The following is a 69885-nucleotide window of genomic DNA, read 5'->3' on the forward strand; positions in this document are numbered from 1 at the left end:
GTGATCTTGTGCAGGGCAGACCAGTGCGCGTGTCACTACTTCTTCACAACACAGATGCAGTCCGTTTAGTCCACCAGAAGTCAACGAAGCCTCCATCCTCGATAACGACGACGGACCCCGAAATGTTGCCGACAAAAATAGCGTTGTGTCTCGCGATCGACATAACCGCATAATAGCACAAACGTCATCATGCGTGAGCAAGCTGCACATAACCAAATAGGCCTAACGCGATAAATCGCGGCGTGTCGCGTGCGACGAGACGACGCGGCGTGCGCCGCCTCGCGCTCGTCTACACCGGCGGGACAAAGGCCGCGCCGCCGTCGCTCGGCCGTGTAGACAAGGGCGTCGGCAAAAAACGGTGAGAAATGGACCAGTCGGGGCCATTTGCCCGATGCGGGCCGTTTTTCGCGGGTCCAACTCTAAATGGCCATCGAACGTCGTCGACAGGGATCGCGGTGATTTCCGACAGGAGCGAGCGTCGACGCCGATGACGGAGGGCGGCCGTCGACGGTCGACGACAACCCATCCGATGACGTCACGGTCGGTAACGGCGCGCCCGGCAAAAAGCGGACTAATGGCGGGCCGGTTAAATGACCGGAACTGCGGCTCTAATGTTTCAAGCGGGGTTCATTTGGGGGAGGGCGCGCCGCCGGCATAGACCGGCCGCCCGCGACGCCAGAGGGGCCGATTCAACGGAGCCGGCGCCGTCAAAGGCCGTGCTACGGTACGACAGGGCCCATGGAGCGGCCGGGTCACGGGGTCACTGCACCCTACAGGGGTCAGCTGCGGGTGATGGCAGGGGGGAGTCCGGAGCACGTGTCAACGCGGGGGTCCTATTGGGAAGGAATGCGCTTCGATGTGAGACACGCCGGCAAGGAGACACACCTGGATAAAGGCACGGTGAACGAGGCACTGATTTAGACAGTCAGAACCAAACGCTTGCGAAAGACGCCGCGACGCCAGGCAGGCTGGGGGCGGAGGCCTGTTCAAGCGCCGGCAGCTCAAGAAATGGACACATGCGGTGCTAGGCCGTACGTAACCACAACTACGGCGCAGCCGATCTATGCACAGTTGTGATGTGCCCTGAGTGTGACCGGGTCTTAAACAGCCGAGAGGAAAGGGCGCACTGCGACGTCCGATGCTCTAGAGAGGCAACGGACTAAAACATGAGCGGCTCCAAGTAAGTGATGCACTCGCCTCAGTGCAACCCGATGAGAGCAGAAGAAACGAACCACGAAAAGCGGCAGCCACACTGCTTGACGGTTTGAACCGCGCCGCCTGAACTTCTGACGGGGGCACACGCGCGGTGATGAATCTGAAGCCCCAGTCATGCTGCGTGAGGCGGCCTCGGCGCCAGTCACGCTGCGCGTGAGGAATGTGGCGCGCAAGTCATGCTGCCGGGCGGGTCGGAACTGGCGGTTGCACTTCCACGAAGGCGTCGACCGTGAACGGACCCATTTTGCAGCGGACCGTCACGGGAATGCCGAGGCTGAGACAGCTAGCGATGCGTCGCTCTGGGGCTCAACAACTGGCATGTAAAGTTAGGCAGCTGCATCTCGGTCTGCATTTTTACAATCTACGATTGGGATATTATCGTTGCAAGTGTGGTTTACCTGCTAATGAAAAGATGGAAGTGCCCTTCCTGACTTGCATGACCGAGAAGCAAACAAAGGAAAAGCAGTGCATCAATCGCGCTTCATCGACGCTTCCCAGGTTTCTTTTCGATCCTCTTAATAGTGGTCGTATTACACGATTGACTTATTAATGTCTGGAAGTGACGCATTTATTGTTGCCTACGCTCCGGGTCCGTGGTCTTGAGTATGAGTCTGGCGTAAGCCACTACAGCTTTCTTGGTGTGGGGTTTTGTCTGTCACTACACTCGCTGCCAGAATTACTTCGCACGGGCATCGTTATTTTCGCAGCCTTACACAGCTTTGCATTTGACGGCATCCAGCTAAGCGTGTGAAGGGGAATCAACTGTCAGAAGGGTGAGGTTGACCCCCGGTTGGTTACCGGCGCACCAGTGGGTCGGACAGTTTGAAATCTGTTGGTGTGCTGTAGAGTGTTCGTTTGCATATACCGTGCAGTTGGTGTTACGTTTCATCTCTTCTGGCTGTTGAGATCGCACATCAATGCTTAAAAGGGCGCGTCACAATATGCCGCTTCATTGTTTGTGAAAACCTTGTGCACGAGAGCACGTGGCCTGTCACACACCGACCAACACAGACAAGAAGCGCACGTCCGTTTTCTTCCGGGTGAGAACCTGTGAGTCTGGTGTCACTGTGACGCCATGCCGTTCAGATCGGTATCCCTTTTCGACCCTTGCTCTTCAGGCTTTGAAATCTTATATTTTTACGTTGGTCATGTTAAAGGGAGTGTTCCGCACTCGTATGGGGTTTTGAAATGAAACAGCCATCTTGAAGACCATTTGGCGCAGTTCACAGCCCTACCCTTCTTAATACGTAAAGCCCCTAGCTTCTGAGCTGCACGCCCGCAAAGATGTGCAGACTATTTCGGAGGGACTATTTGAAGGCCACCCAGGCGTTCATGCCGCCATGGTGACGTCATTCAAATCACTCCATTCCATCAGCCATGCGGCGATCAAGGCCAAGAAAATACAATTGTCCAGTCGTTTATATCTGGCGTTCGCGAGCACGACTTCAGATATAACGGCCGTCAGCTGGCTCTCAATTAATGTTGTACAAGGTACGATGACGTAATCAATCAATGACATGTTGAGAAACATATTCACTGAATAGAGAAATTGCGTTGTCTACAGCGGTCTTTTTCTACCCTAAAGTGTTGCAAGTGCGCGCATTACATCTCATCTGATGTTTGCTACAATATCTTCAATGTGGAACACTCCCTTTATTTTTGAACGGAAGATGAAGTTGTAGTGACACTGCGACGTGACAGGGATCAGGGAAGTACCCTCGTGATCAAGCAACTTGCGGACAAAGCTCTATAATTTACACGACACATATTTCAAGTAACTGTATTTCTTGCCGCTGAAAACTGCATGAATCTGCGATGAGGGGTTAGTAAGATATCAGTCGGGTTCGTTGATTCTTCTTGACCTAGTTATCACCAAATATCATATATGCAGCATATGCGACACACATGGGTATCTTTTGCGTCAATTTCGTTCAATTGGACAAGCTTTGTTTACGCTAAGCATGGAGACAACATTTGCTGCAACCCAAAACTGGTAGCGTTTCTGAAACTGAATCAGCGAGTGGTCCTTTGCCACAACAAAAAGCGATACTACTGCCACCTGGTCGTCTAATCGCCATCCTTCCATGGGCAGCATCAGGACCAGTGCTGCCATCTGGTTGGACCCAGTAGCGTGTTGCCCTAGCACCCTGTGGGCTTGGCGCTGCTGCCATGGACGGGTGACTTTGAACAGCCCCTCCGTTTTGGCAAGAGCGACCCCCGCCCCCCCCCCCCCCCATTTCCACTTATGAAAGGACTGATGTGCCGGAAGTAAGAGGGGTCCAGACAGGGTTAGCACGAAACACCCCTTTGAATCAGTGCTTTCGTTGGGCTGCAATGAAACATATTTTTGGGTGAAATGCATGAAAAATTAGCCGCACTGCCCTTTTCGTGTGGTTTTTCCAGTGATGTCCTCCACACCGTAGCTAATCGTATGAATTTTGTTCTCATGAAAGGCCACGTGTGAGAGGCAAGTACCACTGAGGTACTTTTTGCCGCATTTTGATCCGTGACATTATGACCACCGACGAAGCTTTAAAAGTGATGATGCTTATGCTTATCGTAACTTAACGGTTGAAACACAAGTTAAGAAACAGTATTTCCGGCCCGTTCCAGGAAAAATTAAATTAGGAAGCTGTTTGGCACACCTAATTGCTCTAATGTGCTTTCGCGAAAAGTGGGTGAACCAAGGCTAACCTGGACTCCCTGTTCCTATACCTACGCAATTGCAGTGCTATCTGTGGTCATGGCCAGAGTCTCATTGAAATAAATGGGAGGGGAAGCGAGACAAAAGCCAGACTTTCTGGTTGTCGTCCAAACGAATGAAAGTTGTGTCGTCACTTAGGTTTTTTGTAGTAGTTACAATCTACAGCAGTAGTTTTTGCTGGGAAGTATTTTTGGCTAAATATATGGGGACCGGCGGAAGAATAGGCGGTATAAAAAGCAAGGTCACTCTAAGCGGACTCAGAACGGCACCCACGCCAGCGATCTTAGCATTCACGCATGACTGATTCCATCGGAGACGCACAACAGCGATTGTTTTGCAACAGATCCCTCCCTTCGTGTCGAAGTAGCAAGCTCGCAGCGCCTGCTGAGGTTCGCGAAGGTCAGGGAAACAACATAAAGGTGTACTTGAAGGCCTTACAACTTGATTCTGACGTCTGTATGAATAGGCAAGTCACTTTTGGTGCAGGGGTGTCAAACGTTGTAAATGATTGGGGGGGGAGGGGGGGCCAAGGTCTGGACGACCTACCACCCTCTCCTCCAATTTTACTCAACGGTTTTGGCCCACTTTATTTCGAAGAAAGATATTACTCTTTTATAGTTGCCCGACCTTTTATGCCTCGAATTTTCTTATTATGAAAAAACTTTGCTTGTGCGAACTCTCAATCATTCAACAAATTTAAATTTAAGCTGCACAGTAGCCATACAGAGGCGGATCCAGAGAAAGTGGGCGGGGTATTGGAGGCATGTATCCCTTTTGAGGGGGCGGGGCATTGGAGGCATGTACCCCTTCTGATCTGAAAATAAAGGCACCCCTCTAGAGGCCACCTTGGGGCGCCGAAAACACTCGTTTATGGCGGTCATAGGCTGTGGCACGTACTTTTGGTTGTTGGGGACGAGAACATGGTTAGTCATGAAGGGCTTCGGACATAGCCTCACTCCGGAGCTTTTCAGTTGCACCTCTCAAACCTTTGCGTGTCTTATGACCCCAGGTGTGTTCAGTTTATTTGATCTTTCATCTGCTCAGCCGTTACAATGTTATCTGGGGGCGAGAGCAACACGACGGAAGTGTTGGTAGGTGCGCTGCTCCACACAATTAACGTACCTGCTTGGTCTGCGTCGGGGCGGTGAACATCCGGCCAATTTAGACATAAATTTACGTGCACCTAAGGTGTGTAACACCGACCCCATAACAAGCATGCAAGTGACAGCCCTTTTCATAGCACATGCGTTTTCGACAACCACAGCTACATCGCTGGCTTTTAGCCTCAATCCCATACAAGTATTGGTCATTGTGAATTGTTCATTGTGAGTTGTTTAACGTAACTGAGTATTATTGAGCGTTGTTGAATATTGTTTACTACGAACATGTTGTTGATAATACTTGTTGATGCCAAGACATAATTGAATCAAAAGGTGTAGTACGACGCCAACTCCGACAAAAAATTTTCGCACACCTCTCGTGTGTTACGCAAACATCTGGACTCAAACAAAGCAGCACTTTCTTACACGGGGCTGCCAAAAAAAATTGAGTAGATTGCGTGATTTGGCCAAATGCCGTGATTTGGTAGTTTTGGCCCAAGCCCTCCACTAGATCCGTGAATGGATGCATGTCATATGATGTAAGCGATTTTAAGTTCATGCGGGCTAGCTCTTCATCAGCATAACAAAGTGATTAAACATCAGTCAACCAAATAAGCTTGTCTAATGCGTAATATTGTGCTTTATGAAATGGCACCATTGTTTACTGCACACAGTGATGCACTTCTCTTTTGCAGTCAAGTGAAAATGAGTCAAGAAAATGCAAGTCAAATAAATGAAATTCAAATCAATGAAATCAAACATGTAAAAGTCAAATAGACGAACTCAAATAAATACAAGTCAAAAAGATAAAAGTTGAATAGATAAAATTTAACGGCAATATGCCAAAGGACAAAAAGTCAAAAGGACAACAACTTAAAAGAACAAAAAGTTTCATGGAAAAGTCAAAACGACCAGAGCCAAATGCAACAAGTCAAACGGTCGGCAAATCAAAAGGAATAAAAGTCCAACGGTACGAATGACAAAAAGCCGAGTGATGGAAAGTCAAGAGATTAAAGTTGAATGTGAACGGACAAGGGGCGAGCGTCAAAAGGAATACAAGCGAGATGGATGAAAAAGAAAAGGCTAAAAGTACAAAAAGGGAAGTACGAAGAAGAAAGTCAAATTGAAAGAGACTCCCGGCAGCGCTGAGGTAAATAAACCAAAATTACCTCTTCGTCCATGGTGCGGATGCACTTCCAAGTCAAGATCGGGGCACTCCGCGGCCTCTACTCAACACGAAGCTTGCGTTCGACCTACTTCAGGATAAAGCTGCTTTGTATATCAGCATGGCACCCTGGCAGGTCAGCAGGGGCCTTTTTTGGTAACTGAAGCGAGAGACGGCGCGGCAGGGAGGGAGCAAGAGGGCAGTTACCCACCCCCATGCCTTCACCCCCCTCCCCTGCCTGCGGGCAGGAGGGCAAGGGTATGCTTCCGGTTTCATTTTTGGGAGACCCTTTTTATATAAACTGGAAGCTTTATAGCCATGCATGTGTCATGAACAATTAAATCAAGAAAGCTTTCCCCATAAATGAGCTAACAAATCCTACTCCGAGTTCATAAGCCCCTTTCTGCATCAAGATGCCCCTTTCTTGATAACTGAGTGCGTGAATCGAAAAGTCTCTACTTTGGATCGGAAATATCAGTTATGTGTTAAGGAGGTCATTTGTCGGCTTGGCACGCTCCATTTGTAGATAATGTGGCCATGCTGTATAATAAGTCTATTGAAATATCAGCCCGTCCTTGTTCTGAAACAGGAACCCCATGTCTGCATCATGAGGTCACTGGCACAAATTAAAAGGCCCTTTTTGGGTAAATAGGCGCTTTGCGTCCTCATGCAAAAAGAAGTTCGAAAGCTTTTCATGTTTAGCATGGTCTGTAGCCGTAATTGGTCGCCTTTGACCAGCACTGCTGTGTACAAGCTTATCTCCATTGTCCAAATTTCCCTATGAGTTGGACGCAATGACCACACTAAACATGCTTCCTGTAACCGGAAACACTTTATTTTGGGTTCTAGAATAAAGCCTGTCCTGCTGCCATTCCGTGGATTTTCTGGACAGCTTGTTCGAGCAGTCTTGATTCCGGATGCCTGCATGCCAAGAGCAGTCCAGCAGTTTTTTGGGGGGGTTTTTGTGTACTTGACTTCATGTATTTGAGTTTTACTCTTTTGACTTTTGTTCTGTTAACTTTTTTATTTTGACCTTTGTCCTTCTGACTTTTTACCTCCCTGACTTTTGTCCTTTTAGTGTCACTCAATTGATTTTTCTCGTTTTTGACTTGTGGCCTATTCGACTTTTAACATAGGACTTTCATTTTTTCGATTTTTTTTCAGCTGACTTTTTTGCTTTCTGTTTTTTTTTGCATTTGACTATTGTCCATTTGGACGTGTTGTCTTTTGAATTTTTTCACCTGACTTTTGTTCTTTGGCTTTTTGTCTTTTCAATTTTTTGTTATAAAACCAATTTAAAGATATCACCGTTCAACGAACCTGTTGTCTGCAATGCGTAAAATGCTCACATCAAGAACAAATATTGCCGCGCAAACACATCAAGCGTGGTGACAGAAGCCCATCTTCGGTAGAGCGCTCTAGTTTGGGGAAATTACTACTAATTGTGGAATAAAACTTGTAATCGAATAACTCACGAACAACACCATAGTCGAGCATGTAAACATAAGTAAGCATCTTAAACTTACAGATAGATGAGTAAGAACACCACGAGAAAGGGTCAAAACACAAGCACATGAAGATATTTGGCTCAGGGAACACCTCCAACACCGCCATTGTCATCTCTCGGCAAGTGAAGTGCTACAGGCGAGTGCTAGGGTGGCATTTTTCCACGGCTAGTTTGGCAGCACCTCAGCGTGATACAAACGTTCCATGACGTAATCATATAATGGCGTATTGATGGGCATATTTACCGAAAATAAAAATTTTGTCGTCCAGAACAGTCTTTCCTTTCTAAAAATGTACTAATGGTTGTAAGTGAGCTTATTTCACCCTATATCATGCGTGCTTCAATATCTTCAAGCGTGACACTTATCATCCTATCTCATGTGTACTTCAATGTCTTCAAGCGTGAGACATTCCCTTAAAGACGGAACATTACCCTAAAGGTTAGTACATGGGGACACAAGGAATGGTAAGGCCAGTGGTCAGATCGGATTACAAATGACCGTGGTGCAAAGTCTCGCGCCGAGATGCCCTGCCCGTGCCCCTCAGATATATCTACCAGCTTTGTGCATCCCCATCCCCCTCTTCTCGACAGCCTTTCACAGAAAGTTTCATCATATCTAATAATTCAAGTTTGGCATATACGATAGCCATAAATGTTCCCAAATTGCCATCAAAACGACAGAATGACACTCCTGCACCCATTAAACAGGCACCCATCATAGGGGCAGCCACCACATGCATCAACAGCGGCATTCATCGAACTGGCTCCTAGCAAAGCAGCACCCGTCGAGGCGGCACACCCAGAGCAGCGCGTGCCAAGCAGGCGTAGACAGCGGCACATATTAAATCAAATTCATAAATTATACTCCACTGCAGGAGCTGCACATGCCTCCAGCCTTTGGGTCAGAAGAGAGTGGATGCATTCTTTCGTGCACTGCTATTATGTGACACGGCTTCGCCATGTGGGGATGACCCCCCGTGACCGGACGTCAGCTGACCACCGCGTAGAAGTCCGCCAGACAGCCCGGTCTCTCGAGAAATCGGACACTGTTCTGCGGGGCGAACCGTTCTCAATCTGATACCCTCGATCACGCGCGGGCGTTCTGTTGTTAGTGACTTCTGTCGCACATAGTTATGTCGCATATACCCTAATATACGGGCAAATATTGGTGAGTTTTTTTACGTCTGTAATGTTTGCTTATATACGGCACACAAAAAATCAAGCTTGAAAAAATTAACAAGTTTGCTGAATCGAATACAACGCGACGAGAATTTTGTAGTTTTCGGTGACATTGGCGATAAAACTAGTGACTTTTTTGCGTAAACTTGGAAATATGGCCCGCCTGGCTGCTGGGCTTGGCAACCCTGCAGTTGATACTCTCAGACTTCGTTAGTTGAATGCTACGACTCCGGTCGACCCAGATCGGCACCTATCCTTTCATTTCCAGCCCTTTTACTCGGATTAGGACCAATGGTCATCGCGCGCTCCGTTGCAAGCCAGAAAGGTTGGCTTCGAAGGATTCGATTAACTTTCCGAACTTGACACTAGTTCATTTCAAACCAAAAGGCGCTTGATGGCATGTATTTCAAAAACACCATCTGATAGGTCCACTGTACAAATGAAGCCTAGTGAGCGACCTACCACGCGAGACGTAACTCTTCGGTTCGAATCTAATGGCGGCCATTAGAAGCCAATCGGTGACCTAGTGAGCGACCTACCACGCGGGGCGCAGCTCTTCAGTTCGAATCTAATGGCGGCCATGAATAGACAACCGGCATGCAATGTCTTCCTTTAATACAACTCGTTGTATGGATAGACGTAAACAGAGCAAAAATCAAAACGAGGGCCAAGCGGCCAAAAGTCGTGGGAACCGCCAGGGGCGCAGCTGGCTTCTTGGTGAGAGCGAGAGGAAGTACAGGGCCGACGGGAGTGCGATTCCAGAGGAAGTCAGTGGAAGGCTCAGGCTGGTGAAAAGGCCCGCGACAACAAAAATTTCACCGGGTTTGGCCTTCTTCATTTCGAGATGGCTATTTTCTCGTTTTTTATGCCTTTTTTAATTGAACTGAAAAGTAGAAACCGCCAGAAGATACAATTCTTCTTGCATTAAGAAGCCGATAAAATGACGGAACCGGGTGTTAAATGACAGCATCGAATAACCTGCATGCGCTACTTGTACCACAATGGGCGATTACGCCCTTTCTAAACCGATGACTGCCATGGGTGTTACTGGACTTTTTTCGGACATTTACAGGGATTGTGACCTCCTAGCCCGTGGACTGTACACGAGCGTGGATTTAAACGGGTCTAAAATATGTTTATACTTTCGGAAGCAGTTCGTAAAAGTAGTTGTTTTGAGCGTACGCGCTTGCAGTCTTCTAAAGTACAAAAAATAAGGTTTTTCATTGCAGTCGCCGTAGGCCGCACCCCGTCGGTCCCGCAGCTAGCACCAGGTGGCTGCCAGCAGGCAGGCAATACGACCACGTATCGGAAATCAGTACTTTGGAACGCTTTATACATTCGATTTGTGGATATGGCAGGTTTTGCGGGATATAAATTTGACTTGCACAACGTTCATAATGATATTCGGAACATTATAACAATAAGCACGCGCTCGGGCGAAGGGGAGGGGGCTCAATATGGTTACTCCAGGTGTTTTCCTGAAGGATATCCGGACGTCGCTGCGTAGCACCGTCAAGCTTTGAATGGCTGTTGGCAATGGAATAACGGATATTTTGATATAAAGGATGTACCTTGTAAGGTTACTGACCTATGGCTGGTCAAGACAAGCATTGGCGGTCAGCGAAGAGTATTTCTAGAAAGCCGTTCAATGTGATGCAACAACGGAGTGTTAGACGAAGCCATACATATATGAGGTGGTTTCTTAGGCAATAAATGAATTGATTTTATAATTAAAATGAATTTACTTTACCTACGTTCAGGTACAAAGATATGACCGAGGTCAAAACTAACCTGCTTTTTTATTCGAGAGGTTTGTGAATGGGGCAGTTTCTGGTGTTCTTGTCGAATTCATTAACGACAGGGACCGTAACAGACGTGGTTCATTGACTTTCAGGTCAGAGTAAATCATTGATCCAAAATAACCTATTTCAAAATTTTGCTTTAGGACCATACCACCTAGTATAAGCCCTAATGCTTATTTGAATTGCAAAATAGGAGCAATCTCGTAGCTATTTGGTCACCTTGATCTAACAAAGGTCAAACAAGGCCTCTGGCCTTTATTGGACACCATTGATCTTATGCTTAGAACCGGCGTCTAGCTTCACGGTGGTTGCATGAGAAGATCTGGGGGCACTTGGGGCACCACTTTGGAGTTTGATCTTATTTGACCTTTTTTGACTGCAAGATCATGACCTAAGAACCTCAAATTTTCATAAAAGTCAGGTCACATACAGGCCAGCCCACTCTGTGAACTTGGTGTCTCCAGTTATCTAAGTTTTTTAGATCTCGGTGGGTCGAATTGGCCTCCCGTACCCCACTCGACCGAAGGGCATTCAACCGATCGCCCAGGCGCGACCTGGGCCCTTGATTTCTTCCAGACAGGGGGCTCTGTGGCTAAAACAAAAACAGTCACATTACGTGTTCAGATCAGGAGCCGAAGGCCATGCTGTACCAGCCTGCAGAATAACTACTGGCTGTCATTCTGATGGCACGTGCTGGAGCTCCCGCGTCGACCCGGGGCCCCCGGAGGGATTCAGCATGTAGCGGTCCCCTCCATGACGGGGAAAGCCCTGTGACCGGAGCAGTTGGTCACAGAGCAGCGAAGTGTCCCTCACTGACGCCAAAGGAGTTTTTCTGGTGTAGACTGTCAGCAAGCGGCGCAGGACCCGCAGTTCTACTTATCAGACTCCTGGCCAAAACAGAGCAGACTTGCACCCCGTTCGGTACTGGGGCCCCTGACTGACCTTCACTATCTCCATACAAAAGTGACGTTTCTCAAGTTTCCATGCATTGTCAGAGGGCCCTGACCAACTAAAAAACCCTCTGGCATTCGGGGCCTCATCCTTGTTCCCGTTGAAGAAATGTCTCCTGGCCATTTTGGGCCCTTGTCAACACAGGACCCTGTTAGATACTGTGGGACCTTATCGTTCCAAGGGCGCCGATCAATGAAAAAGCCTTTGGCCACCATCTGGCCCCGGCCTTTACCCCGCTTGGAAAATGAGGCACCAGGACGCGGACCGACTCGGTGCCTGTTGTTCCGTATTGCTGGCGCTTGTCCGAAAAAAGAGGCCCTCATCGACTCATGGTGCCCTCGATCGACGCAAGAAGCCCTCCGACAGGCATTTGAGTGCTCGACCCCACGGGCTGAAGTCCCTCCATAAAAGTGCTAGCCGGCCCTCAAAGTCCTTCGGACGCTCCAATCAGGCAATCAGGCCCCTGATCGTCGGTCTCAACGAGTCCCGCGCGACCTAAGGAGATGGGGGGGGGGGGCGTTCCCCCTGTGCCCAGCCCCACCCCTCACCCCAAGCCCAGGCCTCCTCACTGGGAAATGCGCCGACTGAAGCCGAAATCCTTTGGTCGGGCCACCGCCCGCGCCAACAGCTCCTCTTTTTCTCAGCGCTAGGAGCAGGTGGCACCTTTGCTTGGGCACTACCTGGCAGCGGAGGATCCGCCCGGCAGGAGCCGGCACGTTCGCCCCTTATGGCAACAAGTCTAAACTGGTCTGGTGAACAAGTCCTCAAGTGTGAGAATCGTGATCCCTCCTCTTTCTTTTGTGATCCAAGTAGCGACTCATTCTTCTCCAGCACTATGCGCCGGTAGACAATTCTGGTGTCAAGTGACGTAGGCTGCGCAGTGAAAAGTGTTGTCCGTGACTGGGCGGTGTCTGGAGGTTTGTGACCTCACCTGGTACCCTGGGATCATTTGCAAATTGTGGGGAAACTGTGGTGCTGCGGCGCAGCGTAGTTGGTCGCAGCTGGGCAATAGTTAACCAATGCAGCTGCAATGCATTCTGCTTAGAGTTCTTTAAGCATTGATCGCGTGCCATGGAGACTATGGCAGAAGATGTACCTTCCCTGAAGGCTGAAATAGAGCGACTGACCCGAGAACTAGATGAGGCCAGCAGTGACAAGATTCAATCGGCCCAGTATGGTCTTGCACTGCTGGAAGAGAAAGAAGCACTATCAAGACGGTGTGAGGAACTGGAGGCAGCTTATGAGAATTCCAAACATGATCTCAACATCACTAGTGAGGTATGCCATGGCCAGGCTGTCAGACAGTGACCACCTGTGACTAAAGTTGCTTTCTTAAAGATTATGGTGCATCAAATTTGATTGAAATGATGATTTTTATTTGTGTTTTGAATAACAGTTTTGGCAGGTCTTATTGTATCTTTAGGCATGCACCTTACTTGAATTATATGCCTATCTTGTTATGCACAAAGCTATCATTCTCAACTTATGCATACAAGTTCTTATCTAAATTTATCTGTTCTGTAATATGGCTATGGTATTCACTGTCATCATTTAAGACTTGAGCCTTGCAGTATCTGTTGCATGCTGAAGTTATGGTAAGTGTTCACCTGTTAACTAGTCATCATCCTTTCATTGTATTATTAACATTTGTGTTCCATTCATTCTGTTTGTGTTGTATGCTCTGATTGTTCTAGCATTTTCATCAATTTTATGATGTTAGCCATGCTCCACCCTTACAACCATTCTAATGAAATATAGTGGCATGGTAATCTTATGCTGTTTCCAACATTCTTCATCAGTTTTTATGTTGCAGTCTCCACAGAATTCCACACTTGCATTGAGATGTACAATTGTAACATTGCTGGTATGCACCTTTTTGTGAAGTGCTGGTTGCCTATAATCACACATACTGAGCATAGCAGTTAACACATGTAGATGGTATATTTTTGTGCATCTCAATAATGGAGTTGTGTATCTTATTACCATAAGATAAACTTGTCTGTGTCCTAGCTGCTGGAGGAAAGATTGTCCCATTGTGCCATTATTCTAGATCTATGGTGTTTCCATACCTCAGAACAAAACATCAATATTTGTCTTCCTTTCAGGCACTGGCCAAGTTCCAGACCAGCCATGAACAGTCCACCCGATCAGGCATCGAACAGGAGGAGAGCATGCTCTCTGAGTCTCATGCTCGAGAGACGTCACTCAACTCACAGATACTGGAGCTGGAAATGGATGCACGACATGTTAGTTCTGTAGGCCCAAAGTGAACTCTTGGTGGTGAAACTAGTGTGTTGTCATTTGCATGTAAATACTACAGTAAGTGTGTTTGTGCATTGCATCCTAATGCTAAGGACACCACCAAGAAGATAGAAGTTCCTTTGCTTAAGCAGTTTCCTTCATTTTTGACACTTCAGACTACCTCTTGCATCATTGGACCACAATACAAGCATTGCAATATCAGGCCAGTTTTTCAGTTGGTCTCAACATGGCTTGAAGTGTTGGAGATTTGTGTAAATCATGTTGGAAACAATAGCCATAACCATTGTCTCATCCAAGCAAGAACATCAGGACCTACTCTCACACAATGCACCCATTTTCACCACCGGCCAGGCGCGTCAGGAGGTCTCCCGCCTGCTCTCTGAGAAGGACGCGGCGCAGCGCGAGCTGGCTGAGCTGGGCAAGGACCGCGACATCACCAGCCTCGAGCGGCGCAACTTGCGCTCCGAGCTCAAGGACCTCAAGTACCGCGAGACGCGCCTGCTGCAGGACTACTCAGAGCTCGAGGAGGAGAATATAACACTGCAGAAGCAGGTCTCTGCTCTGCGCTCCTCACAGGTATGGAGCAGCGCTGGCAGAGTGTTGTGAAGGAGGCGCATGCTTTGGGAAAGGGATCTCTAAGTAGGGTACAAGTGAATGGTTGAGTTGTAGCCATTTTTGATGGAAATGTGTTATGACACAAAATTCTTATAATTAATTATGGTCTATTAACTAGGTGAAATGTTACATTCCAAATTTGATCTTTTTGTAGGCATGATTTCATGACATTATGACTATCTTCTCTTATTTTGCTCACTTCAAGACTAATAAGGTGGGCATGACAATGGGGGTTTCTCAGATTATCAGTTATCTGCATCGCCGACCGTCACATTGTCCTGCAGGTGGAGTTTGAGTCGGCGAAGCACGAGGCGCGCCGCCTTCAGGAGGAGGTGGAGGTGCTGAACGGCCAGGTGGAAGAGCAAACAGCGCTCAAGCAGATCGCCGAGAAGCAGATGGAGGAAGCGCTGGAGGCATTGCAGGTATGGCTGGGAACTTCAGGCTGAAGAGAAAGGAAGGTCTCAGTTACCTAAGGTGGAAGTTGCGATGGTGCTGATGTTGCAACAAAGTTTTGGAATTTTACGTTGTAAGCTAATGTCGTGCCCAATCAAAGCTTTTTTCTGTTTTTACTGATTCAATAATTGTGATGGAGTAATTCAGGGGTTGTGTATTTATTTAATTTTTCCACTTTCTTCTCTTCCTTTACTGATGCTCTGTGTTGTGACACACAGCTTTAAGGAATGAGACACACACAAGTAAAAGAAATCATGTGAGATTTAGCATGAAATATAAAATTTTCAGGGATGGAGCTGATGTTTGGATGTGGAGAATCTGCAGGTTCTTGGTACAATATTATTGTGTGGATCGATTAAAATATTTGTGACCACTGAGAAGATTTGGGGTTTAAGGTCAGAACTCGTCGGGAGTTTGAATAGCTGGCGCTACTCTGTAAGGTTGGATGGTTTAGGCCTATTTTCGTGATGTAAATTATGCTCCTATTCTATGTGAGAAGTGTGGGCGATTTCACCTCCTGAGATCTCAGAGCATGCTCGCACATTTTCAATTCTGGAGGTCATGGAGATATCTGGAGCTTCAGCTCTCTTTTTGCCAAACCGTTTGGTATAGTTTACTGGCACAGTCATGAGAGGAAAAGATTGGTCAGACTGATTTTATTATATCACGCATTTAAGGCATCTTAAATGTGTTGCACAAATGGATGGGCTCAAAAACCATATGGAGTATTAAATGATGCACATCAACCTTTCCCTATTATTTGGGCAGGGTGGGGGGGGGGGGGGAGGGGGCAGGACCACACTGAGAGGCAGGAGGCGAGTTTCAAATCTAGAAGACACTTTTCAAGCTGTTCGTTTATCTTGGCCGTGTGTGGCTGCGGCGCAAATAGCCACTGCAGCTGGTGGGCCCTTAACCCAATAACTCGCATGGTTATGGTTATATTATGTATGCTCTAGTAAGAACTGATCAGTTGTCTAGGATAATTATTTTTTATAAATTTATTCCCAATGGTTGTAAGGGTGATTTCGGATTCAGAGTACTGCTAAGCATAGCTTGTTGCGTGTACCCCAAACCCACCACCCCAGGCGTGCCGTCAGCTCAACAGCTAATTTTGCCTCCGCCCTTTCGCCAGACAGGCATGCGGAGGGTTTTACGTGCCGCACAATGCTGCGACACGGCCGCCTCGGGTCTGGGTTGAACCTTGTTGGCCAGTTGCCAGCTGGCCTTTCCTTTTCAGTCGGGTCAAACAGTGCGCCCACTCTGGGACTCGTACCCAGCCCAGTATCTTTCCCCAAGACCACGGAGGCGGCAAATTAAAAAGTAAATGAAAATAAGTAATTCGAAAAATTGTCAGAATGTCATTGGTGGACTCGGTTCCGCCTGGGAGAGTTGTGTGGATCGACAGCAGCTACATAGAAGCGTGCGATATTGTCTTATGTCAGTGTGGTGAGGGGGGCCGGGTTCGAACTTCCATTGCGTCATGGCTCCTGGGTATTAATATGACCGCTATACCTCGGGAACTATCGTGCCGTTCTGTACCAACAGCCAACCGTGAAAGCGCGCGCCACGATGATCATCACGTTCCTCAACATGGACTTGTCTTTGACGCAACTCGCACGCTTTTTGCCAGTACTTTGTGTCTTATCACAGTAGCAAGTGTGCTAGCACAGATGTGAGGAATTATGCTATTTATTGGCAGTGCCTGCGAAACGCGCACCTGTTGCCCGATCGCCGCGATGTGCTTCGGTGTGGCTGTTCGGGGTGATGTTCTCTCCCCAGTGTGAGCGGTTCCCGGTGTCTGCGGTGTGCTCCTGTGCGGCTGTTCGGGGTGATGTTCTCTCCCCAGTGTGAGTGGTTCCCGGTGTCTGCGGTGTGCTTCTGTGCGGCTGTTCGGGGTGATGTTCTCTCCCCAGTGTGAGTGGTTCCCGTTGTCTGCGGTGTGCTCCTGTGCGGCTGCTCAGGGTGATGTTCCCCCCCTCAGGGCGAGCGCGAGGCCAAATACGCTCTAAAGCGGGAGTTGGACAAGCGGATCAACTCGGAGTCCATGTTGAATCTCAGCAACCTGGCGCTCTCCACCCTCCGAATGGGTATGTGTGCAAACATTAATGGATCAACAGCAGCTACATAAATTGATACATAGGATAGCAGAAAAACGGCGTTGTGTGTTCTACGTTTGTTTATAGTGTTTGCCATGCATTCTCATCTACAGAATATGACGAGTAGTGATTCAGAGTGCGCCCACAAAGTCACAGTTTAACATAGCGACCCGGAATGCGATACAACGGTTACCGTTTGCATTAGAGTCGCACTCGGTTCCCCGCTCGGGCGCAGGCAGAGGGGCCGCCACTGAGGAGGCCGCCGCGCCGCCTCCCTGCCGCAGGTGACGCTCAGACGGAGAGCGAGGGCGAGGACGACCAGCCGACGCTGAAGCGTCTCGAGGCCGACATCATGGACTCGTCCGACAAGCAGAAGAGCGGCCACGTCGGCGATCTCTTCTCCGAGATCCACCTCAATGAGCTGCGCAAGCTGGAGAAGCAGATCGAGCAGGTGAGCAGGCCGCCGGCGAGCGTGCTGGTGATCTGAGTGGAGGGTGGCAGTGATGCCGATGAAGCTGGCCGAGGCGACGGGTGGACTGCTGCAGGACCTGCTGCAGTCCCTCTGATGTTTGGGATCAGTAGGTCTTCTCAGGCATCAAGTTAACAGAAGCGATTCTTTCATTGTTGTTGTTACCAGCTGCCCACTGCCACAGTGGCTTGAGGATGCTGAGGTGCTCTATTTTCATATTATTTTATAAAACGGACGGCTGTTGGGTTCCAGAGTATTCCAAATAGTCCATTTTGTGTGCCTTCGGTTTGTGTGCGTTGTGCGCTGCGTGATACTCATTTACAAACCCTGATGTTAATGACATTGTGGCATAGTTTTGTTTTCACACCAATCGCGCGCATGGACTACACCCACGGCCACGACGGTGTGGTCAGTTCTGGCGGCTGGCGGCTGCCACGTCCTCCGCGTGTGCCTCCTATCCTCCCCTGGCCGCGGACGGAGCCGGAGGGAGCCAGCTGACCCGTGCCCCTCTGCTCGCAGGCGGACGCCGAGAAGGGCCAGCTTACGCGCAGTCTGCGCGACAGCCAGGAAAGCCTGGAGCGGGCGCGCGCCGAGCTGGAGTCGCAGCGGGCGCAGGCCGCCCAGCTGGTGGCGCACGTGGAGGCGCTGATGGCCCTGCACGAGGAGGAGGAGGGCGACAGCCTGCCGCCGACGGTCGGCGCCGCCGCTCAGTCGCCGGAGCTGGCCAAGGTCGAGCAGGTACGGCGGCCGGCGCGGCTGGACCGACTCTGCGACTCTGACACGGGCATGGTGTGGGGACGGGACAGAGACGCTGGTCAAGCAGCACGCTCTGGCGACATTGGTGGCGCACAACACGGGAGAAGTTCGTCGTGTATCCTCTTCGTGGTCGGAAATGCCCATGGTTTGCGCTGTTAGATCGGTGGCCAGGCGATGAATGCTGCCACCTATTTCATTATGTGCAACTGATGAGAACATCGTGTCACTGTAACTCACGGATGTGAGGTCAAACAGCAGACCTTCAACTGGCCTGCCGGGGATGACCAGTCGTCGACCGGTGCCGCCTGTGGTGCGCCGCGGTGCTGCCATGTCGTGCCGGAGTGCCAGCCGCCCGCTCCCCTGTGCCGTCCAGGTGCTGGACAAGCACCGGCAGCGGCACCAGCTGGCCATGCTGGAGATCAGCCGGCTGCAGACAGACATCCAGCACATGCAGGCCTCCGAGACCAACTCGTCAGAGGCCGTCGTCAACCTGCGCAACGAGGTGGGCACGGCCGGCGCTCACCGCGGCCCGTGGCGGTCGGCTTCGGCTGTGCCGGCTCCGGATGCGTTCGTTACCTATTCCTACCACGAGTGTGCCGAGCCCGACTACTGTTTTGTGGCCGTCGGTGTGCACGGCTGCCCCGGCGCTGGCCGACTGGTGCTGGAGCCTGCCGCGGACTGGATCGCTGAAGGGTTGCGACGGCCGCTTCCCGGGTCGGAGCGGCTGCCGGTGGTTATCTGGGGAGGGCTGCCGGTGGTTATCTGGGGAGGGCTGCCGGTGGTTGTCTGGGGAGGGCTGCCGGTGGTAATCTGGGGAGGGCTGCCGGTGGTTGTCTGGGAGGCCTGCCGGTGGTTATCTGGGGAGGGCCTGCCGGTGGTTGTCTGGGGAGGCCTGCTGGTGGTTATCTGGGGAGGGCTGCCGGTGGTTAATCTGGGGAGGGCTGCCGGTGGTTATCCTGGGGAGGCTGGCCGTGTTATCTGGGTAGGGCTGCCGTGGTTGTCTGGGGAGGCCTGCTGGTGGTGGGTATCTGGGGAGGGCTGCCGGTGGTTATCTGGGGAGGGCTGCCGGTGGGTGTCTGGGGAGGCCTCCTGCTGGTGGTGTCTGGGAGGGCTGACGGTGATTGTCTGGGGAGGGCTGCTGGTGGTGTCTCTGGGGAGGGCTGCTGGAGGTGGAGCGAGGTATGCAAGGCGTGGCTGTTTTGTGGATTCGCCGTGCTCGGGCAGCGCTATGTTTTCATGGCATTGCACCGAACCACCTGGAATGGTAGGAAAATTTCCTGATGCCTTGAATTGGGGTTGTGTCTGAGGCCCCCAACGCGAAGGTGGAATGCGCGCCGTTTTTAGTATGCCCCAACGTCACACAGGCACTCCTTGAGAATGTGATTCACACGCGGCCTAGTCCGAGTCGATGAGGGGTTATGTGCACTGTAGGTGGCGGGACTGGCTGAGTCGGTTAACAACAGTGGCCTCCGCACGGGAGGCGCGGACCGAGCTCCCGGCCGACACTCTGGCCTATGTCTCCCTGTCTGCCCCCTGCATCGGCTAGCTCTCCTTTAAACAAGCGCAGTGACGTGCACCGCGTCTTCTTTAAAAACTCTGTGACTGCGTGACTGAGCGACGCCACTGGTCTGTCCTTGGCAACGGTGTCAGTGGTGTCCACTGCCGGCGTGGACACCGCTGCGTTGTCGCTCGTCCGGGGCCAAGTCTGACGTGTGACGTCACTGACCTGGCCGTGACCGCCGCAGGTGACGTCGCTGCGCAGCCGCCTCTCCGAGTCGGAGGTGCACGTGGGCGACCTGCAGTCGGACTTGTCGGTGCTCAGCCAGCTGACGGCGCTGACGCAGGGCACGCTGTCCAGCACGCAGGAGGACATGCTGGGCGTCAGCGAGGAGCTGGCCCAGCTGTACCACCAGGTCTGCCTGGCGCACGGCCAGACGCCCCATCGCGTCATGCTCGAGCACATGCAGAACGTCAAAACTCTGGGTACGTGGCGATGCGGGGGTTGTGTGGGGAAGACCGGGGCAGTGTCGTCCCGTCTCTGCTTCGGCGACGTCGGTCCCCGGGGCGGGCAGCCTACGCGCGGCCCCGTTCTGAGGCGTGAAAGGGAAGATAATGACATCAAGTTTTTGTGTCACTGGTGACTGCCGTATCCAGCAGCGCACATTACCGCTGTCTCGTTCGCGGCGCCCCTGTCGTCGACTGGTCGCCACCATCACGTTCGCGGCCCGGCTCGGTGACTGGCGCCGAGTCGCGGCTGACTGCGAGGTGTACCAATCAGTGTCTGTGCGCTGTTTTCACGTTAACGGAGAAGCTTCCTAGCTCCAGTCTTGTGCTGCTCATGTTGGGTGTGGATGCGCCCCCGACGGCCTGGTGTACCTGACGTGCGCCGCGTTTCGCGCAGGCGAGGGCAGTCCCAGCCGCGAAGGGTCACCCAACAGCTCGTTCGCGCCCACCAAGTTCGAGCAGCTGATGAGCTCGCTGAAGCTGGCCAAACCGCTGAAGGAGGGCGAGGCGGCCGACCCGACCCTGGTCGCCAAGCAGGTCAGCAGAGGGGGCGAGAGGGGTCGGAAGTTTGATATAGACTGGTACTGGCAGAAGCCGCTGACACCTGTATTGACTCCAGTGAAGTGGTTCATGGCTTTGTGTGGGTTGGTTTTGTCCAGGCCGTCTGGCGCCGACCGGTCGCATTGCAGGGAGCAGATCTGCTGCCTGGACTCTGCGACAGGCGGAATTGCCGTGGTCCTTCGCGCCCGCCTCAGTGTCAGAGCGCACGTCTTCCCACCCAGCTGAGACGCGACACGACGTTACACGTGTCCAGCCCCTCCCGCGTGACACCGTCCGCGTGCCGTGCCCAGATGGAGACGATCACGGACCAGGTCAAGTACCTGCGCCGCGCCGTGGAGCACGTGATGGACCTGAACAAGCAGTCGGCGGCCGGGCCGCGCGCCGAGACCGACGGCGAGGCCGACACCGAGCAGCTGCAGATGGAGGAGCTGCAGGAGCAGGTGCGCTGCGGGCGGCCGGGGAGGGGAGGGGGCGGGAGCAGGGACGGCCGCGCCTGCTGTCTCCGTACCGTCCGAGTGGGCGCAGGTGGAGTCATTTCGGGGCGGCGCGACGCCAGGAGCCTCGTTCAGGAGCGCCGCTGCTATCCTGCGGTGGGTTCGGACAGGGGCCCCATGTGTAGGTACGGCCACTGCGTCGTTACTGGGGTGACATACTCAGACGGTAGGTGTCGCTTACGGGGGATGGTTATCTGCTCGTACACTGTGAGCTGCCGTCCGCCTATTACGCCACCAGGGTGGAAGGTAAGGTGTGTGGTTGGAGCTGTGGAGATATTATCTGGGACACGTGGGCTAGTCGTGAATAAGTTATGGGGTTCAGAGCCTGCCATAGCTATTCTATTTGCAGTGGCGTAATTGTTTTGGACGAGCTGCGTCCTAACACTGTCGCATGACAATGCTGGTAAGGTCCCCCTCCAATCCTGGACATTGAAACCGGTTTCTCCGCGTAGCTTGACCGTGTTCCCCGCCTCTGACCTCCCCCGGCGCGCCAGGTGATCAAGCTGAAGAGCCTGCTGTCCACGAAGCGGGAGCAGATCGCCACGCTGCGCACCGTGCTCAAGGCTAACAAGCAGACGGCCGAGGTGGCGCTGGCCAACCTCAAGTCCAAGTACGTCAACGAGAAGACTATTGTCAGCAAGACCATGATGAAGCTGCGCAACGAGCTGCGCCTGCTCAAGGAGGACGCGGCCACCTTCTCCAGTGAGTCGGACAGATGGGCTGACGCATCTGGGTGACCTGCTCTGGATCAGGCGCCGCTGGGCCGGGCCTATCAATGGCTTGGTTTCCGAACGCCTACGTCTTTGTCTTTACGATGTGATGGCTACCCCACGTGCGGTGCTGAGGTGTGCATCACATGTGCGTTGGTTATTCTTCGTCCTTTACTTTTTGAAAAATGCCTTGGCACTGTAAGGCCGTTCGCGCTGTGGATGATGGTGCAGCTCTTAAGCGGGGTGATATTTGCCACATCTATCTGTGATGCAGTGCACTCCAACCTCACGGTAAGTTTGTCTCGTCGATCATACTCTGGGTGGGGTCAGCGCGAGGGCGGAGGCGGGCCCTTGCGAAGTCGCGGCGTACGAGGCTAGGTGTGAGCTCCTCGGCCTGTGGTACAGACGTGCCGCCGCCGCCACCGAGGCTGCGTGTCCCGTCCACGGGCCGCCGTGTGGCGGGTGTTGGCCGTGCCGCCGCCATCACCAAGGCCGCGTGTCCCGTTCACGGGCCGCCGTGTGGCTGGTGTTGGCCGTGCCGCCGCCGTCACCGAGGCTGCGTGTCCCTTTCGCGGGCCGCCGTGTGGCGGGTGTGCGCCGCGCAGCCGCCTCACCGCTGGCGCCGCCGCCGCCGCCAGGTCTGCGCGCCATGTTCGCCGCTCGCTGCGAGGAGTACGTCACGCAGGTGGACGAGCTGCAGCGACAGATGGCCAGCAGCGAGGAGGAGAAGAAGACGCTCAACTCGCTGCTGCGCATGGCCATCCAGCAGAAGCTGACGCTCACCCAGAAGCTGGAGGACCTGGAGCTGGACCGCGAGCGGCGGCCGGCGCGCTCCTCCGCCGCGCAGGTCAGTGTCGGGGCGGTCACCGGGTGAGGTCAGGTGTGGGTGACGTCACGCGCCGGGCTGCTGGTCTGCTGTCGTGTGCCGCGCTGGTGCGCGTCGTGTGCTTCGCGCTAGATGTTCGGCGGGAGTTGACATTGGGTCGTTGTGTTCTGAAGAGTCGATCTCCCGCCCTCCCACCTCTCATCCCCAACGCACTATGCTTTAGCAGTTGGTTGACGTGCTACATTCACCGTGGTGCGGCTGTTGTTGCTGTTGTTGTTTTTGTTTGTTGTCAAATTCTGTGAACTTGGGTCAAGTCCACGTTCGCCGTCCGCCTCGCCTTGTTACACTGTTTCGCGGCCGCCGCATCACCGTATCCATTTCGATCGCTGTTGTCAGTCCCTCGCCGGCCGATCCGTATGGTGCCACGTCCGCGGCGGCCAGTGTCACACCCGTGCCGGTCACGCGTGCCGGCGTCACCGGGCCGCTCGCTCGAGTGCGCGTCGCCCCGGCAGCCTCCGTCGGCACATCGCCGGCTCGGCGTCAGCCGCGCGCTGACCCGGCACTGTGTCCCGGCGTGTGGCGGCCGGCCCTTCGATCCCCTTCAGTCACACTTTGCTATGACACTGTGACACCGTCGCTGGTGTGTCACTCTGCCACAGTTTCTGTCCGTCGCCGTCGGTCGTGAGTCGCCGTGCCAGCTCCTGCGCGTCGCTGTCAGTCACCGCTTCACCGCGGCTGGCTGTGTTAATGTTGGACGTGGCTCGCAGTGGCACTGTATCTCTGTCAGTGACGGTGCCAGTGGCAGTGGCAGTGTCACGGTTGTGTCAGCGCCGTGTCATCGTGTCATCGTGTCATGACATCTCTCCGTCGCTGCCGGTGGTGCCGTCGCTGTTCCGACTGCGTCTCCGCCGGTGCCGCGCCGCCGCGTGACTGTCTCCCTCGTGCCGGCAGGACGGCAGCTGGCGCCGGTTCGGCGGCGGCGAGCGCGGCCGCTCGCGGGGTGGCGCGGCCCGCGGTGGCCGCTTCTCAGCCGGCGGCGGCGGCTACGGACGTCGGGAGACCTGACCCGCGTGCACCCAGATGTAGCCCCGTTCACCTGCAGGCCGTGCCCGCCGTCCGGTCGACGGCGGGCCGCCCGGTCTTAAGCTGCGGCCGGCCGGCGGCGCTGTAGTTCTTCACTCGCTTCGACATTTCAGCGCGGCGCCGCGCCGTTTGTGACGCGGTGCCGCGTGTTCCGGCCGGCAGCGTACTTAACGTGAATGCAGCTGCGCGTACGGGTCCTGTGAGCGCGAGATCAAGCGGATACCAAAGGAGGCTGCTCCCATCTCTCGTCTGAAGTGGATGCAATATCGTGAAGTATTACGGCAGCGTCGTTCTGATTCCACGCGGTGCTTCCGGCGGCTGCCGTGTGTTCGGCGCGTTCGTTTCCGTTACTGCGCCGCACGCCGTCCATGGGGCATTTGTCCGGTCGCGAGGGACGTTGCCAGACTGAGCCAGTGTATATTCCGGTTGCCATGCTCCCCTGCCGCCGCTGGACTGTCACGCCCCCACCCTCCCCTTGCCCGTTACGGTCCCCCTCCCTGGCTGCTGTCGGTGCGGGCGCCTGTCCTCGTGTTGTTGCGGGCCGACCCTCGGCGCCCCCGCGCTCCGCGTCTGTTGTACAAAGTCGGGCAGGCCGCGCCGCTGGCATGCTTGTGCCAAACCGTCCAGGTGCGGCCCGGCCCGGCGGCGGCCGCGCCCGCCGCTGGCTCGGCTCGGCTGGCTCGTGCCCGCTCCCAGGGTGGGGGTGGCGAGCGAGCCTCCCCCGGCCGAGGTGTGGACCAGCCGCGTGTCGCGGCGTTCTCAGTCGCGGCCGATGTATTTATTGCATGCCTCTGAGCTTGGTGCGCGGTAGCTTTAGTCTGGAGGTGGTGTGTGAATGGAGGACCGCTCGTGAAACACCCACGAGGCAGCTGATCGGTTTTATATTTTGTCCTTTTAGATGCGGAATATGTTTACATAATATGCGACAATCGAGTCTGACCTGCGCCGACAATATAACAGGTAACTGACATGTTTAGTATAACTGCGCTTTAATAAACTATCGGAAAACAATGAGCGTTCAGCATGGGACCAGACAGGCATGCACGATCTACAGGAGCAGATGTCTTGCGGGTTGAATTGTTCACCGGAATTATTCGAACGGAGCGCATGAAATGCTGGGACGGCCGCCTTCTGAGCGACATCGTCGCAACATGGCTTCTCTGCAGCTCAGGCGTCCCGCTAGGTCTGACCGGAAATTCGTAAGTTGCCGAATCGTACTGGTGTCCGTCTGGCCTCCCGACGCGGCTGCGAGGCGTCTCGGTACGCTGACGGCTGCACACGACGACGTAGGATACGGACCGTGACGGCACGCCATCGCGGGAGCGGGGCTGCCGGATACATCCCACGCGTCCGTGTCAGCGGCCTCGTGATTGCACGCCGCAGCTCTGTGCTCGGCATCGACGCAGGCGACTGGCACTCCGCCGCCGAGCCCAACCAGCTGGGTCGTACCGCTGGTACCCCACAGCCCTAGCAGCTGGGTCGTACCGCTGGTACCCCACAGCCCTGGCAGCTGGTTCGTACCGCTGGTACCCCGGAGCCTTAGCAGCTGGTTCGTACCGCTGGTACCCCACAGCCCTAGCAGCTGGTTCGTACCGCTGGTACCCCGGAGCCTTAGCGGCTGGTTCGTACCGCTGGTACCCCACAGCCTTAGCAGCTGGTTCGTACCGCTGGTACCCCGGAGCCTTGGCAGCTGGTTCGTACCGCTGGTACCCCACAGCCCTAGCAGCTGGTTCGTACCGCTGGCACCCCGGAGCCTTAGCGGCTGGTTCGTACCGCCGGTACCCCACGGCCCTTGCAGCTGTTTCGTACCGCTGGTACCCCGGAGCCTTAGCGGCTGGTTCGTACCGCTGGTCCCCCGGAGCCTTGGCAGCTGGTTCGTGCCGCTGGTACCTCACAGCCCTAGCAGCTGGTTCGTACCGCTGGTACCCCGGAGCCTTGGCAGCTGGTTCGTACCGCTGGTACCCCGCAGCCCTAGCAGCTGGTTCGTGCCGCTGATACTCCGTAGCCCTGGCAGCTGGTTCGTGCCGCTGATACTCCGTAGCCCTAGCAGCTGGTTCGTACCGCTGGTACCCCGCAGCCCTAGCAGCTGGTTCGTACCGCTGGTACCCCGTTGCCCTGGCAGCTGGTTCGTGCCGCTGATACTTCCGTAGCCTTGGCAGCTGGTTCGTACCACTGGTGTCCCGAATCCTTGGCAGCGAGACAGCCCGGTCCGTGTGACCTGTGTACTGACGTCCCCACCTCCAGTCGTCCACGCTCTGTCCAGTAGTCACGACTGACACGCATTGGGACGTGCTCCTGTGAGGTCAAGCACACCTCGACTCAGGCCTTGGGTCCCAGGGCGGCGCTCGACTCGCTGCGCATGTCTGAGGTCCCTGGCCGCTCGCCGTAACACAGGGCTCGGCGCGAGTCAGCGCCGCTCGTCCGGCACGCCCCGGAGGGGCCTGACGTCGCGGGGCCGCGCACCATGGGACTGGCCTGCGGTGGCGTCGCTGGGGGCGGTCGCAGCTGGCCCCAGGCGCCGCGCTGGCAGCTCAGCACTCGCGCCACCGCCGCCAGTGCGGGCGTGCTCTGCTGTGGTTGGCCTGATAACCCCAACCCGAGCATTAACTTACCTATGGGCCTTGCTTACATCTATAGCGCAGTACACCAGACTGACGGACATGCAGCTGTGACAAAAGCTGTCTGCGGATCACTGCATAGCAACGCTTCCCCGCCACACATCGCCACAACCACTTGTAATGCGACTCTCCACACTTACTGCGCAGATTTGACATGGACTTTTGCCCGCGTTCCACCGCATCAAAACCGATTGCACCGTATCAACCTCGTTCTAAACCAAATAACTCAACGGCTGGTTGCGCCCTCCAACACTTACCTGTGTGTATGGCATCAGCGCGTCGACGCGGCAAACAACGCCCCCCCCCCCCCCCCCCCCCCCCTGTCAACAGCTGTCGTATCTCGCCCGCAAGTCGCACAGCGTCCAGGTCCCTATCTACGCGCCATGTACCCATCCACGCGTTATCACTCGTTCAGAAACAAAAACATGGGTTCGGGCTCGGCGAAACGCTTGCGGCCGTGAAGCATATCGCTGGTCGCGAGGAAGACCGCAGGCCAAACGGATCGATTACGTCGCCTTACCAATCCGTCTGGCCATTCTTGCGTCAATTCTGGTGTTTGGTGCCAAGCCCCGTCTGTTGGACATCACACGCACTCATTCTTTCGTGTTTGGTATTAAATGAACGTCAGATGCAGTCTCCAGCTAAGTATTATGGCTATTTTAGGATGCAGGTAACTAAATGGTTTGATCAATCAGACAGCAATAGCTATAGATAGCGGCTGCACATCATTTCCAATTGCTGCACTCACAGCCATTTCCATTGTTGCATTTACGACCGTTTCCATCGCTGTATTTACATTTTACAACCACCACGTCTGCATGAGCACCTGCATGCGTACAGGACACAGACATTGCGTAATTCAGAGATCCGACTAGACCAAGAACACTCCTGAACGGCGAGGGTATTCATCGCAACTGCCGTCCGCTTCGGCGCTAGATATTTGGTGTCCGAGCGAAAAATCGACTCGCGGTTCGCCGAGCGCCTTTCTGCCAGCTGCTTTAGGGTGAACTCCACATTGGTGTCATGTAGAACGTCGGTGTTCAGAAATTCGAATCGGTTCGATGCCGAACCACAGACTGGCGGCACGGACGAATGGCGCAATGCCAAAATGGCGAACCCCTAATTGGGAATTAAAAAATGATGACACGTGAAAAAGTTGACGTGCCGTAATGGAAGGTGCGAAATGATGCGTAAAAAGGTTGGCATGCTAAGCTGGCATACGGCTTATGTTGCCTAACTACTGAAGGGTAATGTTTGAATAAATGCCGACATTGAAGATATCTCAGCTGACACCCTATTTAATTTATGACATCCAACAGTGCGACGCTACCTTGTCTTTTAACCTTGAACAGGTATTTACAAATCAACCTTGATTCACGTGCTCTAACACGCGCCCGGGTGGCCGGCTCGATACCTTCGCTAGTGTGAGGGTCAAATTGACCCCCCTGAAATCCCGGGAACTAAGAAAGCTAGAGACACCAAATTTACAGGGTGTGTGGACCTGTACGTGAACTCACTTAGGTCGAAGTTTCAGGTTCCTAGGTCATGACCTTTGGGTCCAAACGGTCAAACAAGGTCAAGTTCCAGGTTGGTCTCCAAAGTGCCCACAGAACGAAGATAGCCGTTTCTAAGCAAAAGGCCACATTCTCATTTAAGGTCAGTGACCTTGTTTGACCTTTTGAAGGTCAAGGTGACCAAAATCATACAAGATTGTTTTGAGTTTTGCATTTGACTAAGCGACAAAGATTACGCTAGGCAGTATGTTCCTAAAACAAAGTGTTGACCTAGGTCATTTTAGGTCAATGACCTATTCTGACCTCTAAGAAGTCCATGGAAGATGCATAATGCGGTTCCTGCTATCAATAAACTCGAAATGAGCACCAGAAACTATCCCATACAGCAAGCCCTAGAGCAATAAAACAGGTTGGTTTTGACCTTGGTGTGACCTTCATACCTGACCTTAGGTCAACGTAATTTTGCTCATTCAACTGTTGTGTTGTTTAAGAAAACACTCCGTTGTTGGATTAGGTTGAAAGATTCCCTAGAAATTGCCTTCGCTGAAACCATGGCCTGACTTTGACCTGCCATGGATCAGCGATCTTACAGGGTCCATCTAAATTTTTGATGTCAAGCGATCCGCTATTCAATTGTCTACAGCTATGCAAAATTAGGCGGGGCTACGCCGCGCCGTTCGGAAAAAAACCTTTGGGGGGTCAATTTGACCCCCCCCCCATCCGAGCGCGTTACAGAGCCCAGGCTTCAACGAATACCTAGGCTTCAAACGGCACTTGCCCGAGCGCATCAGTCCCATACAGCAGCAGGTCGGCGATGCTCCGTCCTTTGACCTTGAAACTTTGAGTTTTTATAACTTATTTTTAACCGCAACGACTGACCTTGAAGGCCGTCATTTTCATAACTAGGCTGACACGCATATAGGCCTCTCAGATGACTCAGATGACTAGGCACCCATATAGGCCTTTTGGTAAGCCCGTGCTGCCCCGTTTTTTACCTAGACCTTCACCGCCTAGTTTGGCTTTCACTTACGGGTTTCTGGGAGCCCAGGCTGGAACTGATTACTGGTTTTCAGACGACCCTCCATTTAATGATGGTAGTGCTTTACAGCGGTAGCATGACACTACCCCGTTCTTGGACCCTGAGTGTGACCCTGACTCGTTTGTTTTTTTTTACCTAGACCTTAACCGCGTAGTTTGACTTTCACTTACGGGTTTCTGGGAGCCCAGGCTGGAGCTGACTTCTGGTCCTGCGATCGATCAGACGACGCCCCATTTAATGATGGTAGTGCTTTACAGCGGTAGCATGACACTACCCCGTTCTTGGACATTGAGTGTGACCCCGAAAATCTACCTGGATTCACGCCTTTCCGGCAGCTGAGGCTGAAGTGGATATCTGGCTAGCGAATGACCTGGCCGCCTCCATGGTCTAGGGGAAAGATGCTGGGCTGGTAATCAGGCGGCGCTGGATACGATTCTCAGAGTAGGCGCACTGCTTGATCCCGACCGAAATGGAGAGGTCGGCTGGCAACTGGCCAACGAGGGTCGACCCGGGCACGGGGCAGCCGTGTCGCAGCTCTGTGCGGCACGTAAAAACTTCCGCATTCCCGTCTGGCGCGAGGGCAGAGGTAAATTATCTGTCGACTCGACGGCACGACTTTGGCGTGTTGGGGTGCACGCAGCAAGCTATGCTTAGCGGGTTCTGTGAGACCGGTGAGACCACACCCATGCAAACTATTCAGAATAAATTTCTATAAAAAACGACGCCATATTTAGAGGCGTAACCTCCATACAACGAGAATGGGATTTCACCCCAATCTGGACTTAAGCGTGCCCCTGAAATGTATTTTTGCCACCCTACGCTGGAACGCACGCCTGGCTTTCATCTGGAGGCTTTCCCACACACATAGCTTTCATGTGGCGTTGCCCTCGCGCGACCTCGCTCTCGTGACAGCTGGAGGTCAAACTGCTTGAGATAGAGAAAAACACGGTTCTAAACCAGCGGGTTGTGTCTGATCTTGAAACCATTTTCATCGGGATTGGAAACTATGCGCTGAATTCGAAAATGAATACGCCGCTGCGCCGTCTGGTCAAGACCATTTCGTCCGTCTAATGCGCTTGACCCGCGTGCGCAATGCGTCGCACCGGCCCATTAATGCTACAACCATTTACAGTCGCCTTTCATCAACCAACCCAACATGTCGAAGAGCCGCTAAGCACGGCACCTGGCACCCCGCCGTCCCATACAACGTCCTTTACTTACGATACCCATACGCCCACTAGAGACGGCACGCACGTCCGCCCACTGGCTATTACGGCCGCCAAAACATGAGAGCCGGACTGTTACAACGGTTGTCTAGTGGGGACAGCACTCAGTGCTCGTGGTATGCGACAGGGGAACTAACGTACACAACACACATCTGTACAAATATGGTATACTTACTTCCCTGCATCGTTCACATTCAAATACAGCCCCTTCACAACGCAGTTTATTGACGATACCTCCCGTTTCAGGTAGTTAAGGAATGATATGTCCGGCATGCAATTGAAAATATATTCTCAAACAGCGTTCATGATTAGGTGGCGAGCCGAGCGGTAGCGAATCACATACAAGGTAACTCCCGGATCCGCCGCGGTAAAGCTGCGATAATGCGATCCACATACAACGCGTGCGATAAAATCACCTGGCATGCACGCACCCGACAGCACGATCACGTATGGTGCATGAGTCGTCTGTTACACGACCTGAATCATTTCCACTCCTAAACAGCAGGGCAATCCACGTGTTCAGACCAGCACCGACCAGATAAGACGCGCAAGTGCAATACCAAATGGTGATCATCCAGAAAGCAACACGGCCATTTCGTCACCACGCATCAGTCCATCGTTCCTTCTGGGTGACCACACGCCCAGGCGAACCAGGCCGGCAAGGCACTGTTCGAGGCCCCCAAAGGTCCGCCTGAAAGGGACGGTCCGCAGGCGGCCTCCAACAACGAGCACGCCCGAGGACAAAACGAACGCGCCTCGGACTGGAATTAAAACCTAACCAACGGTGTTAAAGACGGCAACAAACGCCCGGTGGCCCGACATGGGACCGTAAAACTAAAACCGATTAAAACACGGCCGCTTTTTCGGCGTGGGAGGCTCAAGGTCAGCGGAAGGTCGGAGGCCGGGAGTTCGACGAAGCTCGCGGGCGCGCGGGCAATAGCCGGCGAGCCCGATAGGTGGCGCTAGTAGTCGTAAAACTCGCTGCAAAGGCAACAGGCGGCGGTGAGGCGGCGCCTTCCGGGCCCAGCGCGGCCAGACAGGCACAGGCGCAGGCGACAGGCGGCAGGCGGAGCGCGGCCCTACGTCACGCTGCTCACGATGCCAGATATCGAACGACGCCTGCTGGCGGTCCAACGGCCGCAAACCCTACCGCGGCCGCTGGGAGTCATGACAGCACCCAGCTATCAGCGCTCGCTGCTCAGGTGTTGCAGTCATGCGGGGGTTGGGATGGCGATGGCGCGACGCGTCACCATGCAGGCCGGCGTGCAAGGCATGCAGCTGTAAGGGTGGCCGGTCAGCGACCGCTGGGTTAGCCGGAGTTCTACAGCGCAGGTGGTATCCGGAGTTCTACAGCGCGGGTGGCATGCAGGCTGCTACAGCTCGCTGGTGTCCATCCGTGAAAAGCAGGCTGCGGAGGAGCACATGCCCGGAAGCGTGTCAAGTTCGTCACACAGATACGACGCCTTCGCCCCCCCCCCCCCCCCCCCCCCCCCCTCTCCCGCAGAGTGTTAGTGTAGCTACAATTGTAGCCATCGAAAAACTCAGAAGCGTGCAACGAAACGATAACGGGAACCCCACTGACCCACCACCGCAGCCTCGTGCCGCCACTGTACGCGGATCGTCGGGCGGCCAGCACCAATGTCTTGTCTCTGGAGCCGTGTCCGCCGCCGGACCGTAGCGGGCAGCGACCAGTGTGAAGTTCAGCTTGCACAGACCGCCACCAGATGTCGGGCCGGTTACCTGTTGCCGTGGAGACGGCGCGTGTTGGCCTGCCGCTGCCGGGCCAGAAAGGACGACTGGCCGCCGCTGATGTTCGAGAGACGCTGCTCCACCGCCTGGCGGTGGATCTGCGAGCCCTGGGCACACGTTCACGTGTCACAAAACCTGGCTCCGCTGGATGGCGCATCAAACCCTGCCAACGCGGCCGCGCTCCTTCCCGCGTGACGTCAACCGCTGAGGGTCGAATGGAGACAACTTCGTTCCCAACCGTGCTGTGCGGTTTAGATCACTGGGTTCAGTGCAGGCTTCGGGCTAGTTCGCGACAAACTCACGAAGTTGTAGAAGGCGGTGGTGATGAGCCGCTCCTCGGCCTCGCGGATCGACTTCGCCTTCTCGCTCTCCTTTTCCATCACCTCCAGCAGGCGGTCCTTCTCGGCCAGCTGCGACGGCGCCGCGACACATCAAACACAATCCAACAGTATTAACAGCTTACCCAACATGATAAACTTTCGTCTTACAGTACCAAGTAAACGACCCATTGTGAACACCACTCACACTTCAAATGGGAGTGTGCAGCGTAGCAACATGGGACGCATCCCGTGCCCGCCTCGTCGCCCCAGACCCCTCCAGAGGGCCGCCGAGCCGACCGAAGCCGTCTGCTGCCCCGCCGGCGGCGAGCCCACAGCACACCGCTGACCTGATGACGCAGTACGGACACGTCCGGGGAGCTGGCCGAGCCGGCCGTCTTCGGGTCGAGCGAGCGGATCACCGACTTGGCCTTCTCCAGGTACTTCTTGTAGCGCTCCTCCATGGCGGCCATCTCGGCGTCGCGGCGGGACAGCTGCTCCTGCTGCTCCTGCGTGCGAGCCGCTGCCGGCGGCGCGGGCCGGCGTCAGCGCGGGCCGACTCCGGTGCGACGGCGAGGGGGCGAGACAGACACAGGCAGCAGCCCGCCGAGATGTAGCGGACCGGGATTGAGGTGAGACCAGTCAACTGGCGTCCGTACTAGCTGCGCTCGCACTCCTATCGACACTCCAGTTCATACCAGAGACAGTACTGGACACACAAGGGTACTCATGAGCCAACAGAGCATGCACCAACGCGATGCAGCGCGGGGAGCCGCCGGAGCGGGCTGCCGACACAGGCGACAATTCGAACAAGTCAGGTCGGCCGCTTGGCAGGACCTGGCGGACCCACTCACCCTGCTCGGCCAGCCGGATCTCCATCTCGCCGATCTGCATCGTCTTGTTCTGCAGCTCCTGCTCGAGCGAGTACAGGCGGCTGGTGGAGGGGGCCGCGCGCTCCGAGCCGCCACCCTCCTCCAGATGCGACTGCAGCTCCAGGATGCGCTGGTTCAGCCGCCTGTGGTGCCGACCGGCGGCGAGAAAGCGAAGCTGAGATACGCGTGGTGGCCGCGGGATACATGTGGCGCGGCGGTCGGCGGCGCGCACCGTCCCGCCGCTCGCCGGGTGTAGCCGGCGGCGACGGGGCGAGGCGACAGCCCAGCCGACCCCCGAAGCCGCAGCACAGACGAGCCGGAGCCCCGGCCGTCGACGCGCGGCGCCGAGCGACGGTGGCCGGCACGTCGGCGTGCGCACGCCCCACGTGACCGGGGACCCGCCCTGGCCGGGCGCCATGGCCGGGCGGGCCGCAGACCACGTGACGCGCGGGCGCGCCGCCGGGAACAGACAGACGGCGACACGGACAGAGTCCCGTCCCGCCCCGCCCCCGTCCCCCACCGAGAGCTCTCGCCGGGAGGAGAGGAGAGAGACAGAGGAGGGGCGCTCCTGGACCGGGCGGCGGGCGTCTCAACCGAACAGCCGAAAAGGTACTTACATGGTGCACAAGGAAGAGCCGAGTGTCGCACGCTCCGAGGTGAGCTGCAGGGGTGCGTGAGTAGCGAGCAACAGGAGAGACAAGGAGCGACACAAGAGGACAGAGAAGAGCCGCCGCCATCCAACCCACCACCGTTTACCTGCAGCGCGTCTCAGACAGCGGAAGGTCGAGAAACGCCGGTTTAATTCGCTGCCCCGCCCGGTTAGTGGCCGCGCGCCGTCCTGCGTCGCCGCGTCGTGTCGTCGCGTCCGGTCGGGTCAGGTCAGGTCAGGTCGGGTCGGGTCAGGTGGCGTCCCCGTCCATCGCCGCGCTACTGTGGACACATCTGAAAGCGAGCGCCGCGCCGCAAGCAAGCCCCGGCGGGCTGACCATGCTCTCGGGGCCGGGTCGGCCGGTGGCGAGCAGAAACACACGGCCGGCTGGCAGGCGCGTATATTCTCTCGCTCTCTCCGGAGACGGCGGCGGCGGCAGTCGGTGGCGCGGAGCGCTGTCCTGTCCGGGCGTGCTGCGCTGGGCAGGGCGGCCGGGCGGGTGCGGAGCCGGACGGCCCCTCCGTGGTCCGCCTACAGCTTCGAGGCCGGCCAGTACCGGCACACGCGAGCCCGCGGTGACCCCGCCACGGGCGACCGCAGCCGAGGGTCCCATGTCCACCAACCGCACTCGTGTCAGAAGAGACTCTTCGTGGATATCACCCGGCTCGGTGGGTTGGTGCGGCTCGGGCCGAGCGGACCACAGAGGGGTCGCGCACACGCTCTCGCACCCGCCGCGCTGCCGGGGTCTACTTCTGAACGCTCGATAACGGAGACAGTGCTCAAGAAAGGCGTCGTGATTTGACCCCACCGACCTCATCATGTAGCGGGTTGTCCGCTTTCGTGTGAAAGAAGAGTGTGGGACAGAAGTAGAAGCCACAGCATGCCCAGACACAACAACCTTCCGTGTCTTTATGACATAAAGCTCACAGTCGCTCACGCACACTACAATGTACTAAGGCAGTGAATAATAAATGAGAGATTCGAAGCAAGATCATATCATTCAGGTGCAACCAATCGCAAGGTGAACTAGCTACTTAAATGTCGTTCCATCTAGCACCTTAAAGTTGCAAAACACAAAACACAAGTTGCATTTAAAGCAAAGGCGCATGCTACCAAGATCTAATCAAACGTAAAACTACAGACCAAACAAGAAAACGACAAAATGCCCTCCCATCCGACAATATTGGGACCAGACAGCGCCACCAAGCAGCCAAGCACCGCGCGCCCTCCTCCCGCTGGCTACCAAGACGTGCGACGTTCGCCGCCGACTGCCTAACGCAAGCAACGCAACAAAACCTCAGCACGCGTGCCGCCGTCCGGCGTGCCGGCGTCAAACCCGGCGCGCAGACATCTGTGAAAGACAAGCAGACGCGAGCCGACGCGGCGCGAGGGGCCGGGTCCGACGAGGTGAGCTCCGGTGGCAGCTCCCCGCCGCGGTCGGCCCTCGCCGGCCGCCGGGCGGCCAGGCCGGGGCCTGGCCAGCCGGCAGGGCACGTACGTCTGCGTCCTCCGCGCGTGTGGCGTCGCGTGAGCTAGCGCGGCGGCGAGCTCACGGAGCGCACATGGCGAAGGTGGCGCCCACCAGGGTCACCGTGTCCATCAGCTTGCTGCGCCGGTTCTTCGACTTGGAGCGCGAGCGCGAGCGCCGCGGCCGGCGGGAAGCTGCGCGAGCGCCACCGCGCCATGGCCGGCTGCGCCTCGTCCAGCTCGTCCTCCTCGTCTCCGTCGGGCGCGGCGTCGCGCGGCGGCGAGCGCTCGGCCAGCGGCGCCAGCCGCGCCGCCGGCGAGAACGCCCGAAACACCTCCGGGTGGAACTCCTCGGCGGACGCCAGCGACGGCGTGGCGCGGCTGCCGACGGCCGAGTCCTTGCTCGGCGTGGTGACGTACAGCGGCTCATCCAGCAGCGAGCCGGACGAGTCGCTGGCGCCGGCGGTCGAGGGCCGGCGGCGGGCCGTACAGGCCGTCGTAGCAGCCGATAAACGACATGCGTCGCTCCAGGTACTTGTCGCTGCGCTCCGTCACGCCCGTCATCGTGGTGGTCCCCGAGCCACACTCGATGTCCATCAGGCGCGCCGCGTCCAGCGTCGTGCGCCGTGACGAGCAGCCGCAGCCCGAGTCGAGCGAGTCCTCCTTGCGCGCGGGCACCTTCAGTTGGCGTTGGCGCTGGCGCGCCCCGGCCACCGCTCCTGCTTGTACTTGACGCTGCCCTGTCGCGTGAAGCGCTGCGGGCCGCGCGACGACGCCACGCTCGCGTCGTCGCGCGACGAGGCCACGCTGGCTGCGTCGTCGGCCGGCGGCGGCAGCAGCAGCGGCGGCGGCGGCGGCGGGGGCGCGGCCGGCAGCAGCTCGCTGGTTGACGTGGCCATGTCCTGCAGCCGGCGGATGTACTCCTCGGTGTACGCTGCTGACGGCGAGCGCTGCGGCCGGCCGTGCGTGCAGCCGGGGCCGCACGTCACAACCGGCGAGTGGCGCTGCGGCGTGCCCGCCGCCGACACCAGCTGGTCCACGTACTCGCGCAGCAGCGCGTTCGGGCTCAGCCGCACGCCGCTGTCGGTCGGGCTCGGCCGGCGCAGCTCGATCGGCTCCGGCGACGTGCACAGCTTAATCTCGTGAATGTGTCGGATGGTGACCTGGTCAGTGAGAGGCGCCGACGACGGCGGCGGCGGCGGCGGTGGCGGGGGCGGCGCCGCGCGTGCCGCGCGCGCCGCGGACGCCGCGAGCGACGGCGGCGCCGGGACGCGCACTGGGGCCCGCGCCGCCGCCGGTCGGCGCGCCAGCAGCTGAGTGTCGGACGCCCACCTGTTCTCAGCCTGCAGCGAGGTCTCGCGCGCGCGCAGGTCGTCCAGCAGCGCGCGGTACGCCTCCTCCTGGTCCTGGCGGCCCGCCGTCGACGCGGGCGCGCAGCTGCCGGTTCTCGTGCTGCAGCCGGAGCAGCTTCTCCCTGCGGGCGGGGAGAGGCGGCGGCGCCGCTGCAGGGAGCTCGACGCGGCAGGGCGATGCCAGGCCTCAGGCGGAGGGAGCCGAGCGGCTCTCACGGGGCAGGCACAGGGAGGAACAGGCTCACTCACGGGCTCATCTCAACACTGCCGCGACACGGACGGGGATGGTACTCACGCTAACACACTTGCCTCAGACACGGGCTGATCCGTCACCCCCACACGACCACCAGAGGCTCACACGGCTCACGGGAGGCAGAGGCGTCACACGTAATAGTTACCGCGGGGATGCGTGGTACGCTGGAAGTACAGTCGTCGCATTTACACACTCGCTCACTGGACCGGCTCAAGGACTGAATCGGGCCCGCCAATGAGCAGTATCGTCGGACAACAACAAACAATGCGAAGCTCATGGATGAATAACTTCGAACTGACACAAAAACACACCGCTTGAATCACATCAAACTTGAAGAGCTGGCTCAAAACCAGGCAGCCAGCCAATGATCGCGACAAAAAACTAAGCCAACAAGCGCGTGCACAAGGGAGCATCAACCAGGCGGGCGGGACAAACACACGAATGAGGCGACTGGACCCTGGAGCGAGCGCAAAACACTGCACTTAGCAGTGATTTCGAAAGCCAACCGACATGCACGTCGCCCACACGCATGCACACGCACATACAAGCAAGGGCACGACGCGTCCGCAGGCCGCGCGCACGTCACCCACCCTGAGAAGAACTCTGATGGCAAGTCAGCCGTTTTCTGCGTACGCACCGACGGCGGCTAGACCGCTTGCTACACGCCGGATGGCTCGATCCGCATGACAAAGGACACTCGCTCCCCCTGCCGCTTGAGGACCCCCGGCAAATCAGAGTCCGTCTCCAGTGATTCACACGCCACGGCTGGATGCGGCGGACATGTACTGTAACGCGCCAACGATCGCGAGCCTGTTATCAGCGAGCGCTCGGACGGCGGCAAGTCTCCGCTCGTCAAGGACAGCCCGCAAAAAGGGCGGCTTCGATGACAATCTTGCCCAAAAGCACGGCCGTTTAAAATCGCGGCCCGGACAACGGGGACATTAGCTCATGGGGAAAAGACATGGTGCGAACGGAGACAATACCGCCCACGTTCCGGGCTCTGTATAGATCGATAACATGCTTCCGCGTCGAGCAGCCGGGACAAATGCCAGCTCCAGCGGTTGACGGCTGCCGCCGCCCCGTCAGAGCCAATGTACCCTAACGAGTCGGGCTCGACCGGTCTCGGGGAGGACACTCCGCCCTCCGAGTCCGTGGAGGCCAGGACACACTCACGTGAACTCGACGTGGCGCCGCCTCCGTCCGATCACATCGAGCCAGGAGGAGCAGCCGGACGCATCAGCCGGGGGGTGCTGCGTCTCACTCGAACACTACCACCCACACTCACACTCAAACCCACCCCAGGGTAAACACCTACTGCAGTCCACGGGACGTCGCCCAGGTTAAGCCATATCAGCCCGTGGAGAACAGCACATATCCCCTGCATCAATGTGCTGCCTCCCCCTCCCCCCCCCCCCTCCCTCCACCCCACTCCCGAGATGTCACCCGAGGGCATCACTTCGACACATGCATTCCCTGCAACGACAGGCGCCTTATTCCGGCCCTGCAGCGGTCAGGTAAGTCCGAGTCCGGGACACAGCCGTCGAGGTTTCCGGCCGGCACAGAGTGCCGCCGGAGCCAGCTGCGGCCAGCGCCGCCATACTCACTTGACGTCGGTGGGGATCTGCTCCAGCGCGCCCACGTCGGAGGGCGAGCCGCCGTCGGCCAGCCGGGCGCCCAGCGGCGACGGCGCGCCGCTCAGCTGCAGCTGCGCCAGCTTCAGCTCGTCGTTGACCTCGCGCAGCTTGTCGCGCTCCTCCGTCAGCCGCTGCCGGGGGGCGGACGGCGGCGGCAGGTCAGGCGGGGGCGGCACAGACCGCACACGACCGAGGCCGACACAAGCAGCAGCACGCCACCGCCGGCACAGCGCGGCCACTCGTCCCGCCGTGGCAGAGCGGCCTGGCACGGCCGTCGCCACAGCGCACAGCATCGCACGCTGCCGGAGTCACACCATCTCCCAGTGAATGTCTCGCTCTCTTTCTCTTCTGAGCGATGGCGAGACCCAGCCGAATTCAAGCGGCTGGCGTACGCGACTTCCCGGCTCTACAGTCCTCACGGGTCAGTGCGGCCGCCGACCTCACTCACGCGCCTCTCATGCGCACGACCACCCACCACCGCTGCCCCTCCCCGTGCCGGAAGCTGGATCGTGAGGCGGCCGCCACCGGCCCCTCCTCTCTCACGATCTACGCCCGGCAGCGGCCGTCTCCTCAAAGCGCATCCGCGACATTAACTCGGCTTCGCTGCGGCCGGGTCGTAACGTGGCGATAAATGGCAGGGCGCAGCCGGCCGGCCGCCGCGGCGCGCGCGACCGAGGGATGGCGGCCGACGCAGGGCACCCGGCCGTGCGAGATCGCCGCGCGTCTCCGGCGGCCGCGCGCACTCATTCAAGCTCCGCGCGTCCTGGGGCGACGTCCGCTGCAGGATGAAAGGCTGGGAGCCTGATGGAGGGGCGATAGGGCGGCCACGCACCGGGCCGGAGCGCCCCGCGTGCACGCGGCGGCGGCGCGATCGGCGCGGTCGGCCCGCACGTGAATAGGGTCATCGTCACCCGCCGCCGCCGAGCCGGCCGCGTCGCATACCGAAGCAGCCGACAAAACACGGCAGGCGCCGGCCGACCCGACGGGCCGCGAGCGCGGGCAGGCGCGGCCCGGATGGCCCGGCTGGGAGCGCGCCCAAATGCTGACGCGCTGGCCGTGGCGATGGTTGGGAGTTCGGGGCACGACGGCCGGTGTCGGACTACCGACAACAGTATCGCGTCGGCACTAACAGTTCAAGCAGGCCGTCCGCTCCGAACAGTCGGCGCGCATATCGACAGGATAACCAGCCGGCTCTCCCTTGACCAGCCGGCGCACATCGCACCCGCCACAGAGCTCACGCCTTCGCCCCACCACAAGACGTGGCCCAGCGCTCCGGTGCCGGCCAGGGCGGCCCACCACCCCCGTCCCGGCCCTCTGCGTCCCCGCGAGGAGACCGACCTCCTTCTCGCTCTGCAGGGCGGCCATCTTCTCGGCCAGCTTGCGCAGGTCGAACTCGGCCTTGTCGCGCTTCTTGGTCTCCTCGGCCAGCTGGTCGTGCAGCTCGCCCACTTGTTTCTTGTAGAGGTCCAGCTGCGGTCGGTAGCTGCCCGACTTCTTCAGCTCCTGCGGAGCGCGCCAGGCACGGCGGGTCAGGCGGACCGGGCCGGGCGCGGCTGGTAACGCCAACGCCGGACAAGGCGCACGCCACATCACGCAGCTCTTTCTAGGAAACGCTCTCGCGCTGGTGATAATTGCATACGGTATACGGCGTTCTTAGACTGGATTACGGGGAGCTGACGTGGTGATTGCTCAGCGACGCGATTACCGAAGCTCAGTTGCAAGGAAGAGGCCCCAGCATCACGCAGTGGCACGCTCGAGATGACGGACCATAAGCGGCGCAGCGCACCGGTCCGAGTTCACCAAACAGACTCATTCGGAGGCTACGAACCTCCTCCAGCTCCATGTTCTGCTGCATGTAGTCGGTGTTCTTCTCCTCGAGCAGCTTGATCTGCCGACGCAGGTCGCCCATCTCCTGCAGCCGCTTCTGGTAGGTGTCCAGCTTGGCCTCGTACTGCGGCACCTTGGACGCCAGGTCGCGCAGGATCTCCAGCTCATCCTGCCGGCGGCACGCCCGTGGTTAGCAGGGAAGCCCAGAGTCGGAGCCAGCGGCCCAGACGCTCCGCTCGGCGCGCGGCATTACACTGTCACTATCATGCAATTTAGGTAGCCCGCAACCGCATCGGTGCAAAAAGTCGGGGACAGGAAAGCCCGACGGCAGATTGAAGGATGCGATTACATATCGACATACCGTGGGCGCAATCATGCCGGAGACAACGCGCCTGATTTTATCTGACACAAACATGACAAACGTACACGACGGCTAGATGCATCTCATCACGAAGCACAACGAGCAGCCACCAGCGGGCGACAGCGGAGACATCACCAGCTGCATTCACTCGCCCCAAAAGCGGGCGAGGAGGGGCGGCGTGAAGCCCCGCCCGCGGGACGGACGGCCCGCCCACTGACCCGGAGTCGGCGCGTCTCGTCCGCCATGCGCTGGAGCTCCTCGTTCTTGGTCTGCGTCTCCCGCAGGTCCTTCTCCACCACGTCGCACCTGCTGCGCAGCTCCTCCCGCGTGGCCTCCAGCTGCCGGGCGGGGACACGCGGCGTCACCCAAGTGACACCCGTCAGTCGCCCCACCGGTGTCACCCCAGTGACGTCACACATCGCGTCGACTGTCGGCAGCGGCCGCGCCACCCCCGGCGGGGTACGCCATCGCGGGGGGGGGGGGACAGCCTTTGGATCGGTTATTGGCGCGGGCAAGCGTTCTGGTGGTTGGCGTGGTGCCGCGTGAAATGTTCGCGGCGCTCTGGGTGGTGAAATGTTCTCGCAGCACGCTAGGTTTAAACACGGGTCTCCCGATGAGAAGTCCACAGTTCGAGCACCGAGGACGGACGGGGCGCATTGGAGACTTGATCGAGAAGCCTGACTGACGGACTGCAATCAGATGCCAACTCCGCCCGATAGGCACAGCACGCCCCGCCCGACCAAACCGGGCGAACGGGCTCCGGAGAGCGGACGAAATGCAGACGTGAGTCCCCGTACGTGACAGCCGGCAGCGCTGCTACGGCGCCCCATTTATCGGGATTTCCCTGTCAAGGCGACACAAAGCCTGCAAACGTTTGCGTCTAGGAGATCTCGCTGCTGCAGCCTGACAGCTCTGATTCCTCGACGAGGCAGTCCGGAGCCACGTGCCGGGTCAAGCGGGCCCTCGGCAGGACAGATGGCCCGCGAACGACCCGGACCGGCCGGTGACCAGCCCGGCCGCGCCCGGCCAGGTCAGGCTGGGGCGGAGTCGGCTCGCGGGCCGGGCCGGCGGAGCGGCCGGGACCAGTCCATCGGAATCAGTCCACCAGAGCCCGGCCACGCCCGGCCATGTCAGGCTGGGGCGGAGTCCGCTTCAGGACCGGGCCAGCGGAGCGGCCGGGACCAGTCCATCGGAATCAGTCCACCAGAGCCCGTCCACATGCGTCAAGTCGGGCGGCGTCAGGCAAGCAGGACTGAAGGAAGTGCTCCACATTTGTACGGGGTTTTGGACCGACACAGCCATTTTGAAGATTATTCGGTACAGTTCACAGCCCCTCTTAAAACCTCAACCCTTCTAATTTCTGAGTCATGCGCCCGCGGATATGTGCACACAATTTTGATGTGACTATTTCCAGGTCTCCCTTGCGCTCATGACGCCACAATGACGTCATTCAAATCCTGCCATTCCAATGGCCGCGCGGCGATCAAGGCCAAGAAAAATGTGTTTATTGGGTTGTTCACACCTGGCGTTCACGAACACGATTTCTAGATATAACGGCCGTCAGCTGGCTCTCAATCCGTGTTGTGCAAGCTACGATGGCGTAACCAAACAATGACGTATTGAGGCGCATATTTACTTAACAACGAAACCATGGAGTCTAGGGCAGCCTGTTCCACTCAAAACTCCACCAACAGTTACAAGTGAGCTTATTGCATCACGTCTGACGCTTGCTTCGATGTCTTCAAATGTGGAGCATCCCCTTTGAGGCGGGATCGGGTCTGGTTGAGTTAGCTTACGGTAGCAGTCAGTCCGTCAGTCCGGGCTCCTCGCATAAAACGAGCCCGGCGTGTCGGTGCCCTGCCCACAGACGGCACCACACCGCGCCGCCTCGGGCCGCCCGGGTCGTACCTTGTAGATCTCCTCATCGGCGGCGGCCAGCTTCTCGCGCAGCTGCTTGTAGCGCTGCCGCTGCTCGGGGCCCTCGCCGCCGGTCGATGCGTCCGGCAGCTCCTGCTGCAGCCGCAGCCGCTCCTGCAGCTTCTGGTTCTCGGCCCGCAGCATCGACTTCTCGTCCTGCAGCATCACGATCTGCCGGCGGCGGGCGACAGAGGTCAGGCTGAGGTCACCCGCGGGACACCAGTCACAAGGATCGGCGCTGTACGTATGCGCGCGTGCCGCCTTCCCCAGGCGCACACGCACAGCCGGCAGCGCCATTCCCTCGAGATATCCGAGCCGCCGTGCTGGCTGCGCTTTGCAGCGTCCACGTCTCGCCGCGGACCAGCGGCGCGGACGACTGGTTGACCACATCAGTCACATATCCATATCAGTCATATGCGTCGTAAAACCGTCAACGGAAGGGATTATGCTGGGGTTCCGCATTGTCCGCAGTACTGGCAACCGCTCCTCACGCAGCAGACGTGAACCCGCCCGGAAACAAACAACTGGTGGCGGTTCGCAACGCATGCTGATGATGCGGCGGCCGCGTGGCTTGACGGACTAAGTATTTTAGTCAATTTCGGAAGTCAACAAGTAGACGTAGAGGCCATACACTTGGAGGACTGCGGGTTAAACGCTGGTCATTACGCCGACAGTCGCAGATGCGATGCCGAAGTTACTAAATATGGGCGACTGATCTAGCATGCAAAAAAGCTAATATCTCGCTCTTAATGACGGTCAACACACCCGAAAACAAACAGCATCGAACTCGGCATATATCAGCACCTGCGCGTTCCAGCGCCAGACCACGGCCAGACCGGTCGGGGGACCTGCCGCCGTCCACGTGCGGACGTGGCGCACGCGAGGGTCACCGGCCGGCGCGGCGCCCGTGCCGCCGCGCCCGCCCGCTTTTTACTGACATCAAAGCACGGCGACCTGAGCCGGACCGCACGGCGCCGGCCGGCGGCCGTCGCGGAGGCGACCTCCCCTTTCAGAGCCGCCGCGCTCGGCGGCCGCGTGCCGTGATCGAATCGTCAGTCCAAACTGGGAGCGCGCACGCAGCGGAGACGCCAGATGCAGATACTGCGTAGTGCTGCGCGAGACAAGACATCAAGATCCGGCATGGACGCCGAGACAGCGCGGCCGGCCAGCTGTGGCGTTGCACAATGGGACGCCGCGTTTTTGGCTGACCACGTCACCACACGGTGACCTTCTACGGCGGCGGTCGAGCGCCGCGACACGGCTTCGGTCCACGGGCGGCCGGGTCGCGTTTCGCGATGCCTTCTAAGCGCGCGTCGCACGCGGCAAGAAAGGGGCGGCCGGGCTGGGGCCATCTTCTAGGGCCATCTCAGGCCGCGGCTAGCACGCATGCCGTGCAGACTCGGTTCTTCGAGCTCGTAATCCGCCGAAAGCGATGATGGAGGGGGGGGGGGGGGGGGGCGCAGGTGGGCACACCAGCTCGTGCAGGGAGGGGGGGGGGGCTGACTCATCTCTCTCGAGCTGGATCAGGTAAGCACGTCCGGGAGCTATCGCGGACTCCGGACGGGCCGGCGGGCCCGCGGCATGCCATACCGCGCAGCACTTGGCCGACTCGGGACGCGCAGCGGCCGCCACGCCCGCCTGCCGCGCCTGCGTTCCACCGGCCGATCTTGCCGGACGTCCCCGGGGGAAGCAGCGCTCCCACCCCGTGAGCGGGCCGCCCGCGCTGGTCCGACCCCTGGCCCGTCCGGCCACCTGGCCCGCCCGAGGCCCCCTCTTAAGCCGCCGCCGGTGGCTCCCGTTCGAGGAAGCTCTCAGGCGGACGGAGCGGAGCACGCAGCCACCCCGCCCCGTCCGGCTGCAGCCACGCCTCTGCGCCGGGCCGGCTCCGCCCCCAAGGCCCACGACAGGCCGCTGCTGGCTGAGGGACGGGGCCGAGGCCGCCCGTGGCCCGCTCTCACGCCAGCAGCGGCACACGCCGGGTCTCCGGCGCCGCCGCCCGGCCGCCAGCGTTTTACTGGCGGCCCGGTGTCAGCACGCCCCGACCGCCTTGCGCCACAGCGCCCAGTTACACCCCGCGAAGGACGGAGAACGACGCCAGGTCACGGCAGCACTGGTCCGCCCGGCAGCGTCTCACACCGACCGGTCCATCGGGGCTACGTGACGTCATGGTGCAAGGTGACCCGGTGACGTGATGTCAGAGCGCCGTCCTCCCCAAACAGGTCCCGAGCGGAAAAGGCTCGCCCACGCGACGGCGACGCCGGATGTCCGGCTGGCACGCCGTATCTGGTGTTTGTGGGCGTGTCGATTACGTGGCAATGCTACTCCCTTTTCATAACACTGTCATCTATGTGAATGGAGCCCGCTGGCAGTTCATGTTGTGACATGCTTAAGAGTGAGAGCCTCTTCATTACACGCACCACCGCAACATGCTTTACATTTCCAAGAACTACTAAGTTGTTTGGCTATAGCTGATGCTGAAGCTAACGTACACTGAAAAGGCGAGCACGCGTAAAACGCAACAAAGTGGTCTACTGGGTGTTAGCGGACTTGCTCTAGCTCCTGCCTGCGCCCTCGCTCCACCCGTGCCACCCGTCACCCTGGCCGGAGGTGCTCGCCGACCGTACCGCTCGCGATCCTCACAAGCCGGCGTCAGCGGGCACGCCGGGTCACCATTCTGACGTGTCGTCCAGCACAGCGTCCGGGCGCCGCCTGTCCCAGTGCTACAAAGCTTACCGCCTCGATGGGCGGGCGGCCGGCCGGCGGCGACGACGCGGCTGATCGGCAGCCAACACGGTAGAGGCACGGGTCGGCGCCGAACGGCCGCTGTTACACCGGTCATTTACATAGAGATGGCCCGGCCCGGCTGCCGCCGCAGGGCCGGGCCTGCAGCGAGACGAAGCTGGCCGGGCCGCTTCCCGGACGGCGGCAGCCGGGCGGAGCGCAGCGCCCTACGGCCGCTGCCGACTGCGGGGGCGGCGCGAGGTTGTAGCGGGCGTCCAGCGGCGCCGCCCCCTTCCTCCCTGCTCGTGACGGGCGGCCGAGCCCGGGCGCGCCGCCGCCGCCGGCTCAGCGGCGCGGTGCGGGGCCTCGTCCCGGATCCGCCGTCGTTCCGCCCACCAGGGCACGTCACAGTCTCGGGCCTCTCTCTGGACTTGCCAGCATCTCCGTCACCCCTACTCGGCCCACCCGGCGCAAATTGCCAGGGTCCGCCGTCAGCGTCCGGTCCCGACAACATCGGCCGACCGGCTGCCCGGCGGGCGTGGCGACCCGAGGCCCGATCGGTCGTGAGTTCGACACCCGCGCGGCGCGGCCCGCCCCTCGGCGCTCTCTCCGGCGCCGCTCGACCCCCGGCCGCCGCTGACCTGGTTGTCGAGCTCGTAGCAGCGCTGTTGGATCTTGTGGCGCTCGTCCTTGATGACCTCGAGCTCGGAGGCGAGCTCAGGCAGGCAGCCGACGTCGAGCGAGGGATCGAGCAGCGAGCTGCCCGAGCCGCCGCGCGACATCAGCTCTTGAATAGCGGCCATCAGCACCGCCTGCACGGTCGGCTCCAGCTCCTGGATCGACTCGATGTACTCTGTGGGGAGGGAGGCGGGTGAGTCATCACAATGTCGTCGCTTTCAACCGCGGCTCGACACCAAGAATCATCCGTTTCAACCGGAGATGTTTTTATGCTGATGCTAGCGGGCGTTCAAGCGCAGCTCACAAGAAGGGCACCATCGATTACATGTCGTTTGGTGGGCTAAGACCGAAATAGTAATGCAAGACGCATGGGAGAAGCCGCACGATGCGAAAGGACACAGATGTGGGGCGGCTGTTATGGTCAGAACCACGCATACGGGCAAAGGCTGGCAAAGATCGCCCACGCGGTAGCGTCTGATTACTGGGTCCCGAATATTGGGTCCAATCAAAGGACCGAGAAACTTCGCGAAGCACCCGCAGATAATCGATGGTGACAGGTAAGTCAGCCCGCCCTTTGGCCGCCAAAACAGAGCAGCTTTCCCATTCCGCGGCACAAAGCAAGACAGAGCGTCCTCATTCCCGCGAGAAGGAAGAAAAACCCCGCGTAGCTTACAACCGCGACCCGCGAAACTCGGCAAGCCCACAAGGCTACCAAAAAATTAGCATCGGTCCGGAAAACCACGCGCTAATGTCAGCCGGCGCCGGCGAGTGACGACAGTCCGCGGCGGCGGCGTGAGAGCTGACCCTCGGCCCGATCTGAGGGGCCTGGGCCGCCGTCCACGGAGAGCGGCCGGGGCGTGGGAAAGACGGGGCCGGCGCCCCCGCCGCGCTGTGTTCGGCCGTGACGTCGGCGCCGCACGCAACCGCACCACCTGCAGCCGCTCCCCGGCGCCGCCAGTTCCGTCGCCTTTTTTGCCGGCGCGCCCCGGCGGTGACGGCGGCCGGCCGACCGGGCGCGGCCGCTGCCCCCGCATTGCTGGCGAAACTGCACTCGCCGCTCCTCGCCGGCGGCCAGGGAGCTTTCGCCGGAGGAGCCGCTGCAGCCGGCCGGCCACCACGCGCGGTGAGCGGCTCCGGCCGCCGCAGGTGGACCAGCGCCCCGGACCCGCCTCTCTCACGCCGGCGGGGCCGGCCGGTGGGAGCGGGCCATCAGACGAGCCCCCCAGTGGGGAAGGGGGGCGAGAACGTCCGCTGTCGGTCCGCTGACCGGACCACGGACACCCCACACCACGGGGCGACGCTTCGAAGGTGGCTCGTTTACGGCAGACGATGGGACATGGGGCGCACATTGGTCAATTGATCATTAGCGCCCGTGGTGGAGGTGAGGTTCGATCCAAACCATCTGTGCGGACTGACTGTAATGTGACTGTGACTGAAACCTCCATTGGTGGGTGGACTGTGAGCGGATCGGTGCCGATTATCTGAGCGCGTCCCGATCCAAACGATCGGAGTCAGCTGACGTCCGTGACCGACGACGTCACGCCTCCTCCCCGACACGGCGCCAAGTACACCAACTCCACGGTTTGAACGTCTCGCTCGGCCCGCCGCCCGGCACGACCCCGCCACCAGCGCGAGCGGCCGCCCGACGGTGCGCTGACGCGGTCGTGCGGGCGCCCGGCCGTAATCCCGGCACAAGGCCGCCGGGCCGCCGGGTCGCTGGCGCTGGAGCTGATCGGGCCGCCGCCGCACCGGGGTCTGGCGGTCTCGGCGGCCCGGTCTTCAGCTGCCGCTCCCAGAGCGAGCGTGCGCTCGGCTCCGACGGATGGAGGTGAGTCAACAACCTGTCGGCTCCACACCTGGCCGCCCAGCTCGCCGGCCGCCGAGGCCAGACAGACACCAGACAGACACCAGATCACAGTCAACAAACAACGAGCTGAAGCTAATGCTGAGGTGGATGGACGCCGGAAAGGGGCACCGGAAGTTTTCCAAGGTAAAGGAGCCGGTAAGCACTGTTACTGATCTCGTTTCAGCCATAACCCACAGTGTCAAAGTTAGCTCTTCGGGCAGCTGGGGCGTATCTCCCCTCCTCGCCTCCCCGTTCCCGCGCCCTTGGCCCGGGTTCACGGGACGCGGCGGTCGCGGTGTTACAAAATGCAGCGTTGCCATCGCCTGCCCGAACCGCATGACGGTGGTCTGGGAGCCCGCCGCTGAACAGCGCTGGCGGTCAGTCGGACCCCGCGCGCTGCGCGCACAACCGGCACTGCCCTTGGTGTCCAGTGCCCCGGCGTCGGCCTCGGCGGGTGTGCCGAGCCCATGCTCGGTTCAGACGCGCCGCCGCCGTCGCACAATCGGCCCCGGCGTCAAACGGGCGTGCAGCGGCCGCCAACACCACCGCCACGGGCAAAACAGCGTCGCGAGCGGGTGCCACTCAGAGCGGCGTCGGCAGCCATGCCAGCACCGCGCCGGCCCGACCTCGGGCACGGCGTCGGCACGTGGGCACGCGGAGCCGGTCGACGGCGGCGGCCGGTGGCCGGCCGGCAAGGCTCGCGGGTGAAAACCCGCGCCCGGCGGCAAAAACCGGCCCCCGCCGCGTGCGATCGCACCTCACGCCGGGCCGGTGACGGCTTCGACGGCAGCGGCGGCGGGGGTCGGCCGGCGCACGCGGCCCCCGGACGTCGTTACGAAGTGACGCGCCGCGGCGGGGCCTTCACGCCGCGGCGGGGCCTTCACGCCGCGGCGGGGTCTTCACGCCGCGCGGCCGATACACTCGGCGACGGCGGAGACAGCGCAAATCGCTGGAAACCGGTACGAGCCGTGAAAAATGGCCGGTAAACGGGCGGCGCCGAGCGGCGGGTGAAACGCCGCTAATGGCATACAATTGGCGGGCAGGGTCGAGAGCCGGGTCAGGGGGCAGGCGCGACTGTGCCTGACCCGGGCGGCTGGTCAGCGGGAGAAGGCGATCTCGGGCGCGGATCATGCCGCCGGAGCTGTCGGTGGGTCTGAGCGGGCCTCGCTGAGCACAGCAGCAGCGTCCGGCCGGGCTCATGGCCATGACCCGCCGAGCCCCCCGCTGCCACTCACTCAGCGTCTGCCACCCAAGTGCTGTTGTTGCAACCGACGGGACGGCCCAAGAGGGGGGTGATTACCCTCGTGTTTAGGACGTGTTTACCGTCCGACGGCAGAACAGCCGTCTCGTCGTTTGGTTGATGACGTCACTTGCTTGGGAGGCGAATTCTCGTCATAAGCACGCAGGCGTCTAATGCATCGCTACAGATAAAGGACACGGATGCCGCACACGTCAGCGCCTCGACAGCAGGAACGCGTGATAACACACGGACGCAATCGCCGAGTGACCTCAGCCATCAGACCCAGCGAACCCAGCCCACCTGCCGGCGCCGCCACAGCACGCCTGCAGCACCCGATCGCGCGCCGCCCCGCCCCCCTGCGAGAGCAGCCGAGTGCCGGGTGGCCGCCGTGGGACGGCAGTCCATTACGGCCGGCCGATAAAGCAGGGGCGGCTGGACGGGCGGGGCCGGGCGCTGCCGCCGGCCGCTCCCATGGCGCCGGCGCCGCCAGCCTTGGTCGCGCGAGCCTTGGTCCGTGTGAGGTGCCGCGCCCGTTCCCGGCGCCGGCGGGTCTGTCCCTGCGCCGGCAGCCGCTGCTGCATGTCGCGTGGGAGTGTTCCGTGTTGACCGAGGACGACGTGTGGAGGAGAGGGGACGAGGGAGGACAGGCCAGCGAGAGAGGAGAGGCGGGATGTAGGGGAATAGGGACAGAAGAGGGCACGGCAGGGAGGGAGAGGCACAGTGTAAGAAGAGGTGAAAGAGAGGTGAATTCCATGGAAACAGCGAAGGTGGTAAGAGGGGAGAGCGGAGGGGAGAAAAAATGGAAAGACGGCCGGGGTGGGAATACGACTAGAGTAATGAAATAAATATCACATGCAGATGGACAACAATAAAGAGGACGGCTCGGACATAAAATGGAGAAGAGACATAGTGCGGGCGAGACAGATGCAGAGATCGATGGATTACTGTACCAAAAACGCTCGTTCGTTCGTTCGACAGGCGGCGGGACCGTGGTACAGGCGGTCAGACAGGTGGCGGGACCGAAGTACAGGCGGCCCAGACAGGCGACGGGACCGAGGTACAGGCGGGCAAGACAGGCGGCGGGACCGAGGTACAGGCGGCCAGACAGGCGGCGGGACCGGGGTACAGGCCGGCCAGACAGGCGGCGGGACCGGGGTACAGGCGGCCAGACAGGCGGCAGACCGAGGTACGGGGCGGCCAGACGGCGGCGGGACTGAGGTACGCGCGGCCAGACAGGCGGCGGACCGGGACGGGCGGCCAGACAGGCGGCAGGACCGAGGTACGGGCGCCAGACAGGCGGCGGGACTGAGGTACGCGCGGCCAGACAGGCGGCGGGACCGGGGCACGGGCGGCCAGACGGGCGGCGTGAACCGAGGTACAGGCGGCCAGGCAGGCCATCAGTACCTGCCTTCGCAGCACGACCGTCCCGTCACGGCCAGCGTCGGCCGCACGCCGCCGACCGCAGTGAAAACGGTGCCGGTCGGCGCACGTGCGCGACGGTCGCCCTCGGCGCGGCCGGCGGGCGGCGAGCTGACCCGGCCGCCGGTGACCTGAGGCCGCTGATGACGGCGGTGACCTGAGGCCGCTGATGACGCCGGGTGACCTGAGGCCGCTGATGACGCCGGTGACCTGAGGCCGCTGATGACGCCGGTGACCTGAGGCCGCTGATGACGCCGGTGACCTGAGGCCGCTGATGACGGCGGTGACCTGAGGCCGCTGATGACGGCGGTGACCTGAGGCCGCTGATGACGGCGGTGACCTGAGGCGCTGATGACGGCGGTGACCTGAGGCCGCTCGCAGGCTCAGGTCACCGTCCGTCCGACGGCGACGAGTCGGCGCGGCAGAGCCAGCAGACGACGTGGCGCCCGCCCACGCCGTGCCGCCGCACCACCGCCGCTGAGCCGTACGCTTCGCCATACTGCATCCGCCATTAAACCATATTAATGGGAATTAATTCCATTACAGCGTCGCTTTACTAATGGCGTGCCGGATTTCACAAGAGGTGGCATCGTTCCCCCATTGAGTCACCTCAGAGATAACATCGATTTCGTGATTCTGTGCCTAATTGTGCCGCTGTAGTAACATGCCCCACTGAAATTACCAACGAAGCCGTAACCGATGCTACCATAATCGACATCACGCCCCTTCTAACTATTTAAAAAATATCGCCGACAATCGCATCATATTAGTACCACCCTACCCGATCCTATCACCGCCGCCCCATGGCCTCAACCCGTGCCGCGCCGCCCCGTCGTAAGGTCAGCGACGAGCGGCCACCCGGTGCCGGCCGGCCGGGCCGGGGACGACCGGCGGGCGCCGACTTTCGTCCGGCACGACCCGGCGCAGCAGGGCGGCAGACGTGGGCGTGGGAACAGCGGCGGCAGCAGGTGTCATCTCGCCGTCATCACGCGCCGAGAAACCGGCGTCACCGGCCGGGAGGCAGGCCCGACGCGGGCCACAGCCGGTGTTGAACGCGGGGGCGCGGCGTGCGGCGCGACAAAATCACCGCTGTGCCGCGACAAGACCTGCCCCTGCTGAGGCCTGCTGAGGCCTGCTGAGGCCTGCTGAGGCCTGCCGAGGCCTGCCGAGGCCTGCCGAGGCCTGCTGAGGCCTGCCGAGGCCCGTCGAGGCCTGCTGAGGCCTGCCGAGGCCTGTCGAGGCCTGCTGCGGCCTGCTGCGGCCTGCTGAGGCCTGCCGAGGCCTATTGAGACCTACTGCTCCCCTCACAGGGGTGTGAGCGGAGCATCTCCAGTGGCGGTCGGCACGCCCAGCGAGCGACGACGGCAGCGGCGGGACGGGCAGCGCGCGCCGCCGCCCGTGACCTACAGCGACCGGCGGCGACCGGGGCGGGCCGCGCCGCTGGGGTCAGGCCAATAACACCCGCGGTGAGTGGCGCGCGGAGGCCGCTCACGGGGTCGGGGGTCGGCGCGTGTCGCCGCGCGCTTAGGCAGCTGTTGTGACGCCGTTTGTGCGGCTGTTGTGACGCGCCACCAGCGGCGGGTCGCGACCCCGGAGCGCGTGTCGCTGCGCCGGCGGCCCAGCCGGCGGGAGGCGGGGCGGGGGGAGGCCGGCGTGGCGGTCGCCACGCCTGCCAACGCAGCCGGCCGCCGCGCCGGCGCTGCAGCAGCGGAGGCGGCCGCGGCCGAGCTCCTGCCGGTGCCCGAACGCACCGTGAAACCAGACACGGGCGTAATGAAGCGAGGAATTGCCGGACGCTCCCATTGGGCGCTTTCCAGTGCGGCCGCCGCCCGGAGACGGATGAGCCGGCTGGAATGACCAACAATGCGGCGCGGCGGCATAAATCACGCGCGGGTGGCCAGCCGGCGCTCGCCGAGAGCCGGCACCCGCCGCCGCCGCCAAACACCGTCATTGCTCACCGCCCTGGCGGCCGGACAATCCGATCTGCATGCGTCTCTGTGTTCTCGGCGGGACCCGGCGCTTCCCGGGGGTGTTATTGTCCGGGCGGGTCGCGCTCGGTCATGCGGACATATGCCGGGGAGGAGGCCTCAGCTGCGCGTCACCAGTCTGGGCGGCGGGCCCGGCCGGCCCGCCAGCACCGCGGTCGCGCTGTCCCACCGAAACCGGATCCGAACTGTGCCCAGCTAAACGACGGTCGGGGATAAAGACGCCCGTAGCCTGGGCAGGGAGACCAGCTATGGGATTAACTACGCAGGGCAATCAAAACTTTCCCTCGATGGGTAAACCATTACGAGCTGGTCCTAAATAACGCCTGCCCAAACATTAACGCCGTCGGCCCGGACCGAACCCCATTGGGGACCAGATAGAAAGCGCCGCCCGACTGGCGCTGTGACAAGCCAAATCGCAGCCGAGCGGCCGGGTCCTTGAAGCGCGTGTCGGGTGCGTCACCCCGTCAGCACCGGTGACGAATGTCCGCATGACGCCAAGTCCAGCGCGATCGCGGCATGTCCACCCGGCCGGGGCGCTGCCGCTGCTGCCTCTGTCACGAGCGGCAGCAAACGAGAGAGGCCGCGCTGCTGTGACGCTGTGGCCGATGGGGAAGGGAGCCCCAAGGTGAATAAGCTTTGGTGGCGGACAGATATAGGATACCAGATGGGAACATCGGAAGGAAATAAGGGAGAGAAGGAACAAAAGGCAATATTGGGCGTTAGTCAAAGCGGTGATGCCACAGGTCATGCCAATATCGCCGCGCGGCGGACGGCGGTGCCCAGGAGCAGGGCTCGGCACCTACCCAGCCACCGTCCCAAGCGGCGCACCACACGGCGCGACGGCGCAGCCGCTGGGTCCAGCTCGGACTCCGCCGCTAACCCGCCGCACGCACACCGGAAGCGAGCCGCATCCGGCGCGCCTGGCAGACGCGCGACCTCCGGGCGTGCGCGCGCACGCCGGGCCGCGGCACCGGCGCGCCGGGGTCACGGCAGGTCACGCTGGGCGTGCCGGAGTCACGGAGCGGCGGTCACGGGACGAGTGAGCACGCCCGCCGGCGGGGGCGGTGACACTCTCACTAAGAAACGCTGAGCCCACGCCGGCGACGTCCGCCCGCCTCTCCGCCAAACCGCAGCGGTCCACACCGCTCGCCGCTGACACGGTTTCCGCGTTTATGAGCTGTACGCTCTCCATCTCACCGGAGATCTGCCCCGACCAGCACGGGCCGGCACAAATCGAGCGGGCGCACGCAACACTGCTGCTTGTCAGCTGGGCTCAGCACGGGGCACTGTGCCTTCCCGGGCCGATGGTATCGCAGGATCCGCCAGCCGGGCGGTGACGGCCGGCGGCTGTCACAACGATGAATCGCTGGCTGGGCTTTTCGAGGACGTCAGGGTGGAACATTCTCGATCAGAGCCGAAGAAGCAAAGGTAGCATGGAGCGTCCGTGTGCTTCGAGATCTTTCTCAGGCTCCACCGGCGAAATAAGAGACGTGGAGGCCGTAAGGTGGATGCGTCGTTCACAGATGTGTGCATGAATGGTCAGAAGCTCTGCTTACCTAATACAGTACCGAAGCTTACGCTCAGAAAACAATCCGTCATCGTCAAGTGACCACCGCTGGATGGCACATGGGTTTTGAGCCGTCAGATTAGCAAAGCGGACAACACACTCGTCAAATCCCGTGGTTTAGCATTTGACACGCTCCGACCTTCCCGACATCACGCAACTCCCCTCGCCTTTGTTCGGCGGGTGTTACGGCTGCACCTCTTCTGGGAATATTCCGCCACGGGATATCTGGGGTCAATCAGGGCTACGCAGCGTCGCGTGGACTGAGATGGCCACCTCGTGCCACAGCGATCAAATAAGACACCGAATGTATCGACAGTCGTGAACATCCAAAAGGCAAGTAAGCCAGAGCTGGAGGGAGCGTGTTACCTTTGATCGAGCTACATCCCACACTGCGCGACAGCCGCGATAGTTCATCAACATGCCATCGGGATTTTTTTTTCTTCAAAATTAAGCCCTTGGTCGCCGACCTTTGTTCAGACTAGCATTGCCTCGCCTGCATTGTTCGGAGACGGTTCGTGGACCACCTCGCTCCATAAGCATGTGATTCATACCGGTACACTACCTCCACATCACAAGCCGCAAACTTTGTGGACCACCTCGCTCCATAAGCATGTGATTCATACCGGTACACGACTACCTCCACATCACAAGCCGCAAACTTCGTGGACCCCCTCGCTCCATAAGCATGTGATTCATACCGGTACACGACTACCTCCACATCACAAGCCGCAAACTTCGTGGACCCCCTCGCTCCATAAGCATGTGATTCATACCGGTACACGACTACCTCCACATCACAAGCCGCAAACTTTGTGAAAAGCCAGGGCACAATTATAGAGTGCTGGCCGTTGACTACACTCGCTGGCCCCGCGTTGCCGAGCAGGATGAAACTACAAACAACTACACACACGCTACACAGTGCGGTCAGCTGGAGCGATGGCCACACCATCGACACAAAGGACCGCCACACATTCCATCTGTCTCGGATAGCTGTGTGTTCCAGCAGGGGCGGTTCAAACCGGCAAGTTTCGTGCAGTCCTAGAAAATGCTGAACCTGTCATCTCCTGTGTGTGAACTCCTGGAAACAAACCTGTCCTTTCAACCGACATACCTTTTTCTCGCAAGTTCGGCAAGCTTGAAATGATGCAAGAGAAAATCGTGAAGCAACTTTTGAACAACGACAGTGTGGAGCAAGATTGCTTGTAATTCCGCATGGCAATTGTACTATAGCTTCAGTGCAAGTGCGGTGACCACACAGTGCAAGCGTGCACGTCATTGAGTCATTGACCGTTGACCGGCAAACATGGCGAACTATGCTGACAGATCATTAACTCATGAGCAGAAACTACAATAAAAGTGCACCGCGAATTTCGTTACCGATTGTGTGTAAATGTCTAACATTTACGAGCATAGCATTTTATACAACGCACAACAAGCATCCTCCATCCAAAACGTAATCATAGCAATGATACACCACCGGCTCCATTGCAGGTAGTTCACACGGCACTGAATACATTTTCCTACTTAAAATTAAAATCACACGCTGGTATCGGCAATTAAAAGGAAACACTCAAAAACTCAAGGACAGGAAACAATGATTCAGGACTATTGTCCGTCTCAAGCGTTTTTTAAAACGCATTTTATAAGGAATTACGACAGATGACGCAAAAAGAACGCAGCCACTGGCAGGCCTTTTATTGCCAATGATTAATATATTCTCAGGTATCACTGACGTGCATGGGGTCCAGAAATCTTATTTATTTCAGTACCAGTGTTCTGTGAAACCGGTGTCGACGGCACAGCCCCTGGCATCAGTCTAGAGCACAGTGTCAATGATCAAACATCAGATAAGTGTTAGGCGATTTCCAAACGGCGGCAGTTCATGACACAGCTAGCTGAACACCGCTGAACACACTCGATCAACTCAGGATAGCACAACTAACAAGCACTTATCGACTGATGGTGCCGCACATTACCGTGCCAGTCTGTCCGCAACGTGTGGCGCATTTCACCACCGCCAGCCAGGCTGTTGACACCTGACCGACGCGGGTGGAGCGGCCCCATCAACCTCTGGCTCGTGGCGGTGAGCGGGCGGCAGCGGGCCGTGCCGCCCTCTCACATGTGGCCAACACTGACAGCTCAACCCCACCGGCCGTGACACCGCGCCGGGTCGAGGCCGTAACCGGCGACCGGCGGCCGGCGGCCGCTCCCGCACCGGTCGGCGCCTTTGTCGCCGCCGCGCCGATCAAAGGCCACTGCTGACCCCAGGCCACGGACGGCACGGCGGCGCCGGCGGCGGCGTGACGCAGCAGGTTGCTTACACACCCCAGCCGGGTCACTATCGCTTTCCACGCGTTTTCTACACCGGCTCAAAGCGCCGGCCGCCGCGGAGAAACATCGCTTTGGGAGACAAAGGGTCGGGTCGGGCGGGCGCCCCCCGGCGCCGGCGGCCCGCCCACGAGGTCAGCCAATCAGCGACGCGCAGCGGGCGGCTCGGCCGGCGTCATCGCCGCCGCCGCCGATGACAGCGCGCGATGACGCCACCGGCGCCGGCGCGGCGTCGGCGGGCGTCGTGCATCATTGTGGAGCACGAGCGGCCGGGAGAAACGGCCGTCCGCGCGCCGTTCGGTCCGCGTCAACAAGATGCCGGCGCCGGCGCCGTGTCACAACGACGCTAACGAGTCACACGGAGCGAGCGGCGCCGATGACCGGCCGGGCGCCGCCGTTCGACAGGTGTCAACGAAGCGCCGGCGGTGCTTTGAACTGCCACGCACTTTCACCGTGCACTTTCGTGCCGCGGTAGGGTCCCGGGTCTGACGCAAAAAAAAATCTGGTGAAGGCTGCGCGGTAATTACGCGAGGTGGCACAAAGGCTCGCTCGCCCGTCTGTGGCGAACAGGAGACAGTAGGGCGGCATGACTGATGCTCCAGCTGGTGACGGAGACCTGCCATCACGTGCTGAGGCTGAGCAGGCACGCTAACTGACCCCGGTTATAAGTCCCGTCGGCACACCGCTCTCGTTGTCAGCTCCGGTTCCGTTAGTGACTGGCGGGCGCGTCCCGGCAGAGGCCCCAACCGGACGGTCGGAGGCGTCGGCCGCCCGCACCGTGACCCGACGCCGTCCTCCGCGGCCCGTCGCTGCCCACGGCCGCCGGGCGAGCGGTCTCCGCGCGCCGCGCTCACGTGTCCCCGCTCCGCTAATGCCGCTGCCGCAGCGAGGTGAACCGCGGCACGGTGTCCTGAGAGAACGCCCGAGATTGCACACACTCCAGCGGCTCCTCCGCGGGCCGTGCCGCCGCACACGCTCTGCCCAACCGCAAAACGATTCGGTCGGTCGTCTCGCACTGTCCTCGGGTCAGTTTGAAATTAGCACCACACACGCGCCGTCTAACTGTTCACGACCCACCTCTGCGCAATTACAGAGAGCAGGTCATCGTGCAGCACGTGCCGTGTGCAATTAAAGCGTACGGTACAAAACATATGTGGGGATGTGCATGATGGCAGCATGAGATAAGCCCGGCCATGAATACCGTTCCCGTAACGCGGCAAAAGCCCGGGTCGGCGTGCCGCTTGAGGGAAGGTGCCGGCTGGACTGGTGCCCGCCGCGTCGGCGCCGCCGATTGACGGCAGTACGGGCGACACCGTCAAGAGGCGCTCACACGTCTGGCCGCTGTTTGCTGGCATTGCCAGGTGTCCATGACACCTTTTGCCGACGTCCGTCTTCCCCGGTCATAGGAAGTGGACCCAGGGGCGCAGGTCGGTGTGAGGCATGACGCTGGCTTTTGACTGTCTGTCAGGAACCATCAATGGTGAAGCAATGAAAAAGTGTGAGTCCAAGACTCGCTGGCTGCGCCTCTGGGTGAACCGAGTCACTCGCTGTAACGTCACGACCGTCTGTTTGCGCCGCCAACCGAGCCTCCGCCAGTTCGTGGCCCGTTCCTGTTGACCTGCCCCGGCAGTGGCGGGTGTTCAAGCGGGGCCCGGCCGGCTGCACCCTGCCCCGCCTCTGTTGACCTGTCCCAGCAGTGTTGGCATCCATGTCCAGCCTGGCCTCTGCACACTGCCGCGCCTCTGTTTGCCCGGACCCGGCGCACGCCACCTGCGCCGCTGACGGGGCCAGCCAACCCGAACAGTGCGTCATCCCTCTTCACCGACTTCCTCCTCTGACTCACCCGCCACGACGTGACCACATTGCGAGCCACGCCACCGGCCGGCTATATACGGCAGAGGGGCCTCCGGTCGGCCGCCGCAAGGCCACAGCCGCCAGCACGCGGCTGCTGACCGAGCCGCGCCGTCCCCCATCCTCCCCCGTCACGGCCGGCTGCGGCGGGCCGACCGCCGGCGGCGGCCGGCGGGTCACTCACCTTGCTTGCGAGAGCAGTTGACGGCGACGCCGAGCACCAGCTGCAGCAGGCGGCCCGCCTCCTCCGAGCTGCTCGTCTCACCTGGCGGCGGAGGGGCGCGGTCACGGTCACGGCACGGTCACGGCACGGTCACGGTACGGTCACGGCATGGTCTCGGCACGGGACCCGCGCGGTCACAGCCGCCGGTGTTGTCACCGGCGGGTAGGCTGCAAGGCGCCGTCCCCCTCAGAGAAGCACTCACTGCCAACTCCCGGAGGTGACGGCAGCTTCGTTGATGCCTGCAAGACGTCTCACACATTGATCCGCTGCGAGCAGTACTGGTGTCGTGTCCAGCTTCAGATCCGAGACGGATGGGCGGCGACGTCTCAGCGTGGTTACACTACCACGACGGTGTACACCGAAACATCGAAACAAGTACACCGAAACACCGATACTCAGCGGCGATTGACCTTCGCCACGTCTCCACTAAACAAACTGTTTCTATTGGTTGTGGGCCGCTGTCAGTCAACTGAATGGATCGTCGATTGGCACACATTGCACCAGGGCGGTCGGGGGGCCAGGGCCGGCGGGCGACCGTGAGCGCCGCAGCGGCCCGCCTCGCCGGCGCACCCCTGGCCGTTCGGCGCCTGGTACACGGGCCGGCCGGGTGGGTGGGTGGGTGGGTGGAGAGACCGGCGTCCATCACCATCCATCGCCAGCCGAGGGGCCGACCCGTCTGGATGCAAGCCAACCGTATCACGCTCTGTATGCATGGCTCTGGCCGCGTCAACAGCGCGGCGGCGGCGGCGGCGGCGGCGCCCCCGGCCGCCCCCGCACGGAGGCACGGCGGCCGCGCGGCCATGCATCAGCGCGGCACCCGGCCGCGCAGGGCGGCGGCACAGGGCGGCGCCAGCGGCACGGAGCCGCACTCGCCGGGAAACTGGGGGAACACCGACACGGCAGCGCCGCGCCGCTGACGAGCAGCTTTCAAAAGACGGATGGGGTTCCCACGGTGTCGCCGGAGACAGAGGTGCGCTCCGCCGCCTTCTGAGAGGCGGCGCGTCCGGCACCCGGCTCCAGCGGCTGCCTCGAGAGGGGTTTCACATTAGTGCTACAACACAACACCTCCCGACAGGAGTGCCCTGACATTACTTCTACTGCCGATATTTGTACGCGACATTAGTCCTAGACGAGAAAACTTACACTTCAAAAACTTATACCCGTCATTACGTCCAAAAACTTACACTGCCGCTGCTTATACACGACATTACTTATACTGCAGACTTTTACGCCGAACTCGTGGTCAAGTTTTTACTGTAGACGAAGTAACTGCTTAGGTTTTTGCAATATAAGTTTTGCCGTGTAGTCCGTTTGTCGGGTCGTGCCGTGTATGAGTATTTGCGGTGGATATCCTATCGAGTGTAAGTGAAAACTGCATTAGTCTGCTGTACAAGTAATGACGAGCATAAGTTTTTGCAGCATGCGTTTTGTCTGTAGCATTCATGTGCTATATGAGTTTTTGCAGTCGAAGCAATGACGCGTATTTGTAAGGACTGTGTAAGGTTTTGCAGCAGATGTAATGACGTGTTGAACGATTTGAAGCATAATTTGGTAGCGTAGCTCCCATGCCGTGCGTAAGTCTTCTCGGTAGAAACAATATCGCGTATACGTAAAGTCTGCATAAGTTTTTGAAGCAGAGGTAAAGTCGCGTATAACTGATGTCGTAGCACTCCCTTCGGCAGGAGTTCCTGCCGTAGCACTAATGTCATGACAACCTCAAGAGGGGCAGAGACCAGGCGGGTATGAAACCCAGCGCCGGGAGCGACAGCCGCGGCCGTTCAAACGGCCTGGATCCCAAGGCACAGGACAGCTGTTTAAGGCGCGTAAAATGTGGCTCTAGCAGAAGCCAACGGTAAACCCTTTCGAGAATATGGAACTGGTAGAGCCCGCCTGCGGACGCATTTTGAGAGCTGAAATCAACAGTATTGCAGTTGTCTGTACTTTACCAGGACCTGCGCTGCAATCGATTAAATCAAATTGATGCAACGAATTGATTAAACTGCATTCACAGTCCGCACATGAATTGCTGCGTAAATTATCTATTCAAACCAGAGAAACGGCCATACCATCCATCCTAAATATTGAAATCACACGGCCATTTCTATGTGAGAACTCAACGTTTCCCGTCCGTGTAAAAGGTGAACAACCGACAGAACGCTCCCAAACAAACAACGCCGAGCCGGCAATGAACTGTGACGGCCGCGGCGGCCCGTCCATCATCGCAAACGGCCGGCCCACGCTGTCATCCGGTCCGGCCCGGTCCGGTCAGCGGCGCCGGCCGGCGGGGCGCCCCGCGCGCTCCCACGCGCCCGCGACGCGCATGTGGCGTCGCGCCCGCCCAGCCAGACAGCAACTGGCGCACGCGCGCACGTGCCGTCGCGCGAAAGAAAGTCGGGCGGCGTGGCGGCGTCGCGACGTGAGGGCACGGCGCGGCGAGCGGCCCGCGTCACCGGCTGCTCGCGAGCCGAAGACGGCGGCACGATGGCGTCCGCGCGCAGTTCGCGGTCCGCCACAAGGGAGATGGCGCGGCAAAACGGAGCGGCGTGACCTGTTTCAGACGGGGAACCGCACGCGCCTGCTTACAGCAATCAGCCGAAATCGCTGTGAAAACCGGACGAAAAACAGGGCTGCAAGGGCCCCGGGCGGCCGGCCCCAGTTAGAGCGCCGCCGACTGGGCGGCGAACGGGGCCATTCCCACGTGCGAGCCGGAGCATTGACGACGCGTGCAGGGTGCCAGAGAGAAAGTCGACGACAATCGGCACAGGACAGGCGTGGTAAAGCGGCGCCGACGGCAGGTGGCGCGGCGGCGGCGGGCCGGCAGCGGCGGGCCTGCAGCGGCGGGCCGGCAGCGGTCGGGCCGGCCACCGCCCGAGCTTTGGGGCCAAGGTGAGGCGCCGTGTCCGGACCCCGACGGAACGGAGGCTGAGTGCTTTGCAGGGTCACTTGCCGCCGACGAACGGCCGACGTAAGGCCACAGTACCCACGACACAAGCGATTGGTGGGCGGGACACGTGTTCCGCACGCTCGAGGCCTATTCAGCCGAGCACGGGGCCTTCGATGTGGAGTGGAGTCCAACCGCTGCCGCCGTGTCGTGAATCGCGAGAGGCCGCGCGGCTGGCGCAGCTCCAGCCCGAGCACCCGATCTGAAGTGGCCTCTCGTCACGACTCCCCGCATTGTGACCTGGCGAGTTCCGGTCGGCTGTTTCGGCTCGGGTCACCCAGTCATGGGCGCGAGGTGTGTCAGCCGGCCGCCGGTCCATGAACAATGCCTTGCAGCGTCATGACACGGCACCCGTTCCTCGTACCGCGCCGAACACCCGTCGCGGCGGGTCAAGGAGCTCACAGTCAACAGGCCACCCCGGACCCGCGGCGCGGGGTCAGGCCGGACGCTGGGAACGGCGCGGCCTTGGCGGCGCCGACCGTCCGGTCAAGCGGCCGCACGCCCCGTGGGTCAGAGGTCACGGGTCAGGCGGCTCTTCCGGCGCCGACCGCCGCCGCGGTGGGGCGCGGACCCGACCTCTCGCCACGCCCGCCGTGGCCGGTGTCGGGGAGACGCGTGACCGGTGACGACGAACGGTGGGATCGCGTGGTGAGCAATGGCCGGCCGACGGCCTAACCAGCACCGCGCAGGCTTAACCAGCCTAACCAGCGCCGCGCGGCCGGCACAGCCACTCAGACGGAGCGTGCCCACAGCTCAGCCACGCCAGCAGACGGTCTCGTAGGGCTGACGTAAAACAACGCTCTTCGCAATCTGCGCAGTATGAACGAAAGAGTCACAAAGTGATAAGCGGCACCGACGTTCTTCATTCATCAATGACTTGAGCGAACTCATTTATTCGCCGAAATGTATTGGTTTCCGGCTGAAAAGCCCACGAGGCACGATATAAAACTGTCGTAAGCTAGAGTTCCCTCGATAAACTAACCACAGCAGTCGTTTAAATAAGCATTACAGCCCACTTGTCAATGGCGCGGAAAGAGCGGCGGCTGCGTACTTGATAAGCCCTGAGGGAGGCGGATGACTCGACCCCGTGATGTACCCGCTGAGGTGCCCCCTCCGTGTGAACCGGCAGGCCGCCGATCACGTGACAGGGCCAGTACAGCCGGCAGCCGAAGCCGGGGGCGCACCGGCGGCGGCGGCCGGCTGGGAACACAGAATGTGTCTCACCGTGTCACCCACAGTACGGCACACATCCGCCGCCGCCGCCGCCGCCGCCGCCGCCGCCGCTACCGCCGCCGGCGGCGCGGCGGACGGCGGGGCGCTGCCGGCGGTGCGCCGGACGGCCATGTCGTCCGGTCGCGCACTGGGCTGACGTCACTGAGCGCCTTTCTGACGCGACGTCAGAGTACACGGCCAGGCGGCGACACCGGACACATTCGTCTTGTTCGTTCGAAATGCGTCACCGCTGAGTGCCGTCAGCGTCAGTTGACGTTGTCACGTCAACATCTCATCACATGTCACGGCGCGTCGTCGAGCAGCGGCGGTCGGCCGGCGCCGAGGCCTCCTGTCGGAGGAGCACGCCCGCGGGACGCGCTGGCCCTGCAAGCGGGTGCGCCGGGAGTCCGGCGTGGCCGGTCCTGGTGTCGGGTTCGCGGCTCGTGCCATGTCAGGCGGCGGGCGTCACGGGTCGGGCTGACGCCGGCCGCCCCTGCAGCAGCACGGGCGAGAGTCGCCTCCTGCACACGCTCGTCAGCCCACTGCAGGGCCCGTCTCGGGTAGCATGGAAAGCCCCGTCTGCACGGTGGAAAGCCCCGCCTCGACCACCGCCGGGGAGAAAGACGCGATGACAGAGCCGAGGGACGGAGGTGCACCGCCTCGAGCGAGGGACGGAGCGGGGTGCGGGGACGAGGCGGCCGCTCCGGCCCCGGTGCGGCCCGTGGCACGCCTGCGGCACCGGCTAATCTCCCAGCCGCCGGCCGCTACACGCCAGCCGACCGCCCGCTGATCAACGTCACGCGCGCTTGAAAACGGCCGACACATCGCGTCGCTCGCGGCCGGGCGCGGTGACAGCCCCGGCGCGGTGACAGTCCCGGCGCGGTGACAGTCCCGGCGCGGTGACAGTCCCGGCGCGGTGACAGTCCCGACGCGGTGACAGTCCCGGCGCGGCGACAGTCCCGGCGCGGTGTCAGTCCCGACGCGGCGACAGTCCCGGCGCGGTGACAGTCCCGGCGCGGTGTCAGTCCCGGCGAGGTGTCAGTCCCGACGCGGCGACAGTCCCGGCGCGGTGACAGTCTCGGCGCGGTGACAGCCCCGGCGCGGTGACAGTCCCGGCGCGGTGACAGCCTCGGCGCGGTGACAGCCCCGGCGCCGTGACAGTCCCCGCGCGGTGACAGTCCCGGCGCGGTGACAGTCCCGGCGCGGTGACAGCCCCGGCGCGGCGACAGTCCCGGCGCGGTGACAGCCTCGGCGCGGTGACAGCCTCGGCGCGGTGACAGTCCCGGCGCGGTGACAGTCCCGACGCGGTGACAGCCTCGGCGCGGTGACAGCCCCGGCGCGGTGATAGTCCCGACGCGGTGACAGCCTCGGCGCGGTGACAGTCCCGGCGCGGTGACAGTCCCGACGCGGTGACAGCCTCGGCGCGGTGACAGCCCCGGCGCGGTGATAGTCCCGACGCGGTGACAGTCCCTGCGCGGTGACAGCCTCGGCGCGGTGACAGCCCCGGCGCGGTGACAGTCCCGGCGCGGTATCAGCCCCGGCGCGGTGACAGTCCCGGCGCGGTGACAGTCCCGGCGCAGCCGTAGCTCCATAAGGCGACGAGCCAGCGGCGCGCGTTTCATCGCCATCTTTGGCCGCAGCGAGACGGGAAGAAATGGTAGCCGGGATTATCGCGACGGTGTCGGTCCAAACGTGTCAAGGGTGACAGACGACGGCGGTGCCGCCCCGGCCTGGGGACGGGCGCGCCGCGCCGCCCGCTGGTCAGGACCGGGCGGGTGTCCCGGGGTCGCCGGTGACGAGGCACCAGACCCCAACAAGGACGCAAGCCCAATGAGGACGAATCGAACATCCAGTCCAGGGAGCATCGAGACCTTCAAGAACATCAAGGAACATCCAGGGAACATGCTAAGAACATCCAAAGAACATCAAGGAACATCAAGGAACATCCAAGGAACATCGAGAACATCAAGACCTTCAAATACTGCGACTGAAAAACCCAAACAGGTAAGATCCGATCGCATCACCGTCTTGTTGCCAGTCCTTCCCCGTACGCCGCCCCTGATGACTGATGCCGTCCCCGCTTCTCAACCCCCCCCCCCCCCCCGCATACATATCTGCGCGGGGTCCCCACCAGCAGCTAACAGCGCCACGTATACGGCACATGCGCTGAAGCCGGTCGGGCGCGCTAAGCCACACGGGCGCTGCCACAAACTGGCGGCCACCGCCCGCCGTAATCGGATTTCCAGGCAATCAGTCAAGCGCGACCCAATTCATACACGCAGCGGCAATCACACCGGCCGACAATTTGCAGACGAGTAACGTCAATCACCCTGACAGGCTGTTTAGTAACGGCAGGATGACAGTTGCCGTCACAGAGCGAGAGAGCCATCTCTCCACCCAGCCATCAATGCACAGCGCGACGGAGCCCGCCTACGATAGCATCGGGCGGCGAAAGGAGTAACGCGACAGGACGTGACGGGCCGCTCCGCGGGGCGGACACGTGCGGACGGCGTTTCTTCATCGCGTCAACGCGTCCGTGATAGTCGATCGCGCCGTCTCCCGCGTCCGTTAGCCAAAGGCGGCGGCCTTCGGTCTGACGCGGCTGGCAGCGGGCGGGCCGGCGTGGAGAAGGGACCGCCGCTCGGCCGGCGGCGCCGCGCCCGAGCCGTCATTCAGTCCATCACGCTGAGGGACGGGCGAAGAATGCCCCTGTCATCACACACCGGACGCCTCAGAAGCGGACAGAGGCGATGGCGGCACAAAAACGCCGCCACCGGAAACAGCGCCGAGAAGGCAACAATCAACAAACAACAACACCGGGCGCGAAGCGAAGGGAGGCTCAAGTAAGGTCTGAGAAGGGTGTCGCAGACATACGGACAAACAGGCGACACAGTTCTGTCAATAAAAGAAAACGGCAAAAAAGTTGCGCCACAACTTTGATTCTCTTGATTTTCCAACTTCGATTCCACCGCCACCGAGGCTGCAGAGCGGCGATCGTGGGAGCGGGCCCCACCCTGGCCGGAAAGGCCGGTGCTGCGAGCAACGTGACCTCCCGGACGGCTCCCGATCAACCGATAAATCAGCCCGACCATCAAACGATCAATCAACCGATCCGATCAACCCGACCAATCAATCCGCGCTCCCTCGGCCGGCGCTCGGCGCCCTCGGTCCGGCGCTCTCCGGTGTCGTGGCTCGGCCGTGGAGGGCTGGTATGCCGCTGGAGTCGGCCGCCGGTCGCCGGCCGTCGGCCTTGTGGTCCGGGCATGTCGCGCGCGCCGGCCTCCGCTCAGCGGCGGCCGGCGCGGCTTACGGAGGTGAGCCGATTGTGGCGGTGACATCAGCCGCCGTCGGGTGTGATTACCGCACACATCAGCGGCCGTCGGTTCCCATCGCTGGCCCGGTCGGCCGGTGGGGACGGCGGCCGCCCTGGACGCCGACACACGCCGGCCGGTTTGCGCTGCGTGGCGTTGTGGCGCGACGCGCGTCGGAACGCAGCTGAGGAGTAGCATGACGTTGGAACCAATGAGGTTGCGTTGCGTGGCGTTGTGGCACGACGCGAGGCGAAACGCAACTGAGAGTAGCATGACGTTGGAACCAATGAGGTTCTCCGACGCGTCCCAGACTGCAGCCATGTGCGAAACGGGATGGAGTGCCGCTACTTGAAAGATGAAAACTTGATTTCAGTCAACCATTCTCGCCCCTCGCGGGAAACTACTGTGAAACACACCATCGTCTGTCATCTTGACTAGATAAGGTTTGTCACCGATGGCATGTGATATTAAGGTGCGCGTTATTTTGGTTGCTCTTCTTCTTTTCAGATCCACTCCAGCCCGCATCGCACCGCACCGAACAGCAGCCAGTGTGGGGCTGCGGTGCAGGTCAGCCGGCCCGCCGCCCCTCCGGCGGTGCCGCTCACGGGCGCCGCCGCCAGCTGCCGGGGATCTTCGCGATTGGTGTCGCTCCGCTAGACCGGAATAGCCAATGACGGACGCTGGTACACGGGCGCTGAGATCAGCACGAATTGACCGCAAAGGCTGCCTTATTCTGATACTCAGATGCGCTGATGCTGAAACTAAGCCAGACAGACCTGTCTTGCTTATTGGTCTGACATATCTGTCCGTGAATCATGCACGACCAAGACAAATTTGCCACGTCCTCTCCACCTGAAGGCGAAATGCACCGACACTGAGGCTGAGCAGGATGCAGGCCTCGGTGATTTCCTCCACGAGCGCCGAGCGCCATCCGCTCGCCTTCCCTGCCATTACGGTCGGCCGCCGCCGGCGCGGGGAGGGGGGGGGACCGACCGGTTCTGGCCCTCCGATCGCCCCGCTGTCTCACCGGCTGCCCGATCCCATGCCGATCACGTCTCTCAGCCACCGGTGGCCGGCGCCGCCGCCGCCCACTCGACTCAGTTCGCTGCCCGCCGGGCCACCATTGCACACCACCCGGGCCGGTTTTCATGCAATGGGGCCCGCGCTGGCGTCGGGCGCCACAAACGGCTCGGTAGCATGGATTGCTTTCGGTCGGGAGCACAGCACACTGCATCGATCGGTTGGCCGGGTGAGCTGTATGCATCCACCAGAGCATGTTGCTCGATGGGTTTGCGAATCGTGAACGTGTCCGTGCGGCATTGGCGGCGGCGAACAATGCCGCGCCACCAGGAAAGCCGGCCGGTGTCGGCGGCGGGACAATGGTGTGGCGTTCCACCGCCACCACACGGCACCTCGTGCCGCTGCCGCGTGGCCGTGCCTGCGGCGGCCGCCCACCGGCAACGCGGCCGGCGAGAGACCGACCTTGCGCGGCAGCTCCCCGCCGCCAGCCCGGGCCGGCCGGCCCCGTGTGGGCCGGGACGAGACCCGTATCAGAAGCTCTCTTCCGCGAGAGCTGGCAGCGCCAACCGAGCCGTGACGTGCCAGGAGCTTGCCAGCGTCAGCCGAGGAGGCAGGCGACGGTGAGCCGCCTCCCGAGAAACCCCCATCATCGACCAAAACGGATCTCCCAACTTATCAGAGGACTCTCCCCGCCCGCCCGCCAACCGCTTCTGCAGGCAACGGCGGATTCTCTGAGGACGGAAGATGTGGGGGGATTTTTGCTCTGCTCCTCCACATAGAAATCCACAGGGTTCATGTCCGACTTAAGCTAGCCGGGGACGGGTGCCCGGCCGCGCTCCTGCCGCCGCTCGCTGCCCGCAGGCGGGAGGCGGCGCAGCAGTGCCGGCGGCGGGCATGCAGGGGCGCCGCGCCGCGCCGGCCGGCCGGCCGGAGGCGGGCGGGCCGCGGCGGAATGCTGTCCGGACCGCTTCAGCGGCCAGCTCAGAGCTGGAGGCAGAGCACGGCCCGGCTGCGGCTCAGCCCGCCGGCTGGGCCGCCGCGCACAGCCAGACAGAGCCAACAGCTCACAGCCAGACAGAGACGACAGCTCACACAGCCGGACATACACCATACCTCACAGCCGGACAGAGCCGGCAGCTCACGGCCAGACAGAGACGACAGCTCACACAGCCGGACATACACCATACCTCACAGCCGGCTGGGCCGCCGCGCACAGCCAGACAGAGCCGACAGCTCACAGCCAGACAGAGACGACAGCTCATACAGCCGGACATAGACCATAGCTCACAGCCGGACAGAGCCGACAGCTCACGGCCACACAGAGCCGACAGCTTACAGCCGGACAGAGCCAACAGCTCACACAGCCGGACATGACCGGACAGAACCCGAGATCTGGCCATACAGGACAGCATGGGACAGGACAGGAACGGACATGGCTGGCCGGGCCGGACGGCGGACGCTCGCGTGTTGCCCCGGACGTGACGTGGCTCAGGTAAGGACAGACGCAGGTGACAAGCAGTCAGGTGAGCACAAGACTCTGCTGGAACCATAGACAGACGCAGGTGACAAACAGTCAGGTGAGCACAAGACTCTGCTGGAACCATAGACAGACGCGGGTGACAAGCAGTCAGGTGAGCACAAGACTCTGCTGGAACCATAGACAGACGCAGGTGACAAGCAGTCAGGTGAGCACAAGACTCTGCTGGAACCATAGACAGACGCAGGTGACAAGCAGTCAGGTGAGCACAAGACTCTGCTGGAACCATAGACAGACGCAGGTGACAAGCAGTCAGGTGAGCACAAGACTCTGCTGGAACCATAAAACCAAGAGATCAGAAAGATGCCGGGAGTGGTTGGTTGAAAATACGATAGAAATGGTGATCCAGTGCAAAGGTATGAGCTGTAATGGAAGTCAAGCGTACCTTTCATGGTGGTTTTCTGCACGGAGTTGTACATCCACAAATATCACTACTTGCGTTCATCGAAATTGGGAAACACCACAGGGTAATAGCAAGCTATACTGTTGTGTTTTTCATGTGTGTTTCGTGGCCGCACCTCTTGTTCACATCGTCACATAGGACAATGACGATGACGAGATACGAACACTCGGTGAAGAGCACAAGCAAGCAAGGCAATGCTACTTCAGACGGCTTCGACATTTTATACAATTATTACGATGCGATCACTCGCGCTACGTATGCGGATAATAATGCCGCGGCCTTCTAGATCCATTTGCGCCGAGACGTGTCAGGATAAAAATGATAGATAACAGACCAATGGAGGAGGAAAGACCGGTAAGTGCAGGAAAAGCAGCCGCACCGATTCTCACGCTGTGCGACTCGGCTATTAACGTCACAATGAGTGGAGCGGGCGGAGGTTAACCAAGAGAACACGGACAAACACCAAACAGCCGTTAGTTTGCCTACAACGCACGTCAGCGCCGAGCTCATTAGCGTCGCAGCGGGCAGCCCGGCCACGCCGATGGCTGCGATAGCGACGCTGGAATATGCAGGCAATGTGCGGGATTCGACCTCCGATGCCGGCCACCGGAGCCGAAGCGCTTCCGTCTGCGACACCAGCGCACCCTGCAGGACGCTTCGCCAATCACCGCCGGCGCCGCACCAGCCGTGGTGACATAGCACCGGAGCGGGGCGCCGAGACGGCAGTCCGGCACGAGCTGCCAGGCAGCCCCTGCACGGGCGCGCCCGCGGGCCGGCGCGTCCGGCGGCGGCGTCGCGGTCTGCTGGCGGCCGAGGTCTGCGACCCCCGCCGTCCGTGTACAGCGGCGGCGCC

General features: G+C 59.9%; 3 protein-coding genes across 3 annotated transcripts in view; 1 reads left to right on the forward strand and 2 right to left on the reverse strand.

Annotated features, from left to right (window-relative positions):
* Window positions 1-5071, reverse strand: part of LOC119108176 (protein bicaudal D-like) — a 47514-nt gene extending 42443 nt beyond the window's left edge. The window contains exon 1 of the mRNA XM_037231754.1: window positions 5042-5071. Within this exon, the coding sequence (XP_037087649.1) occupies window positions 5042-5071 (30 nt within the window). The remainder of the gene's footprint in view (window positions 1-5041) is intronic.
* Window positions 5072-12532: 7461 nt separating this feature from the next.
* BicD (Microtubule-associated protein Bicaudal D) lies at window positions 12533-29514 on the forward strand. Its single transcript, XM_037231755.1, has 16 exons — window positions 12533-12901; window positions 13729-13869; window positions 14237-14461; window positions 14785-14922; window positions 16935-17040; window positions 17334-17500; window positions 18038-18256; window positions 18648-18776; window positions 20020-20257; window positions 20676-20815; window positions 21130-21279; window positions 21828-22035; window positions 22682-22890; window positions 23821-23843; window positions 25336-25406; window positions 29459-29514. Exons 1-16 carry the CDS (start codon window positions 12695-12697, stop codon window positions 29512-29514), a joined length of 2427 nt encoding a protein of 808 aa, XP_037087650.1. The 5' UTR covers window positions 12533-12694.
* A 1042-nt stretch (window positions 29515-30556) lies between these two features.
* Window positions 30557-58645, reverse strand: LOC119108179 (protein Hook homolog 3). The gene is made up of 14 exons (XM_037231756.1): window positions 58570-58645; window positions 46110-46321; window positions 42739-42918; window positions 41049-41168; window positions 40471-40638; window positions 39981-40145; window positions 38613-38773; window positions 36841-36877; window positions 36736-36809; window positions 33270-33430; window positions 32766-32938; window positions 32401-32508; window positions 32090-32205; window positions 30557-31330 (listed from the first exon to the last, which is right to left on the reverse strand). Exons 2-14 carry the CDS (start codon window positions 46269-46271, stop codon window positions 31312-31314), a joined length of 1644 nt encoding a protein of 547 aa, XP_037087651.1. The 5' UTR covers window positions 46272-46321; window positions 58570-58645; the 3' UTR covers window positions 30557-31311.
* Window positions 58646-69885: the final 11240 nt, after the last annotated feature.

This window comes from Pollicipes pollicipes, unplaced genomic scaffold, assembly GCF_011947565.3.
Source record: "Pollicipes pollicipes isolate AB1234 unplaced genomic scaffold, Ppol_2.1 Scaffold_6686;HRSCAF=7923_pilon_pilon_pilon, whole genome shotgun sequence".
NCBI lineage: Eukaryota > Metazoa > Arthropoda > Thecostraca > Pollicipedomorpha > Pollicipedidae > Pollicipes > Pollicipes pollicipes.

Coding starts and splice junctions, on each gene's coding strand:
- BicD (XM_037231755.1), top strand. CDS start 12,695: ATGGAGACTATGGCAGAAGATGTACCTTCCCTGAAGGCTGAAATAGAG. Junction 12,902..13,728: donor ATCTCAACATCACTAGTGAG/GTATGCCATGGC, acceptor TCTTCCTTTCAG/GCACTGGCCAAGTTCCAGAC. Junction 13,870..14,236: donor TGGAAATGGATGCACGACAT/GTTAGTTCTGTA, acceptor ACCACCGGCCAG/GCGCGTCAGGAGGTCTCCCG.
- LOC119108179 (XM_037231756.1), bottom strand. CDS start 46,271: ATGGCCGCTATTCAAGAGCTGATGTCGCGCGGCGGCTCGGGCAGCTCG. Junction 33,431..36,735: donor TCGCTGCAGGCTGAGAACAG/GTGGGCGTCCGA, acceptor TCGGCACCACAG/GCGGCTGAACCAGCGCATCC. Junction 32,206..32,400: donor CCACCGCCTTCTACAACTTC/GTGAGTTTGTCG, acceptor ACGTGTGCCCAG/GGCTCGCAGATCCACCGCCA.